At 35.8% G+C, this 72,089-nt stretch overlaps 3 protein-coding genes across 5 annotated transcripts; 1 reads left to right on the top strand and 2 right to left on the bottom strand.

Annotated features, from left to right (window-relative positions):
* Positions 1 to 19,265: 19,265 nt before the first annotated feature.
* LOC131154598 (zeta-carotene desaturase, chloroplastic/chromoplastic) lies at positions 19,266 to 42,335 on the bottom strand. 3 transcript variants are annotated; one of them, XR_009136522.1, is made up of 15 exons: positions 41,758 to 42,222; positions 40,792 to 40,916; positions 40,506 to 40,640; positions 39,048 to 39,120; positions 38,788 to 38,861; positions 35,426 to 35,530; positions 34,161 to 34,405; positions 33,956 to 34,043; positions 32,791 to 32,833; positions 32,560 to 32,716; positions 31,640 to 31,768; positions 30,598 to 30,670; positions 30,044 to 30,208; positions 28,412 to 28,640; positions 19,266 to 19,372 (listed from the first exon to the last, which is right to left on the bottom strand). XR_009136522.1 is itself a non-coding variant. In XM_058107514.1 (14 exons), the coding sequence occupies exons 1-14, from the start codon at positions 41,921 to 41,923 to the stop codon at positions 28,473 to 28,475; spliced, it is 1,746 nt and encodes a 581-aa protein (XP_057963497.1). In that variant the 5' UTR covers positions 41,924 to 42,335; the 3' UTR covers positions 28,172 to 28,472. The 3 variants fall into 3 exon arrangements, 2 of the variants coding, with proteins under 2 accessions (XP_057963497.1, XP_057963498.1); XM_058107514.1 differs by lacking the exon at positions 19,266 to 19,372 and having other exon boundaries at positions 28,172 to 28,640; positions 41,758 to 42,335; XM_058107515.1 differs by lacking the exons at positions 19,266 to 19,372; positions 35,426 to 35,530 and having other exon boundaries at positions 28,172 to 28,640.
* LOC131154599 (DNA damage-repair/toleration protein DRT102) lies at positions 24,272 to 25,986 on the top strand. Its single transcript, XM_058107516.1, has 2 exons — positions 24,272 to 24,974; positions 25,402 to 25,986. The coding sequence occupies exons 1-2, from the start codon at positions 24,455 to 24,457 to the stop codon at positions 25,806 to 25,808; spliced, it is 927 nt and encodes a 308-aa protein (XP_057963499.1). The 5' UTR covers positions 24,272 to 24,454; the 3' UTR covers positions 25,809 to 25,986.
* Positions 42,336 to 48,785: 6,450 nt separating the features above from the next.
* LOC131154597 (uncharacterized) lies at positions 48,786 to 66,163 on the bottom strand. The gene is made up of 6 exons (XM_058107512.1): positions 65,742 to 66,163; positions 64,704 to 64,805; positions 51,358 to 51,422; positions 49,480 to 49,535; positions 49,353 to 49,382; positions 48,786 to 49,237 (listed from the first exon to the last, which is right to left on the bottom strand). Exons 1-6 carry the CDS (start codon positions 65,951 to 65,953, stop codon positions 49,115 to 49,117), a joined length of 588 nt encoding a protein of 195 aa, XP_057963495.1. The 5' UTR covers positions 65,954 to 66,163; the 3' UTR covers positions 48,786 to 49,114.
* Positions 66,164 to 72,089: the final 5,926 nt, after the last annotated feature.

The raw sequence follows: 72,089 nt of genomic DNA, 5'->3' as shown, positions 1-72,089 counted from the left end.
TTAATTATCATGCCAACTTCCTTGGCGTGGTCCAGCAGTACTGGAGTGCGCCCACTGCTCCACAGTATGGGTAACTATGGGGTGTGGGCCCCCTTTATGACCTCCACAAGGGCAGCCCTTAAACTCAGAGAGACCCCCAGGGGCGTTGTCTCCGACCGTGTCCCAGAGATATCAGGCTGAAACCCTAGTTTGGCAGCAGGCAGCAGGCAGCAGCCCAGACAAGGTGGGGGACCCTACCTGCTAGCTATGCTTGCTGGGGAAGATTAAATTAAATTGAATTAAATAAGGGCGGGCACTGGGCAGTACAATTTGAAAAATATTTAAGTTAAAAAACGAATTATCGAGCAAAGTGAAATTTTATATTAACCAAATTTAAATTCGATTGGACCGAATTTTGATTAAATTAATTCATTAATTTTAATTAACTTAATATTTTATATATATATATATATATATTATCTATAATTATTAATTATTAATTATTAATATATACTATTTAATTAATTAAATATATTAAGTTTAAAAATTGAATCAAAAACTAAAAATCAAATTTCAACGAAAGTAAAATCAAATCAAATCAAATTGAATAACTTTTTAGTCTAATAGAATAGATTAAAACTAATTTAATTTACTTTATTATTTTAATAAATTAATATATAGAAAGCTAAACTAGAGATTCAACGAGAAGAAGTTAGAGTGCGGGTCCAGATCTAACCCCTATGATCTCCAAGCCAAAAAATGTCATTGAGCCCTTTTCGAAGCACTTTTCTGATTTTTTTCATTTTTCCTTCCAAACTTCGCTCTCCCACCTTCGTTCACCGCTTAATTTTTTTTCTTTCCACTCAACTTTTTGCAAGCAACGCACCCGTAAAAGGATTAGTCCATCCAATCCTCGAATTTCACGCTTTTGAGAATTGCATAAATTTTCTTTCATTTGGTTTATTCTGAATAATAATTCTTTGAGTAATTATTAGAGAGGCCGGTAAAGTTTTTTAATAATAATCAAAGAAAAATTTCCAAATAAAAAAATCAACAATATTTACAGCATTTGTTTAGAGAGAGAGAGAGAGAGAGAGAGAGAGAGGTCATTGGTTTTTACTTTCATCTACAATTCTTTTAAAATTTTAACATAATTCTTAAATTGTTAAAATTTAAGAAAGTATCAGGTTTAAAATTGAAAATAAGTTTTAGTGACAACATTAATTTGCTGCTACCAAAAAATTAAAATTAAAATTTCTCAGCACTATTTCTACAAATATATAAGATAATGTTTTTCAAATCAAGATGGAATGTTATGCTTTTCATCGGGAACAAATATTAAAATTCTTTTTTTGTTCATCATTTTTTGTTAGAAATGTAGTATTATACTTCTCCTTAAAAGAAGAAAGTAAATTTTCTCATTTAAAAGGGTTGGTGAAACAGAAAGGATAAACATTTTTTTAATAAAAATATACTTCTCTTTAGTGACAACTTTTGCCGCTTTTTAGTGACAACTTCTTTCGCCGCCACAAATTAAAATTTTATTTTGTAAAAATAAATTTTTCAAGAGTATTTAAAAAACAATACTTCAAAATAAAGATTCATCAACATCTTTAAAAATTGAAAGTAAGAGTCAAAAGTCTTTTTTCCCCTTGAAATAAGTTCACCACTTACAATGAAAATATATGCATGAGTAAGAGTCTGTTTGGATTAAAGATTTTATTTGCAAAAAGGAAAGAAAGGAAAATAAGTAGGAAACTCACTTTCCATTATATTTTTCTTTTATACTAAATTATGTTAAAAATCAAAGTTTGTTTTATATAATTAAAAATTAAGAAAAAACTATATATTAATTATGTGTAAAATCAAATTTGTGTCAATGAATTTATTTTTCATTTTCTCTCTTACTTTTCTCGATCATACATGAAAACATGAATTTCTTGATATGTTTCTTTCCTCTTCTTAGTATTTTTCAAATTCAGACCTTCATGTATTTAAAAAAAATCTTTTTTTCATTACGAGAAAATAACCTTGAAATTTAAAAATAATTTTGACTATTTTAGAAGGGTCACAAGCAAATGTTCATAGTCCTTTTCTATAAAAAAAAAAAAATGAGAGTGCATCCTCGTTTTATTTTTTAAAGTTAAGACAAAAATAAAAAAGCATCATTTATAACCACTAGGAAATTGAAATTGTTAAGGCAATAATTTGTTTCAAAAATATAAATTTATTGATACCCTTTTTTTATGGTTAATGACATGGATTAAAATCAAAATAAATTCATCACCTTTAAAATTAAAATCATGGGTAAAACTTCACCACTATAAAATTAGTATATATATATATATATATATATATTAATTAGAAACTAATAAAGCTACATTTTTGTACTTTTTAAATAAATTAAGAATAAAATAAATTTTATTTTCACAAATGAATAATTACCTATATGCTTCTTGGAGATGATTTTTTTCTAGTTTTCACATTTATAATTAGAAAAAGAAAGAATATATTGCATTTAATTAGACAAAGAAAAAAAATGAATGCCTACCATTAATAAAATAAATTTTCAAAAGAAACATTCTACAATTTTTTTAAAAAAAAAAACTAAAATTAAAATTAAAAAATATAAAAAAAAAAAATTAAACAATGATCGACGACTGTCTCTTCATCATTAATGTCATTATCCAAATCACGATTTAATCATCGCAGTCATTACTCTTAATGTCTTTATCAAGCCTATCATTTTTGGCCTTTACCTCCAATTATTTATTAATATACCTTCACTTTTGACGAACTGAAAAAATACCGTTGTTACATGATAAGCATCGAGAGAAAACAGATAAAAAAGACATTAAAGACCTCCCAAAAACAATACCAACAACCAACCAAAACAGTACTACAAATCCAAACAAAACCAAATAAGAAACAAAACTAAACAGGCTTAGTAAAAACAAAAATAATAAAATAAACTAAAATCAAAAAATCTAAACTAACCAAACAAAAATCTAGAGGATGAACTACTAATGAAAGAAAGTGAAACCCAACTTATCCATTCAAATAATACTTTTTAGAGAACGTGATAAAAGATGTTATTTTTCGTAGATGACATTGTTTCCCATTATTAGCCTCTTCATTATTATCATTAAATAACATTATTTTTTCAAAACTTATTGAACAATGAACTAACAATTATTTTATCACTTCATGATTTTTTTTTTCCACTTCTCTAGCTTTCTTTCTTGTGCAAGTTGTATTGGACAAACGCCAAATATATAGTTCACGTAATTTCAGAAAGAGAAAAATACATATAATAATTTACCGCAAGACCTTGCAACGCCACCATCTCTTGAAAAGATCTATTATTTTTATGTTTTGATACCTTAAATTTAAATTTATGTAAATTTAGATAAAATATAATACAAATATTCCCAACATTACCTAAAAGTCGCACAAAACTACACATAATGTACATGCATTTGGTACCGATGGGATTCTCAAGTTATTCATATAAATGGCGAGGTAAGAGAGTTCGTTTCCCGGTCAACCTTAAAAGGCCACATAGAATACTTGTGGGATCGATCGTAAAAGGTTCCATAAAATACTTGTGGGATCAAATTGCTACGATTACGATCCAGAGGCTAGCCTAATCAGAAGTTGCAGCCGTTCACTGATCAGGCTTTCCAAAACTAGGAACAAATATCTGGCCAATTGCTTCGAGTGCAGAGATGTTCCAACTCTCAGCATGCCTAACAATCTGTTGAATGGATATATTATTGTTAATCACACATTAATACGTGAATAAGAATCAATATACCACATTAAACTCACTCACAAAAATTGGAGTGCTCCTTTTGCCAAACACACACACAAAGCAAAACGAAAGGAAAAACTCTACCTTGAAGTCATCATCTAAATCATAAACTGTACTTCCATCAATTGAAATGAGAGGTTTCCAAGGAAGTTTAAGATAAGTCCTGCAATTAAATAAACAAAGTGGATGAGTATTCGAGACAATATTTGTGCAAAATCGGTGATGAAAAGAAGTACTATAAGTGCAAAGCTTTTCGCATTGTTCTCATAAGAAACTTGTTTTTGTTTATGGAGTCAATAACTAGTCACTTCCAGTAGTTTCTTGCTCAAGAAAATTTCTTCATGAATGGGCCAACAAGCACAGTAAAATAATCTTATACTGCAGCAGAAACTACTAGCTAGAAAATGGAATCTTTTGCCCAGAGGGGATTATCATTTGATGCAGCTCCTTGGCGTGCACCTCTGTTGGATTTAACACAAAGTAATGGATAACTTTCATGATGTCACCAATAAAGGTGGTCCTAGTTCAAATATGAAACACTAGAATTCATTTAATTGATCGTGAGCATCAACCAGCTTCAAGCAGAGTTCAGTGCTTAATTATCGAACAACAGACCAAGTTTGTTCAGGAAGCTTGCAAATTTCGTTTCACATTTCTGGCAGTTGCGAGATACCTAAAAAGTAGGTAAATTTGACTTCCCAAAGACGCTTTTTTTTTTTAAAAAAAGTAAATTCATTGAAAAGGGAGAGCCAAGCAAGAAGCCGGAAACCTGCAAAGAGGGATACAAAAAAAGGGGTGAAGAGATCACCCTCCCACCTCAGGAAAAATACAAGTGAACTCCTCCCAGTCTAGATTAGACAAAAGGGAGTTAGACCTGGTCCAATGAAACACAGGTTAGATAAACATCTTTCGTACACAACTTGGGCCACGATGAAAATTCTGTCATTCCTTTCCTTCTATATTGCCCAATAGATAGCTGCCAGAGTAGCTGCTTTTAATCTTCTAAGAAAACCCTTCAGATTTGTGAAACTCTATAAAGAAAACATTGAGAGCCAATTTTTTGGCATGACCAGATAATTAAGCAGGTTTTTGCAGCTCAAATTCCAAATCTTCCTACTGTAATGGCAATGGAGAAAAATATGATCTACCCCTTCACATTCCTTGCAAAGAACGCACATTGAGGCCAGCCTCCATCCTCTTTTTTTGTAAATTGTCAGCTGTCAGATTTCTATTGTTAATAGCCAACCAGCAAAAAATGCTAACCTTTGACGGACTGAAAGAGTTCCAAATCTGATTGGAGGGCTGTCGAAGGTTGTTATGGGTTTCTTTTTTTTTTTTCTTTTTTTTATAGGAGTTCGTAACAACAGGCCATTGAGAAAGCTTGGGAACTTGAAGGTCAAGTTCTCAGAAGTATGAATTGGGATCCCCCCTGCTGATTGTTGCTTCGTAGACCAGTTTAAGCAACTCAACAACTTGGTCACCCTCCTTGCCTCTTAACCGGCCTGTTGAAAGATATATCCTAGAGAGGCCTATTTTTGGGAAAACTTAGAACGTCTGCCACTAACATTTTGCTGACCAACCAAAGTGAACAAATTTGGGCAGAGATCCTGGAGAGTGGAATTAGCGGCCCATCTGTCCAACCAAAACTTAGTTTTGCTTCCATCTCCCACATTGATCTTCATATGTTCCTAGATAGTTGGCTTGAGTTTTGTGAAATTTTTCTATAAACTCCAACTGAGTAATCCCGAATGCTTTGATGTGGACCAATCAGAGGCCTTTTGCCTGTATTTGATACATATAACCGATTTCCAGAGGCTCTACTCCTCCCTGCTGAAGCGCCAAATCCATTTCCCGAAAAGAGATTTGTTCATAGTTTCAAGGTGTTTGATTCCCAGCCCACCTTGGTGTTTGGGTTGAGACACTGAACCCCACTTCACGAGAGGGAATTTGAATTTCTCTTCTATTCCTTTCCAGAAAAAATTCCTTTGCAGCCTCTCGAGAACAGAATTAATCAGAGTCAGTTGACCTCCCATTGAAAGAAACTTTGATTTCCATGTTGTCAACTTTCGCTCCATTTTTTCCACCACCGGATCCCAAATAAACCTAGCATTCAACTTCACTCCCATGGGAAGTCCCAAGTACGATGTAGGAAAGATGTCCAGATTGCAGCTGGGGATTTTGGCCTTCTTCTCTGCACCTTCAAGGGCTACGATGGGAAGATGTGACTTTTTGATAAGTTTACTTTTAATCCCATGACTATCTCAAAACAAAGCAGGATTGCTTGCAGATTCCTGAAGTTTGAAGAAGAGTTGTTGCAGAAGATCAAAGTATCTTTTGCAAATAAGAGATAGGATAAAGTGATGGAGTGGGACGGGTTATGAATATTGATTTCCCTCAACAAATTTTTAGCTACGGCTTTGGAGATCATCTGTGAGAGCGCTTCCATAACCAAAACAAAGAGAAAGGGAGAAAGCGGGGTGCCTTGCCTTTGACCCCTTGAGCTCTTGAAGAATCCAGTAGCTTCTCAGTTAACCAAAACCGGAAAGGATGTCGTTGAGATGCACCATTTAATCCAATTCCTCCATTTTCCTCCAAATCGCATGATGCTCATAATGTTGTTAAGGCAATCCCAGTTTACATGATCAAAGGCCTTCTCCAGGTCAAGTTTGCACAGGATGCTTTCAACCTTATTCCTTCTCAAGAAGTTTGCACAGGATGCTTTCAACCTTATTCCTTCTCAAGAAGTTTGCACCTTCATTTGCTATCAGGACTGCATCAAGTGTTTCTCTGCCCGACACAACTGCCATCTGCTGGTTGGAAATGATCATTGGGAGGACTTCTTTAAGTCTGTTGGATAGAACCTTAGCCATAATTTTATAGAAAGTGCCAACAAGACTGATGGGTATTTTCAGCCCCTCCTTTCTTTGGGATGATGACCATAAAGGTTGCATTTAAGCTTCTCTCAAACCTTTTTTCTCAATAAAATTCCTACAAAGCTGACACGAAATCCTCCTTCATAAATCCCCAGCATTTCTGCACCACAACAGTTGTAAACCCATTTGGTCCGGGTGATTTATCTCCATTCAGAGAGAAAGTTGCCTTCCAGATTTCACTCTCAGAAAAAGGTCTCTCGTGGTCTTTCTTGCATCTTATAGGCAGGTGATTGAAATCATCTCCCCCTTCAATCTGGGCCTCCATGGAAAGGTTTCTTTAAGAAGATATTGAAAAAACTTTGTAACCTCAGATTTTATGTCTCCACATATACCTTGTTTCTAATAACCATCCTTTATCACATGTCCCCACAGCTCTTGTTGGCGTAGCTACTGATAAATTAACCCCCAATCACTGAGTTTCAAACCCACTCAATTTTTTGAATTCTTAGGTGATGAAGGAACGGGTCACCCCTGAATCAAAAACGGCGTTCTCTCCAAAGATCAAGTGGTGAGAGACCACTAAACTATCCAAATACTCCATCAACCCCTCCTCCATCTAATACTCTCACGGCCCCCATCAACACCACATGGCTAGCACCTTCATACACCCACACGACGATCATCATCTACACTTCATTGCTGCGTTTATCTTGTGATTCAAAGCTTGTATGAAGGACCTACGGTGTGATCTAACTACGCGTGGAACAACGTCAAGTCATCCAAACCAATGTCTTGGTAACTTTAGTACTTGTGTTTGAATCCTTTACTATATTTTGTGAACCCTTGCTAGTAGATTAAAATCACATCTTTGAATAACCCATTTGATCCATAGATTACAATATTGGTACTTGTTAGTTAAAATCAATTGTATGAATATTAGTTGCTAACATACAACATTTATTCTTGAATCTTTGAAATAACAACTTTTCAACATATAACTTGATTCTTTTGTGAAAGAACCAATTGATACTTAATTGCTGGACAAGTCATACACCTTTTTAAAATCCTTAAACATGTAAAATAAAGCATGATTTATTGTGTTTATGTTCATGAAATTAGGATAGCTTCCCAAGAGGGGGGTGAATTGGGAATTTAAAAACTTTCTTTTTAATCCCTTTTAAAAATACTTAACTTCTTTTATTATTTATCTAATTCTTTTACTTGTTTGTTTAATTTGTCAAACACACAATAACTTGGTTTCTTTTATACATTCAACAACACAAGCACTTAAACAACTAAATCACCAATCAACCTTTCAATTAATCACACTATCCAAACTAACCAAACACAATTTGAAGGCAAACAACCAAACCAAAATTAAGATATACAGCAGTAAGAAATTAGGATGGTTGTTTGTTTATGTATGCCTTCTAAATATGAATCAAGCCTTGTAGTTGAATGATATGCTTGTTAAAATAAATTTGCTTCTTTCATATGATTTACAACCACACATTCACACTCTTCCCAAAATTCAGAATTCAAATAAACTCTTAGTTAATTTTCTTTAGGTGTTTTAACCAAGTAACGTACTCCCGTATGGTTTCCGCAAAGTATGGTTTAACCAACGTACTCCCTTTCGGTTTCCGCAACCCAAATCAAAATTAAACTTTAAGTTTGTTTGATTTCCAAATAAACGTAGTGCATATGATTTCAAATTTAAACCATCCACGCAATATAAATATGCTGAAAATAAAGAGTAAGGGAAAGAGAGAGTGAGACACAGGATTTTACGAGGTTCGGCTTCAACACAGCCTACGTCCTCGCCTTTGGCAAAACCACCAAAGGATTCACTAAACCTGTTCCTTTACCGGGTGGAACAATACCTTTATACACTCCTTCAGAAGGCTAGAGCAGCACCTCTCTAAGCGATAATCCCTCGCCTAGCCAACGATCCAGCAAACCTAGAATCGTCACAATCTACAAGAATATAATATAAATTCTGCGTACAAAAAATACTCCCAAAATTTAGAGTAGGCTGTACAAATTGAAATGTAAATTGTACTTCAAAAAACCAAAGCAAAATAGAATATATGAAGCTCTAAAGTTTTTAGAAGTCACCAATGGTTCGTTTAAAAGAGAAATGGAATTGCAACCCGGAACCGAACTTTGATTTTTTCAATCTACCAAAGTTGTAGAATTCCTCTCCAGCAAAATATGTGAGCAAAGAAGAGCTTCAGAAGAATTTCAGCACAAGATGAATTTCAAATTTTGTCTGATTTCTCTCTTTTCTTGTGTTTTCTAGTATTGTGTTTTTTCATTACCCAAAGAGGTATTTATAGGCAATTTAAAAGATCAACTTCCACATCAAATTAGGTAAACTTTGAAAAAACATTTAATTTTGAATTTCAAAATTTTGAAAGATTAACATTCACATCAAATTAGGTAAACTTTGAAAAAACATTAAAATTGTTGACTAAATTTTGAACTTCAAAATTTTGAAAGATGTTGTCCATATCAAATTAGGTAAACTTTGAAAAAACATTAAATTATTGATTAAATTTTGAAATTCAAAACTTTGAAAGATGTTGTCCATATCAAATTAGGTAAACTTTGAAAAAACATTAAATTGTTGATTAAATTTTGAAATTCAAAATTTTAAAAGAAGCTTTCCTTTGAGATTTAAAATTTGCTCCACGTGGCAGTCGTCTGCCATGACATGGTAGTCATCTGTCATAGTTAAAATTTAAACCCAAAATACTTTTATTGACATGGCAGTCATCTGTTATAGTTAAAATTTAAACCCAAAATACTTTTATTAAACCCTTTAACTTGCCAGTCGTCTGTCCATAGACAGACAGTCATCTGTCAGGTGCACTGCTTATCAGAAATTCAATTTTTATTTTGAACACTTTCCTTCCTTTAAGACCTTTGTTACTTTAATTTCAAAAACATGTTTTAAGCTCTTTAAAACAAAGTGTTTCTTAGTTTCTTTTGTTTTTATAAGAGCTTCACATATCTAAATGACATTTGGTTTTGAAGTACTTACAACAGTTTTTCTAATTATGGTCTTCTTAAATCCTTCAGCCTCCTTCAGCTTTTTGAGGTTCACTTTTGACTTTGAGTTTGCTTGCCCTTAAGCTTCTTCATTTGTTATTCATTGCCTTCAATATTCTGAGGCACTTTCACTAGATTAACATTGAGCTTCAATTTATCAACCTTGAGAGTTCTTTTACCTAAAACGCATCACTTAACATTATATGTTAAAGTACTCTTCATTTTGTTATCATCAAAACAGGATTGAAAAGTCCAGTTAAGTCAACAGTTCAGATAATTAAATTCTTAAGTTAAAGTGTTTAAGTGTATGTGCTTGTGTGAGGGTTGAATCGTAGGACATAGGTCGACCATTCTTGTCCTACATCAACAACGAATCAATTTAACATTTAAATCCTCAATTAAAACATCAAACAACCAACTTATCCCTAAATCAACCTAACCCTCAAGTTCTAATTCTGAGTTCCAGTCTCTCTGCTCAGAAACATCACCGTCATCAGATTTATCATGGTTTTCAAAAACTGGCTGGATTCAAAAACTTACAAAAGTCTATCGAGGGATTTTTGCCTCTAAGTTATGAAACAAAACTCAAAATCCCCTATCAACATCCTAATCTACCAATTCTTATCCTTATCCTTATTTGTACCTATATTATGGTATTAATCAATCCTAAAGTCTGCAAAACCTATAACCTAATGCTCTAATACCACCCTGTGACACCTCAAACTCACCAGGTGGGACTCGAGTGCCACGATGTTCAATCCTCCATCTCTAATACCACAATTAACATACATGCAGCGTAATATAAATAAATAACTTCAAATAAATACCAGAGTTCTATATAACATCCCAAAAATGAACACTACAACATCCAAATATCCGTATCTACAACTAGCATTTAAAACATAACACCGCACAAATATATTTGTATATTTACCAGTATCTCAAAATACCCCAAAAAGAAAACTACCAAAAACAGTCCAAGCCCAGGCCTTCAAGCTTGATCTCCAGAAGAACCTGAAAGTTGATAATCCACTAGGATGAGACATTTCTAAGTAAGGGTGGAATAAATTATAACAGTGTATGATAGATGAGTTTTAATATATATATATATATATATATATATATAAAATAAAATCTTTCTCATATAACATCAATAATGTAGTGACCAGAAGAATAATAGTATTTAAATAATAACGAGGGAGAGAAATGGAAACAGTATCAGAAGGAGGCAACCGACGTGTTCGTTGACGACATTGCATTTTGGATGGAACCCGAAAGATTTTCCACAGAGCCTCGTCAACAAATACAGGGAGTTCATTGACGAGTGCATAACAGGGCCTTCGTCGACGAACACAGGGAGTTCATCGACGAGTGCATAAGGGGACCTCGTCGACGAAGCTACGACTCATCAACGAGAAAATACCGAAAGAAGAATTTGGGCTACTCTGAATTTTGTCGACGAAGGGTAAGATTCGTTGACGAAATTACTTAAGGACTCATCGATGAGACGACATGGCTCGTCCTTGAATCCCGCAGTATAAATAGGCCTAAATTCATTTTAATCATAGAAAATCAGCGCCACACTCTCTCTCTCTCTACCCCTGTGGCTCCTCCCTCATCTCTCTTCGATTTCGGCCCCGTCAGTCACCGAAACGACAATCTGAGGCCACCACGACGCTCCTAGCGAAGTTCTTTGCAAGTCTGCTGGAGCGGATCGTTGGTGAAACGAAGTTGGAATTCATCCCAAATCTAGGGTAAGGACTTTTATTCAGTTTTTGGCCTTCTGATAGTTGTAGGAAATGATGTAGGCCAAAAAATATTGATATTTTGTTTTGGAAAATGTGGTTTTCAGGGTGTTGAGTGGAGAACCCTATGAATGTAGGACCCGTTACAAAAAGGGGATTTTAGCAAAAACCAGGTAAGGGAAATATGCTATGCTAGAGTTTGAAGAATATTAACAGAGTTTTCATAGATACATATATACCAGTTGTTATGCAATTTTTATAGAACAAATGTTTAAATGTTGTGTGGCCTGAGTAGATATTTACCTGATGTAAAATTTATACAATACTTCAGCATATCATGTTATATAGCATGTACATACAGTTATTCACAAATGATTAACAGATAGATTTATATAGATTTTATTCAGTTCAGTATATCATAGTTTTTACAAAATGCTATGTTTTCCTGAATACCATAACACACAATTTATAAAGACAGATTATACAGTTATAGCATCAAGATGCTATAGTTACTCCGATTTTACAGTATTTATAGTACAAAAATATAGCGTTATGGTTATTTTGGAAGCATAATGAAGGTATATATATATACTTATATAGTATCAGATCCTTGTGGAGACATTGTAGACAGATACAGTTTACAGAGCATGTTACCGTTGCTATATACAGATAGAGTGCAACCACAACTGTCTAACTGTGCTCGGAGTGGATGCAGTTTGGGCGGGCTGAGGTAGTGTGGAGTATGATGACTTACCTGAAGGGTTGACCAGGTTAAGTCTCGCCTACGGGCCGCACAACCCTGTCATGAGGGGTTAAATCATGACATACAGAGTCCTAGGGAAAGAACACAGTTATGTATATGTATATAGTTTTATAGCTTTTATTGTATATAGTATGGTGTAGCACTATGAATGATAGAAAGTTCAAATGATACAAATGTTTTTAAGATATTATACATGTGTTGTACAAAATTACCAGATTATGCAATTTTTAAATACTATTATTATTATTTTATGACTCGGTCGCCACACACTAGTAATAACATATTTCCACTTACTGAGCGTCGACTTACCCCATTACTTTACCATTTTTCAGGTGAGCCAACTAGGCGAGCAGATCAAGCTCGCGAATAGAAATCACTTGGTCACCCTAGTTATAGGGTAATTTTTGTGTAGGGTTTTGTAATTTTTGAGTAGTTGACACTGGAAAGAGAGATGTATTATGTAGCTATGGTTGAAAATACTGAATTCTGGTATTGTATATACATTTATATGTGGTTATGTGATTTATGATTTTTCTCTGCATAGGGGTGCTCATTACATGCAGGTATTGGAGTAATTTATTATAAAAAAAAAATAGTGAAAATTTTGAGGATGTTACAAATAATAGCTGAGAAAACACATCATTATTAACATCACTAACACTTGATATCATACACACATCCAATATGCAAATGTACATAATTTTTATGCAAGCAAAAGTCCTCGAGGATAGGAAAAATTACCCACCCATACAAGTAACTTCCCTCTACTCTAATACCTAAAAGATACCTATCAGAGCACTCACCTTACTCAGTAAGCCCTCAGGCAAAGAATTACCTCGCCGCCAGTAAACACATCTTTATTTTTTTAAAGGCGAATGTTTCCGAGGATCAAGATGATTGTCCGCCCATACAAGTAGCATCCCTTTACACTGATACCAAGAAACTACCTATCAGAGCACTCACCTTTTTCAACAAGCCCCTCACGGTATGATTACCTCACCGCATGCACACACATGCATTCACAACATGTTATACCATTATTATTATGTCATAATTAAATTCACATACGCACAACACATTCACACAAGAATCATGCATCTCATACTTCATCTTCCAATGTCCAGTACGTGGCCCATACAGAGCAACTGTGTAAATATCAGTACGTGGCCCACACAGGCACCTACGTACTTCTTATTTACACGTAGCCCACACAAGTACCACTATCCACACATGGTGCATAATATGGCCTACAAAGATGCCATCATCCACACATGATACATAATATGACCCACACTAATGTCATCATCCACACAGAATATAACGTGGCCCACATAGGCACCACTATTCACCAGTATCTAGTCCCCATGACCTACCTGTAGTACATCAGTAGAACAAGCTCCTCAGGTTTGCCAATGTCTTACCCCATATAAATGACAATATGAAGAACTCTTCGGCCTGCCAACGTCATATCATGATTTATATCTAGGCAATATAACAACCTCCTCATGCCAATGTTATATTGTGATGCGTATGAATAACCACACCAAGTAATTCATACAGACGCATCAATCATTTCCACATAGGAATTCAACATGTTAATACATTCCCACACAGGAATCAAACATAACAATTCATTCATCATGCCATAATTATTACAAACATCCCCATATGCAAGCCCAAATACCATAGTAATTCATATTCAATTTATTAGGAAAAATTATTCTCATGCCACATGGATTTAATATCATATGCAATTATCCAAAATATAAACCTTAACAAAATCATCATTTTGCAGTACTCAGGCTATTCTAAAAATCATGTAGATACATACTAGGTTTTATATGCTCGTAAATAACCGGTTCACCTTTATAAAATACTGATATAATTTTATTCCTCCTTACCTGGTTTCCTGAATCACGCCTACAGGGTTCCTAAAACTGTGCTTGCAATGCTCACCCAAATCTTGTATTCCAGAAACCCCACTAACACAGTTCAACCCCATAATGCCCAATATTCTAACAATTCCAAATCTACAATAATTAAATAACAATTATTCTCTAAAAAACCCTCTTATCCTAGTTTTGGGACTATGCCTACGACGACCCCACAAGAAATCCGCTCCGCTAGACTTGTAGAGAATCATCACTAGATTCTTGTAGTGGTGTCCGATCGTTTATTTGGCTTAAGATTTAAGAAAATTGAGATAAGAGTGAGAATTTACCTTACTCCAGGAGATATGCCTACGTCGCTTCTACGACAAATCCACTCTGATAGAAATGCAGCCTTTTGTATATGTAAAAAAGACATTTAGTTTGAAATAACTGGCAAAAGCTCAGCCATTGAGTAAATCCTATTGATGTCATTGAACTCCTAATTGTTTTAATTAAGTCAGTAGATTCTACTAAGTAATTTAATGTCCATTATTTCATCCAAAGGAGGTGTGTTTCTATCATACTTGCCTATGCAGCAATCCTAGGACCCATACATCTCTCTACCTCTCTCTCTCTCTCTCTCTCTCTCTCTCTAGATATGTAATATGATGATGATAATGCATTTTTCAAAAAAAAAAAAAAAAAGCAGGAGGGGCCATCCCCTTCCTTGAGTCCCCTACGACCACCCCAGGGGCATTCCTAACATAGACACAAGGGCATTGGCAACATAGGTATCGACTAGAGCTACTTTATCGATAAAAATGGCAAGAAGGGGACATAAGACAACTAAAACTCTTACAAGAGGGATATTCAATGAGGTATTGATCAATTAAGTGAAATTAACTCCAATTGCACTACTGTCATCTTTGTAGAGTAAGAATCCCAATTATTGACACAAACCCCACAACATTGCAGCAACCCATGAAAATAACTCTTTTACCAATTTCAAACCCTATTCTCGAACAGTAGCATCTCCTCTCCTCATAATTTTTCCTCTTCAATCAATTTAATGAAAAAAATCATTATCAAAATAATTTTTTCTCCTAGAAAATTAAACCAACCAAGTTGGATCTTCATAATGCCAACTAGAAAATTGATTAAAAGATCTAACAAACCAAGTTGGATCAACTAATGGCTTGCTTAAAATAGTACAATTGTTGATGCAAAATCATTAGTAAAGCCAAATTGGATTACATAGCTTGCCATTCATTAGGATCATCTATAGATGACAATGAAGGTGATCATATCTTTATATTATCGCTGCTTGTGGTGTTATCGCCTAAAGAGGAGGTCAAAGCATCGGTGGGGTTTGTGGTGGGGGGTGATGTTGGTTGCAACATGAGAGAACATACTTTCAAGGCAAAGCAAGGCAAGGCATTTCATAGAGTATTGGAATCGAATGGCACAAATTATAGCTAGCTCAAAAGGAGTAAGGTCAAATGAGTATTTTTCAAAATGAGAGATCATGTATGAAATGAAAGAGTTAGGAATATGTAATTAGAAGTAATATTTCAAATACTATAAGGGCTTATATTGGCATTATGAAAGTTGTCAATCGACTACTACCATGCATGAAAACTTGTTTTGCTAGTTAAGAGGAGTTTAATATATGCTAGAAGGACCACAAACAAGTGCACATGAATAATAGAACAATTATTTATAGGCTTTCATTTTCTTTGACATTGACGGTCAAGTTGCCAAAATCTTACTCTCTTACCTACAAAGCAATGTTATCATACATGCATTCATACACATGCAAGCATATAATCCATGCATAAACTCTTCTGCACATACTCCCCAACACTCACACATTCTTGCACACACTAGCACACACCCCTTATGTGTTACCCTTCTTTTGGAACAGAGAACATAGGGGATATCTTTAGTTTTTTTTTCCTTATTAAAGAAAGCTACTTCTTTTAAATTCAAAAAAACAAGCATTAGAGCCCCACTTTATTTCTAAATTCATTACATAACATAAACATAAAACCCAATTCTCATTTCTCATAGACCATAATTGTAACAACCCGGGAAAATTTTAAACTATTTGAAATAATAAAGGAAGGTAGAAGGGAAGAAAGATTAAACTCGAAAAGGTGGCAGCAAGCATTCGTCGACGAATGGTTTTGTCGACGAATATTTTTCTTGGCTCGTCAACGAAGGTACGTGTCTTGTCAACGAGGAATTACCGAGAGGGGTTTTTCATGACTGAAATTCGTCGACGAGTTGGTTGTCTCATCGCCGAACGATGTATTAGGACTCGTCGACGAATCCACGTGTCTCGTCGATGAATCCCCAGGTATAAATAGTGGATTCTTTTCATTTCAGCGCGATTTTCTTGCATGTTTCTCCTTCTCTCTCTAAAATTTCGGCCCTTCCACCTTGTCTCTTCGATTTCGAGCCGGATTTAGCTCGATTCGACAATCGGAAGTTACCACGAGACTCCTGGGAAGATTCTCTGCGATATAGGCAGAGTGGATCTTTGATTTGAGTAGTTTGGGAAACATCCCAAAACCAAGGTAAGTGAATTATTTTAGAATTTCTTTAGTATATAGTGTCATTTGGAGCCTAGAAAGTATTACAAGGGTGTTTTACTAAGATTTAAGGAATTTGAAATTTTTGGATTATAAGGTCTCATTTTGTTGAATTTGGGTCGAATTTCGAGGAGCAGGTAACGGGAAATATTTTATAATGGCTTTTCATAATTTTAAACGACTAGTTTCGTATATGAATTTTTATATATATACAGGTATAATTTTCTAAACCTTGCTGGTATTGAAAATAACGTTTTTAGGTAGATAAATTATATTGGGAAAAATCGTGTGGTTGGAACCATTTTTGATAATTAAATGGTTATGATTAATGTGGAATGAGGAATTATTGAGACTGCAAATATTGTTTGGTTGTGAAGTCTGCCTAGTTGAATATATTGATTGATTGTGAACACTGACGTTGTGTATATTGTGGTAGAATTGTAGATGTGTGGATTGATTGATATGCGGTTGACTTGTGTTGTGGTTCATGTAAATTGCGATATAGCGTTGGCAATGGTATGAGGAGGTCGTTATATCGTACCTGCTATAACCGTCATATAACGTTGACAGTAGTATGAGGAGGTTGTTATATGGACGTTTATATTGGGAGGTAAACATTGGCAGTGGTATGAGGAGGTTGTTTACCTATTTACTATGAACGAAGTGTTGATTTGATGCTAGGTGGTTTGATTAGTTCTATGTGGACCAGTCCTATATGGACATTGATGTTGTGTGGTTTGATTAGTCTTGCGTGGACCAGTCCTGTGTGGACATTGATGCTGTGTGGTTTGATTAGTCCTGTGTGGACTAGTCCTATGTGGACATTGATGCTGTGTGGTTTGATTAGTCCTGTGAGGACATTGATGCTATGTGGTTTGATTAGTCCTGTGTGGACATTGATGTTGTGGTTGAGCAGTTATGTGTGGACATTTATGTTGTGTTTTGATTAGTCTTGTGTGGACCAGTCATGTGTGGACATATATATGTTGTGTTGATTATGTGTGGATTGATTATGATATGGGTGTATGTGTGATATTTTGTGAAGCGATTGGGTTGGCTGTGTACGACTATTAATTAATTAAGTATTTTGGGTAAAGTAAATTACTCCACCCGAGAGCTTGCTGAGGAAGGAGAGTACTTTGGTAATTATTTATGGATACCAGAGTAGAGGGAAGCCACTTGTATAGGCGGATGATCTTCCCCATTCTCGGTGACTTTACCTGGATACATAACCCGAGGGGTTACTGAGAAAGGTGAGTACCCTGGTGTTAGCACTAAAGCAGAGGGAACCTACTTGTATAGGCGGGTAGACTTCCCTATTCTCGGGAACTAACAGTACAATATTGATGGTTATGGGTATGTGATTGGATGATAAAGACGTTGACCTTGTGTGATTATGAGCATGATATCTGGGTTACTTGTGGACTGTGTGTACACTTGAGATGAATATTTTAATTGTATAATAAACACTTCAGCAACACACTATTGTATACTATTTCTTCCTTACTGAGAGGTGTCTCACCCCGTCATATGTTAAATCTTTTTAGGTTTTCTAGGTGATTGAGCTTAGGTAGCTCCAAGGCAGGGTAGTTTTGTGAGTGAAACTGGAATGGATATGTTTAGTTTTATGTTTCTTTACATTTTATCCATGTTTGTAATATAGAGCACATGACTATATATTATAAGTTTGTTGATGTTCAAATATAGAACTCTAGTGTATTATATTCGAGATTATTTATTATTATTTTTCGCTGCGTTATTGGTATCGGAGATGCGTGTTGTTCTCTTAACACTCCAAACCCCACGTGGCAGGTCCAGGGCATTACAATAATGTTCTTTCTTGCTTTTTTGGTTGGGTGGCTCCACTCAAATATCTAATTCTACTTTATCCACTTTAAGATAAAACCTCCATAGAGCCACACCTTTTTCTTTTATTTTTTGCTTCCATCCAACCTTGAAATCTTATGTTGTGAAATGGGTAAATGGTGATTGTTGGGCTAATAATGATATCCTACCCCCCATCCTTGGTACAACCCCATTACACATAGGGCTGCAAACGAGCTGAACGAAGCCAAGCTTGTTCAAGCTTGACTTGGAAAAAAGAAAAAAAGAAAAAAAATTGATATAGACTTGAGCTTGGGCTTGAATTGAATTAAGTTACAAAAATTAGGCTCAATCTTAGCTTGAAATTCATATTAGTGGCTTGAGCTTAGCTCGAGCTCATCTCAATTTCAAAATGAAGTAAAAACCAAATTGAACCAAGTCCAAACCGGTTCACAAAACTTAAATTGAAAACCAATAATTTAAAAGTATAAATTATATGTTTGCCCATGAATGTGCTTAAGGGTACAATCCTCATTGGTTTGCATGGAAGCTGTGATGCCCTGAACTCACCAAGTGGGGCCCGGGTGCCACGTGTTCCAACCACCTGTATCTGATACCATAATTAACATGCATGTAGCGGAACATAAATAAATAACCTCAAATAAATACCAGAGTTCTATATAACAACCCAAAAACGAACACTACAACATCCAGATATCCCTATCCACAACCAGTATTTAAAACATAACCCAGTACAAATATATCTGTATATATACCAGTATCTCACAATACCCCAAAAAGAAACCACCAAAAACAATCCTAGCCTAGGCCTTCAAACCCGATCTCCAGAAGAACCTGAAAAATTGTTAATCCACTAGGGTAAGACACTTCTCAGTGAGGGTGGAATAAATTATAACAGTGTGTGACAAATGAGTTTTAATATTTATATAACAAAATAAACTTCTTCTCATACAATATCAATAACAACTGAGAAAACATATCATTAATAACATCATTGACATCTGATATCATACACACATTCAATATGTACAAGTACATAATTTTTAGGTAGGCAAAAGTCTCCAAGGATAGGGAAGATTACCCGCCCATACAAGTAACTTCCCTCTGCTCTGATACTAAAAAGCTACCTACCAGAGCACTCACCTTACTCAGTAAGCCCTCAGGTGAAGAATTACCTCGCTGCCAGTATACACATTTTTATTATTTTAAAGGCGAAGGTTTCGGGGAATCGGGATGTCTACCCGCTCATACAAGTAGCATCCCTTTGTACTGATATCAAGAAACTACCTAGCAGAGCACTCGCCTTTCTCAGCAAGCCCACGGTGGTATGTTTACCTTACCGCATGCACACACATGCATTCACAATATGCTATACCATTATTATTATGTTTTAATTAAATTCACACGCGCACAACACATCCACACAGGAATCATGCATCTCATACTTCGTCTTCCATTGTCCTCAGTACGTGGCCCACACAGAGCAACTGCGTATATATCAGTACGTGGCCCATACAGACACCTACGTACTTCTTATCTACACATGGCCCACACAGGGTACATAACATGGCTCACATAGGCGCCACCATCCACACAGGATACATAACATGACCCACACATGCGCCATTATCCACACAGGATATAATGTGGCCCACACAGGCACCACTCCAGCTTCTACGACACGTGACCCACACAGGCACCACTATTCACCAGTATCCAATCCCCATGACCTACCCGTCGTACATCAGTAGAACAAGCTCCTCGACCTGTCAATGTCCTACCTCATATAAATGACAATATGATAAGCTCCTTAACTTGCCAACGTCATATCATGATTTATATGCAATATAACAACCTCCTCATGCCAATGTTATATTGAGATGCATAAGAATAACCATACCAATTAGTTCACACAGACACATCAATGCATTTCCACACAGGAATCCAACAGATCAATACATTTCCCACACAATATCCCAATAGATCAATACATTTCCACACAAGAGTCAAACATAACAATTCATTCATCATGTCATAATCATTCCAAACATCCCCACATACAAACCCAAATACCACACTAATTCATATTCAATTTATTAGGAAAAATTGTTCCCATGTCACACGAATTTAATATCATAAGCAATTATCCCAAATATAAACCTTAAACAAAATCATCATTTTTCTAGTACTCACGTGGTTCTAGAAATCATATAGATAAATAATAAATTTCATGTGCTCATAAATGACCGGTTCACCTTAATAAAATACTGATATAATTTTATTCTTTCTTACCTAATTCCCTGAACCACGCCTGTAGGCTCCCAAAATTATACCTACGGCACTCACCCGGACCCTGATTCAATCAAATCAACTCCAATAAAATATTATTTTAACTTTTCCTAATTTACAATAATTAAATAACAATTAATTTATAAATAACCCATTTATCCTAATTTTGGGATTATTTCTACAATGACCCCACGAAAAATTTATTCCGCTAGACTTGTAGAGAATCATCACTAGATTCTCGTGATGGTGTCCGATCGCCCATTTGGCTTAAAATTTAAGAAAAATTAAGGTAAAAGTGAGAATTTGCCTTCCCCCAGGAGATATACATACGTTGCTCCTACGACAAATCCATTTTGGTAGATATGTCAGTGGCGGAGAATGGAGTCCAGTAGTATTTTTCGGATTTTCAATTGGACGAGAATCTGCTACGAAATCATATATAGAGGAAGAGTGAAAAGCATGAGCTGAAAGAGTTTTTTTTTTTCCTCTTTCTTTCCTGCGTGAATCCCCCCCCCCCCCCTCCTTTTTTTTTTCCCTTCTACTCTCTGTTTGCTCCAGAAAGCTTAGCCACTAAATTTTTTTTTCCCTTCCTTTATCCTTTACTTAATACTTATATACATATACCCAAAATCCTCACAATTCTTAATTTAATTAATTTTCTTAATAATAATTAATTAATTAATAATAGTTTTTAAAAAATTTTTTTTTATTTTTTGGTCGTTACAGAAGCAAACCTAGAATATTTATGGTTCTTTTTAGGAATGTATATGTGTGTTTATGGATACAATAGAACTCTGGTATTATATATAAGGTTGGGTATATCATAGTTTCCACTGCATAGTTGACATGTATGTATAGACAGGTATATTTCCTAGTACTCATTCTGGGTCCGGGATGATTTTGTTATTATGCAATGGTATCAGAGTTTATTATTATTATTATATGGAATATATGTGTGTGTATATATATAGAGCAAAATTTTCGAGGCGTTACAGATGCTATCCAGAAAATAAGTCCCATGAATTCTTTCGCAAATGAATCAAGTTAAATGTGAAAAGATGCTATTTCAATATTTCAAGAATAAAAGTCCTATGATTAGCAAAACAATATTCTAAGAATTGATTTAAATCTAGCAAGTATCAATATTACAATCTATGGATTCAAAGGGCTAATCAAATAAGGGATTTCAGATTTCAAGTAAATGCTTACAATATAAAATAAGAGTTCAAATAAGTGCTGAAATTACCAAGAGAATTGTTTGGATGACTTGACATTGTTCAACAAAAGCCTTAGACCACGCCATAAAATTCCTTGGAACAAGCTTTGAAACACCGAGACAAACACATCAATGTAATAAAGGGGAAGTGGCCATGTAGGGGGGTATTTTGGTGTGGCCGTGTGGATGTATTGGAGGATAGTTAGAACTCGTTTGAAGTTCTTCGTGCACACTTTGAAATATGGATATGTATGCAACAAATGAAATGATGGATTTGTGGCCTTGGGGTGTAACTTGGTGATGGCCGTATAGGTGATGGAGGGAAGTCGTGAAGGTGGGATAAGGATGAAGTCGCTGGATAGAATAGTGGTCTCTCACCACCTGATCTCTAAGGAGAATGACGTAACCTCTCATTACACAATCACAAGGATTGGACAAAGCTAACAAACTTCAATAAAGGAATTTCCTTCCAATATTTTCAATATTCAAACTTTTTCTCTCTATGTAATTCTTACAATGAAGGGGTATATATATAGTTAGAATGGGGGGACAACATTAATAAGCTTAGCTAGCGTGGGGGGACAAAGACATTAAACAACTAACAATTCCTACATAAGCATGGGAGACGCAAATAATAAAGATACCAACTTACTGGATACATTAATTACTTTTACAAGTTACTAACATAATAAATGCTCCAACTTTCTAGACACAATAAATACTAAGCATAACTTACTAACACTCAAACTCACTAGATATACACAATTTCCTAACATACACATGCAAGCAAGCAAGTTGTCTTACAAGATTACAAATTAAATATAAAACAAAAGTCAAAAGGAGACACAATTCCGTGTAGGGCCCACATGGGTCTTCTTGCTTCAACACTTCTCTTAAATCTTCAAATATGGTCTTCAAGTACTTAATAGTCTTGAAATGAAATGTCCAAGCAAAATATAATAATAAAATCTTTTATTAAAAGAAGTCTCCAAACAATCCATTCAAAATCTTCAAATAATTATGAACCGATGTGGACATCGAGAGGTCGTCCACATGTCATCATGTCAGCAAAGGAAATGTGAACATCGGGAGGTCGTCCACGTGTCACAATATCTGAAAATGACATAGGTAGGACATGCTAATCCCCATCAGATTGCTTTGATGTCGAGTTTAATATTAGTGTCTCTTTAAGGTATATCAATGATGATTATTAGTTATGTCATATGAGCTTTAGACACTTGAATTTCAATAGTCTAAAATTTCTTGTTCAAAGAAAATAATTTTGGGATTTCTGCATATTGATTGCCTTGCAAAAGTTTGTGAGTCTTTTATTTAGGAGAGAATCATGGACTCTTTTTCGAAATACAATACTTCAAGAGCCAAGAAGCCGTTACAATTGTTTATTCAAATTTCTATTATATGGAGGTGATTGCATGTATTTTATTACTTTTTTTGATGATTACAATTGGAAGACATATGTTTATTTAAAAAAAAAAAATTAAATCATATGATGAGTTTAAGAGATTTAAATTTTATATGGAGAAATAAAATGGGAATTCAATCAAAATTTTGAAAATTAACATGGACATAAAGTATTATGTTTGTAATGATTTGTTTTTAATGAAAAATGATATTAAATACCAATTACAACTAAATATATTCATAGTAAAATGCACTTGCGAGGAAGACAACTAGAATAATAATGAATGTAGTTAAATATATTATGCCCTCAACGAAAACTATTGCTTATGCCATTAACTTGTCTATAAAATAATATTTATATATTTTTTATAAAAAATATTTAGTGACACAGGCGTAGGGGTGAGCATAATTCGGTTAAAATCGAATTAACCAAGTTAACAAAGTAAATTTGGTTGGTTTGGTTTAGTTAAAAATTTATTCAGTTCAGTTCAGTTTTCATTTTCGTTGAATTTCGATTTTCAGGTTTTGGTTCGATTTTTGGAATAAATAATTATATATATTATATATTAAAATATTTTATATATATATATAGTAACAATTTACTTGTTTTTTTATATATTATATATATTAAAATTTTATATACATTATATATATTAAAATATTAATTTTTAATTTAACCAAAATTCGGTTAGATCGGTTTTGAGTTCGATTTCAATTCCATTAATGCGATTTTTTAATCAAAATTTTTTAATTAATTTAATAGGATTGTACTTTTATATATAGTTTAAAATATAAATTATTTCAATAATTTTCGTCCAAACTCGTGCACCGTATTTAAACTTTGCGTGAGATTCCGTTACTCGCACAGTGGCTGAGCTTGGGTTATCAGGCTGACATTCTTGATTAATTTTCCAGAAGCTTCCCACTCCGACGTATACACTTCCTCCAACTCTTCACTCTATCTCGTCTCTCCAACACCAATTCCACCCATGGCGCAAGATGGCAAGCGTCCCCTCAAAATCATAGCCGGCGCCGACTCCTTCGGGTGCGCTGTCAAGGACGCCCTCCTCGCCCACCTCCGCTCTCTCAACATCGACGTCGAGGACCTCGGCACCGCCTCCTACTATTCCGTCGCCGCCGATGTAGGCCGCTGCGTCAGCTCCGCCGCCGCCGACTCCGCCTCAGAGACGCGAGGCCTCGTTGCATGCGGCACCGGCGTCGGCGTCTCCATCTTCGCCAACAAGTTCCCCGGCGTCTTCGCCGCCACTTGCCTCACCCCCGGCGACGCCGAGAACACCCGATCCATCAACAACTGCAACGTTCTCGCTGTCTCCGGCATGTCCACTTCGCCGGAATCCGCCATCGAGATCCTCGATACTTGGCTGAAAACTCCCTTCAAGGCGCCGTGCCCTGCGTCGGGGTCGAAGCCGTGGCCATCAGATATCGATTCCTTTCTGGATAATTCGGTTTCTGACATGTCCAAGATCGGAGTCGCACCATCCAAAGAAGGTTAGTAAATTTTCGGATCTCTCGGGAATTTGTCGGAAATTGTACATTTTCAACGCGAGGTATTCAATTAGTTGTCTACTGTTCAAGTATCTAAAATGTTCCGGAAATAAATCATGATGTGATGAGCTCAAAATAATTTCTTGTTATTGGACATTTTCCCTAAATATGTGGCGTTGCTTTTGAATTTTGAATGGAGTCGACTCAGATGAAAATTGTTCGAACTTACGCCGAAATATCATCTTTATTTACTTTTGGTTTGATTGTTTAATCATCAGATAGAATCTCAGTCGAATAGGTGTGAATCGTAGTTTTCTTGAAGATTGAATGATCAACCATGCATTTGAACTTACTGAAAAGAAAGATTCTCAACGAGTTTTCCTCAATACAAATTCTCACTTGCTATACACAACTGCCTTTCAATTTGCAGGATCTGTGAGCACTTGTGCGATATGCTGCCTGGCGAAAAATCGAGAATTTAAACCAGTTGAGATCATGCCGGGAGGGTCAATGAAGATCGTGAGGGAGAGCCCAACATCAGCAATAGTGAGGTTTAAGGCAGGGAGTGTGGAGCCGGCGCACCACCACACATTTGGGCATGATTTGGTGGTGATGAAGGGGAGCAAAAGGGTGTGGAACTTGAGCAAAAGTGAGAAGTACGATCTGGGTGCCGGAGATTACTTATTTACACCAGCTGGCGACGTTCACAGAGTCAAATATTTTGAGGATACAGAGTTCTTCATTACATGGGATGGACATTGGGATATCTTCTTGGATGAAGACCTTGATGCTGCCAACGCTGCTGTAGAAAAAGAATCAACAAATGGGTCTGCCTAAAGAGACATGTATGTATGATAAACCCAGTCTTTGAATACTATGTATGTATGATAAACTCAGTCTTTGAATACTATGTCGTCGTCGTCGTCGTCTGATGTTTTTGCTTTACACCTGCTGTCTTCATCTATGATAAGTACAATAATGGTATGAGCTTTGGTGTGCGCTTTTGTTTCTGGAAGTTTATTTGTGTATATTGTGTTGCTATGTACAAGCAGTGTTTCTTTCTTTCGTTTTCCTTTTTGACTAGTTGGCTGTCTTGCCCTAAACATGAATCCTGCTGCAGTTAGGAAATACTAATCTAAGATCAGTGGGGAGGCGCGCAATATCTATTTCTAGGTGTAGGATGGAATATGTTGAAAGTGTAATAAAAATTATGGAGGGATATAATAATTTAGTGCAAAAGTTTGTTATTTCTTCTAAAATCTAAGGGTGAAATTTGTTATCAGGCATTCCTTGTTTATTCTATCTTATAGATTCATAAAAATGTTGTCATGGTATAGAATGGAATATGATGAAAATGTAATAAAAATTATGGAGGGATATAACAATTTAGTCCAAAGGTTTGTTATTTCATCTAAAATCCAATGGTAAAATTTGGTATCAGCCATTCCTTCTTTATTCTATGTTATAGATTCATAAAAATGTTTGCATTGTCGTTCACTTTAAAACGACAACCCATTTTTATATGCAGCTTTGTATGATCGTTTTACTTTTAGGAATGTGATAGTTTATGAACCAAGTGTATTTAGCACACTATGGTGGATGTGTCAGTTGCTACTAACCTGCTTTTGAATTGGGCAAATGTAAAAATGATGCTATTAAAGGCAACTATGAAATCCAGGTCAATGTGGTGGTACTCAACTCAATACAAATATCATTGTGATAATGTGATGGTTTTCTTTGGCATTGAGATGTTGTGCAATGTCTCAATCGCTTGGCCGTCTCAATAATTTCAAATCTTAGAGAATTTCTTACCTAAACCAAATAGGTGCAGTTAAGTTTGGCAAATTAAAAATGCTTGCTGTTGTACAAAGGATGGTACTAGTCGACATCAATGTAATTATTTAACACAGAAAAGCATTGGCCGTTTAAGTTGCTTTAAATTCTGAACTAAGGTTGGTCATCACTTAATTCATTGGCAAATTACACACCCGTGCCAATGAGTCGGTACACCTAAGGATTGCAGTCTACTCTATCCCAAGATTTGATGCAATGTTGTGTTCTTGGCATACTGACATGGATGCATGACTGCATTGAATTTGAATTTGGAAAACATATGACCTTGTTAGATAAGGGGAACTCACAAATTCATGCCTGGTCATCCCAGGTGCTTCTAGGTGATGGAGAGGGTTGAATTTGAATTGGGCGAAGTAGTAAATGATGCTAGATAAGGGATTCTGTAACCCTAGAATTACAGGTGAGGTGGAGAGGGTGGAGGAAGGTCAAATTGTGCAAATTGAAATAAATGCTACCTACATAACAAACAGTCGCAAATCCAAGTGTACTAAAACTTCTAGATGTATCTCTTTGATCACGCTGATGTATGACCCTTCATTTAAATTATGACAGAAGTTTGAAGACTTCTGATATTGCACGATGCACGCCTAATCATGTAGATGCCATCAGCTCTGTTAGAGTTTTGAATTTCTCTAACAGCTTACAGGGTTTAAGTGAAATTTAACAGTACTACTCGCGAGTCTACTTGTGCTTTTGTTATTTTATTATTTTTTGATATTATATAAATGACATATTACATATTCTGTGCAAATATTTAATACTATACTGAGCTTTTTTTTTCTCTCTTTTTGAGATTTTGATTGGCAGAAAAGGATTCATATAGCCGACCCCACTTAGTGGGACTGAGGCTTGGTTTTGTTGTTGTTGTTGTTTTTGAGATTTTGACCTTTTTTATAAATGAAAAAATAAAACCCCATTGAATTTTTTTTAAAACTTGAATTTTTCAATCAAGTTGAAATTCAATCCATGTACACTTTAACTGTAATGTCATGTTTGATTTGCCCATGGAATGGGAGTAGGAAAAGAATAAATTTAAATTTTGAATGAAAAGTTAAATGAAGTTATATGATAAATTCAATTTCACACTCCTTTGATTCCATTGCAGTCTTACATGACTTAAATTTGTTGTAAGTTTAATAAGAGAAGGTGCGGTGGAACCCAAAAAGAGGAACACTGATGGCCTGACCACACACCACAGGAAAAAAGCAGACTACTTAGGCTGGCATCCTCTGATCTGTATAACATTCATCATCCTAATTGCAGGTGGAGGTTTCCAAAAAATCATAATTCCAAACATTGTAGAAAAGATTAGTTCTAGATTTCTTGCAAAAGAAATGCACTACAAATTTTGAAAGGTGACTGATATAGACTATTGATTTTATGCATAAAACACTAAAACTTATCGAAAGAGTTGGTTGAAGCAGTGATTGGTGGGTTAGTGGAGTTCTATACTTAAATTACAATTTTTAATCGGGACTTCAAGCCCATGGATAACAACATTGATTGTGCCATTGAACTTGAGCTATCATTACGTATTTTAAACAAAATTTCACTAAAATTACATACATAATAAGCACATAACATACCCTTTTTCGAGCCTTGAGCATTCCTGGGCAGCAATGCTTGACGAGTGGCATTGTCGGCATACTAAACAAGACTCATCTCATCAGTAATATTACCAGCTTCATTTGGTACTTGAAGATTATCCAAAGCAAGCATTTTTCGCAATGCCACCAATTCCTCCCCCGCTCCACAAATATAGGCTGAAGCTTGCCTGCCTGACAGAGTTGCCCCTTCCATACTGTCTATATAATCCTGTAAAAATGAGGAGAGGAAAAAAAAGGAAAAGGAAAGGTTGTTAGGTGCAAAAGAACTTGCTCATTCCTAAGGGCATCACAGGAATTTTTGACTCATGCACCAATGATGCATAGCAAGTTCCTTGAATAACATTGAGCCCTGTTAATGCATGAATGATGTAAGCTTTTATAACCATCAAGAAGGGGATTAGACAAGGTGAGTTCAAATGCATGCTTGGGCAAAACTAATGACCAAATTGTACGGGAAGAGCTGGTTGAATTCTTTTGTGCTGTTTTGCAATGATAGTGCAGAAATGCAGGAGGAATGATAATACAGGAACCATAAATACTCTCATACTAACTTAGTTTGAGAAAATCAATCGTCCACATGATCACCCAAACAAACTACTATGATTAAACAAACACTTCTTTTGGTATTACCTGCTTTGTTGCTAAAACAATTATTGTTCAGCCTTTTAACTGATGCATTTGAAAAATGTATAATTTGAAGAAAAATTAATACAGGTCAATAACTACTCTCAAGTCTCCCCTCTTTCCAAATGAACTCAAATGCACTTGCTACTCATTCTTACACGAGAGAGAGAGAGAGAGAGAGAGAGAGAGAGAGAGAGAGAGAGAGAGAGAGAGAGAGAGAGAAGCAATTTGGATAACCCAGACCATCTCTCATAAGTTTAGTGCAAACAAAAAATTGCTTTTGGGGCAATTTTGATAACAGGTTAATTAACAACTCAGGAAAATCTTTCTCTTACCTACCTTCAATGCATCTCCAAAACTGGTAAACCAAGTTCCAATTTGATAAGAAATGGATTAAAAACCAACCCTTGCACCATTGCATTTTATCCCAACTTCATTGGTTGGAGTGCTGGACCACTAAATATGCAGATAACACAAGGAAATAATTTCCACAAAGGCAGAAGAACGACATTAAGTCATAAAAAAAGTGAATTAATTTACTTGTTCTATGTTTTGACAGATTTTAATAATTTATATCAATGACAATCTCTGGATCTTTTATGTCAATTGACCCAATTGTATTAAAAGAATGCAATCAAATAGTTTAAAACTATAGTCTATTTGAAATAACAACACATTTTTTAATGTTTGTTTGTTGATACAGTTGTCAATTTTTCAACCGTTCTAGAAAAAATTTAAAACCAATTTATAGTTTCAGTTGTTTTTAAGGTGCGCCTATGTAGCCTTTGGAAGCTATTATTTTATGAAATTGAAATACATTGTATTTTTCTATGGCTTGGTTACTCACAAATAGCATTAGCATGTTTCCCATTTGGAGGTTGTATAATGAACTCTTTCCACAAATGAATGGTAATTACATTCATCTGATTATGAAGCACTATTTGTCATGGCGTAAAAGGTCAAAAAAAAAAAAAAAAATGAAATCACCTGTTTTGTGTATGAACCAGCAAGGAAGAAATTTTTCACAGGCGTCTTTTGATCAGGTCTAAATGGATCTTTCCCAGGTGCTTCACGATATAACGATTGCCCAATTTTCACAACAGACGACCAAGTAACTTCTAGACCTTGGGAAGATGGGAATAAATCCATGACCTGGTACAAAGGAAGCCAGAAAACGTAAAGCAAATGACATTGAAGATAATGATGATGACATAGAAACTTGTGTTATTTCGTTGCAGAAGGAAGCAGGGCATGCAAATGAGAATGGACCAACATCAGTTTCCAAGCCCTAATCAACAATTACAGGTTTAACCACTCAGATCCTGTTCTGCCACAAAATTCAATCAAGAGCCATTCATGGACTAGATCCTTGAACTGACATTACAGAAAACCATTATGATCCAATCGGGGTACAAGCCAGAAATGAGGAGCCAGGATTGAGCAGTCCAGTACAAAAATGAAGTCATTTCTTGGCAGAAAATTAATCAGTCATCCTAAGCATTAAGGAGTGCCAAAAAAATAAAAAAGGTTTCCCCACTGACCTGCTTCGCAACTCTCTTTATGATTTCATCATTTGGCAAGGGCATGTAGGGGTCGCCTGGTGTAAGAACACACCTGAATAATGAGATAACTTGTCTGAATTTTTGCAAGTTTAAGAGGCAACAAATTGATAAATGAAATCATTACAGTACAAATACAAGCACATAAATAGGAGGAACACATGGCTGGTAGCTGGCAAGAATTGAAATAAATACACTCAGATAGGCCAATTTAATAGTGTTTGATGATATCGGAAAAGGGGCACGCTACTGTCACCATCTCCAGTTTAATGCGCATATCTTGGTCCCTATAGCACTAAAGATCAGGGCCTGTGAACTGACAGCATTCTGGAGGAAGAGGGGCCGGTACAAACATAAATAAGAAAATACAAAAAATAAAATAAAAAGACTAATATACTAAATGCATTTCATAACTAAACAAAGTGATTATGATTCAATTAATGTATAAGATAGGCGCTAAAAGGAACCATAGAGAAATATCATGAACTGAGAGCTCAAAGGGATTACCTAAGTGCACAAGATGAAATAAAGATGACGGGGAAAATGTTAAAAAAAAATGACAAGAATGGTCCAGAATAAATTTTTGGATGCCTAGAATTGGGTATGTGTTACATTAAGTGGCAAGAAACCTAATACAACAAAGTATTATGCCATGTGTAACTGTATTTGGCCCAACTCCGGTGACGTATTGTCCATTTTGGCTCACCGACCTCACGGGTTTGTCCTATAAAAGGCATTTCACTTTGTTGAAACTCAAACCCTCCTTATAAACCCAAGATTTCCCTAGTACACATCCATTGTGGGACTGTGAGTGTGCGACACCATGCATGTAATTGCTAACTCTTAAAATCATTGGGAGCAAACAAACAAAGCAAATGGAAAAAAACTAATGAGAAATTCTATGGTGGTGAAGAATCCGGAATTGAAAAACTAACAAATAAAAGAACAGATTGCTTTATTCATTAATGTAATTGCACAGAATGATGTGGTAGTAGAAATAATAATATTATTATTATTTCCTTACTGTAGCAAAGAACCCTGCCCTTCGATGTAGTAATCTTCTGGAGATGTGAGTGCTAGGTCTGCAAAGCAGGAGAAATCTGCATCTGGAGTATAAAGAAGATTATCCAACCCAGCAGCTTGCCTCAATTGCCTACCACAATCAATGAACATTTACTTTAACCACCAGATAAGGATTCGCACTGATATAAAGAAACAAATGCGAATATTATACTAGGCCCTTAACAAGACATTCAACTTCAACTCACAAAATGCCTTCACAGCAGTGTAGGCACTCGATAAATAAATAATAATGATTCCTAATATTTGATTATATTTTTTAGGAACTTTGTTTTAGGACTTAATATATTCATAACTCTTACTATCTAAAAATATTTCTTAAAAATAAAATTTCTATGATATTTATCATTATACTACTCAGTCAGACACACAGACAATGAAAAAATGGTGAGAAAACAGTTGAGGAAGAAGAAAACGAATAAGACAACCAAATAAAGTAACTACAAAAGATATGTTGGAGGCACTCCATCATACAACAGTTGAGGAAGATCCAGATGCACACATGTAATTCTTGTTCAATAAAGGAATTTACAATATAAATGGTAGAAAAAACACATAACATGAGCAAGAATTATTGGTTTAAAAGGTATTAGGAGCTTCCTTAGGCCTTAAGCTAGATATCAGAGGTTTTGTTTTATTTTTTATTGGCTGGATGCTTCTATTTTGCTTTTTCAGGTAAAAGTTGTCATTAAAAAAATTTTCTTGTAAAGATGTCTAGCATAGGATAGAAATGAATATAGAAAATTGGTGAAATTTATTTGATCCATTGTATATTGGAACTTGAGTAATAATAACTTATTATAATTAAGAAATTTCTTTTCCATCGCAAATATTATATATAAGGGGCCAACTGTAGATGATCACCTTGACTGTTCTAGATCTTGCAACTCTGTGACCCAGCCACTGTATCTGAGTTGCACTGTGACAACGGGCACTCCAACTAGTTTATAAATATTATCAAAAAATTCCAATTCTCGCCACTCTGGTGGAACTAATCTTTTAATTCCAGGAATATCACATGCTGCCATTAAATAGAACAAATTACCACTAAAAGCAAGTTATTAGAAAAAAGGGGGCAAAGAATCAACCACAAACCTGCAACATAGGCATCAGCTTTTACAATTTTCTTATTTGTAGCCTGAGAAAAACAGAAAATATCCAGCATTAACCCTTGAAGTCCATGCTTTTGCTCCTTAACAATGGATACACCCAAAAGCAGCTAATAGAGGTGTTTCTGACATGTTTGCATTCACCAAATGTTCCTTAGGGTTGCTAGTGGAAAATTTAGAGCAGATCCATTTAAGTGTTTCATCTATTATTCTTGGATTTAATTTTATCCTTCTAGAAGTTTATTGTCAACGACTTTGATTTCATATCTCTTTTAGACTAAGTTGTTCATTTTAGTTCCCAAATCCTTATAATTTTCCCTCTCTCTTTCTCTCTTTTCAGATTTCCCCCTTTCTATATATTAAAGATCACAAATACAATTGCAATTTTCAATATGAAAGCAATCCATTTTTCCCCTGCTCAACCCATAAGCTTTTTCAGTTCAGAACACCATGTGCCAGCCTGCCAGGTTTTGTGCCACTCTAGCATAATCACTATTAAAATTACAGAATAAATTAGAGAGATTTCTATGTAACAATGGTATGTGTTTGTTCAATAAAAGTAAAGTGTATACTTTTTTTCTTAAATGAACAGAAAACATGTGAGCATGTAGCCCACAAATATCAAAAAATAAAACGAATCAGAGTTTAACAGCACAAAGAAATGATATCAGATACAAATTTTACATGGCACAAATAGGCCAACATGGTAAATTCTTTAAAAAAAAGTCCTAAAAATTATATATATATATATAGTATTATCCTCCTTTTCTTATTACATTTTTTTATGGGCAAAAGACACTTACTCCCCAAGATCTTGCAAAAAGATACTGACCTCTCCTCAGGTTTCAAAAATTCAAGGGACCTCCCCTGAGGTTTCAAGAATTCTAAGGACCTCTCCTAAGGTTGCCAAAAGATACAAACTTCCACCTGTATTTTGCAAAAAGACAAGTCTTTTGAGGGAAGGTTGTTGTCTTTTTGGCAAACCTCAAGGGAGATTCCTATCTTTTTGTCCAATACTCGTCAAATGTGTTGGAAATTTAAGATTTAAATTTCAATCTCCCAATACGCTCAACTCGTGCAGATGTCGCTGAAATCATGGACAGCAATATAACTTCTTAATTTATACTGGTGCACGACAAGAATCAAGTTACCTTCGAGATGGCAATTCCAGACACATATGGGTCTCCATTAGCATTTCTATCATAAAGTATCTTTCTACATCCCCACCTGAGATGGAACCTGTTCTAGCAGAGACAGGAAATTCGAAATAGAGAAGAAATAGATCAGGAGAAACTAAACATCACATGATGAAACATTATTCTCACCATGATAAGAATTTTATGTTCACATCTATACCTGCCTCCTCTATCTGTGATATACTTACTGATGGGGCCACTCAAGTAAACATCTGGAGAACCTTTAAGCATGCGCAATAGGGAAGCCTCTGTCTTAGTGGCGAACAATGAGAATATAGTTAGCATACAGCGAGCACTGATATTATCACAGTCAATGAATCCAAGGGCATAAGCAACAGGATCCCACATTCTCTGGATACTCATGCGTGTGCCACCTTTGGACAAGAACCAATCTGAGAAGCTAATCTGTATCAAATAAATAAAATTGCAAAATAGGTTCAACAGTAGTTCATTGCATGTGCAACAGATGAAGATTGAAGATTAAGGAAATAATAGAATGAATAAATATTTAGGGCCTGTTCGCTTCTGGAAAGCAGTTCTATTTTCCATTTCCACCTTTCCAACAAATTACAAAAATGACAGCTTGTTTTCTAGTTTTCCAAATTAAAAAAAGGTAGAAATAAAGAGTTTGTTTAATTGTGAAAAACAGTTTAAATTGTTCATTTCTAAATTTCCAAATAATTACAAAAATTTCACCTTATCTTTCAATTTTCCAAAATTTATTTAGGAACAGAAATTTAGAAAACAATAAAAAGATGCTTTCCAACTTTCCCATACAAATTTAGAAAAGTAGAAAACAAGAGGGCATTTTTGTAATTATTTGGAACAATGAATATAAAAGATAAAACTATTTTCCACAAGTGAACGGTTCCAAAAAAATTTTTATTGTTTGCCAGCCTTTTTTTATAAAAATGTTACAAAACTGAGAAATAAGCCGGGATTTTTGTAATTTTTTAGAAAACTGAAAATGGAAAATGAAAACTGCTTTGCACTAATGGGCCCTTGAGTTTGACACAAATGAGAGTACAAGGTCACTCTTCCATACAGTATCTCTTCTTAAGTGCGTACACAAATAAATACATGTGAATAAACATACACACACACACATGCCTAAATGCATACACTGCTTTGTAAAATTAACAGGCCCTTAAGTTTGACACAAATGAGAGTACAAGGTCACTCTTCCAAACAATATCTCTTCTTGAGTACGTACACAAATAAACACATGCGAATGAACATACACGAACACACATGCCTAAATGCATACATACATACAAGTCCATATCTACACATATATGCGTTTGTGTTCATAGAAGATTGCGGAAATAGAAAGATCTCTCCACAAAAATACACAAATCCCACACAAAAACAGTTAATATGTGAGAAAGTAGCCAAAAGCACTAGCTAGGATGTTATCATCGTTACACTATCCAAATGTCGTATGTCCCTCATTGCTCCATCTGGATTAACAAGAGCCTTCACAACTGGGCTCAGGGCAAGAGCCACGGCATTTCTTGCTTTATCATAAGTCTGCAGTAAAAACAATGTTGTGAGAAAATACATGACAATAAAATTTCGGTGTAGCTACTACCATAGAGCCTATGCCTTACTTGTTTCATATTTTTTATGGAATTCACGATAAAAAACAACATAGACAATTTTGTTGTCCCTTCTTTTGCTTTCTGATGCAGATCAGATCAGGACATTAAAAAATGATCGAAAAAGTATTTAATAAGAATCAGAAAGCATGTATTTGCACAATATTGATTCTGATAGTGAGAGTGGTAATTGTAAAGGCGAAGACAATGTTTGAATGGCATCACCGGAGCTTTTGCAGGATTTTCTTTAACTCATATCCAGCATGGGTGATTTTGGCTTCCCTCGTTTTCTTTTGACTTCGCTTTTGGCGGGGGAACTTTTTTTTTTTTTTTTACTATTTTCTCTTTCCTTATAAACCTTCTTATTTTGTAAAAATAAAATCTTACAAGGTGGTGGCATTGATGGATGTGACAGCAGTAAAAGCGTCAAAAGCAATCCCAATAATGGGGGAGACAACAATGGTGTTGGTGACGAAATGATGTTCGTGGCTGTGTGCTGACATCAACATTGGGAGTGTTGAAGATGGTATAGAAACTCAAGCTTATGAAATTCTTGATGGTACAATCGATTGTGCTTGTCAATGTTTTAAAAGGCGAAGGCGCAAGGCGAGGCGTCTTAACCCTTAAAAGGGGAGGTTTAAGCTTTAAGGCGTTGGAGCATAAGCCTTTTAAGAATTTATTTTTAAGATTAAAAAATTATAAATAAATTATATATTTTTTAAAAATAAAGAAAAATTAAGAAAATCACAAATATAATGTAAGAAATAAAAATTGTTTATACTTTGCAAACTACTTGTCGGCTTGCTAACTTGAATACATGACATAAATCATGACAAGAGATAGCTATACTATTACATAGTTCAAACTATTTTCATGATCTAAGATACAGCTCTCTGTTATTTGGGAATGACTGAGGTTCAAAAGTTCTATAAATCAACTCATATTATGAGATTCCTTTTATACAAACATGTAGTTAAAAAATTTTAACCAATTTTTTACTTGAGAATCACACACCCAATATGCGTAAGCCTCAACTAAAAAGGTGTTCCTTTTGTAAAAATGCATTAGCCTTTTGGAATTTAGTATTTTAGATTGAGCCTCAAGGCATTTTAGGCATGTTGTGCCTTGAGGTGAGCCTTAAGGCGGGCCTGGATTGAGCCTTTTAAAACACTGGTGCTTGTGGTAAATGTAAGGTATTGACAACATGGATGATTGCCCCCATGACGTTTCTAGATAGGTGCTTATGAGATTGGCAGTGCTTGTAGTATCTGTGGTTGGCAACTGCCAAGTTAGAGGTGGTCACAGTGCAACAAAAGCGCTGTGAGAAAAGGTAAAAATATTTGCTGTCTAAATATATTTCTCTTTGGCTCTTAAAAGATATGAAGGCCAAATTATTGTTACATGAAGTAAGAGTAGGAGCAAGAGCAGGAGGATGTGCAGGGTAGCAAGGAGATGTAAGGGAATCGAAGGCTATAAGTGTTTAGGAAATAGGAAGCATATATATAAATTACATACAATATTGAAAAAGAATAAGAATAAATTAAAACTAAGGTATAACAGTTTTATATATGAATAACTCTAAATGAACAGAATTACATAAAAAATAGTTCTTTTCACACAGTAACACCTAAAGAAGTAGCAATTTTGATTGCATTCCCATTTTATTTAATGCAAAATACCAACTCTTAAACCTAGGGATACTTACCATATGTATTGGAGCTTGGAGTGCAGACCCTGCATTTAGATTTGTGTGGATTTGAACAAAACATTTTACAAATTTATATAGAGCTATATCCAAATACATGCAAATCATAAATCCAAGGCCTAAAATCCATGCTACCAAGCACAAGTGCACAACTTTAAAGGATTTTGAGGTTTATAGTCACAAGACTGAGGTTCTGCATAGAAAGCGTTGCATCAAGGTTCTGAAGGGGGAGCATCACCTGTCACCTAGTATAGAATGTAGTTCCTAGAACTACAATTCGCAATTCGATTAATACGATTTGTATCAATTCCAAATCAAAATGATTTGAATCTTACTAATGAATCTAAAAACAACAGAATCTTTTTAGAGTCTATCGATTCACCTCGCAAATCTAAGAAATCAATCTGAATCCATCAATTCACACAATTCTAGACCTATCATATCTTGACTGACCTGACTAGTTTAAAACCCACAAAACAGCATTTTTTAAAAAATACTGTTTTTATTTTTGCACATTTTTACACAATTATCTTCCAATCCTTGCCTGCATCAGTTTTGTGCTAAAGAAGAGGAGAAAAATAGAATTATAGGTCTTATGTCGCCTTCACAAAAGCATTCTTCACCCTTGGAGTAGTATAGTGCTCTGCCATTGAGAAGAAAGGGTAGAGCACTCGTCGGCTTAGGTGGTACTCATGCTCCATTGTGTTAAGATTCAAAAGTTTTTTTTTTTAGTAGTTCAATTATTATCATTGTTTAAAGTTAACTATTTTTTCTTTCTAATTTGAGAAAGAATATGCATCAAATATTATTTTTTTGAATTGTTGATAAACACCAAAAGTTCAGTTTTTTTTTTTGTTATTTTTTTGTGATATCTTCCCTTAAACAGCATAAAAAGTTCCATTTTTATTTATATTTCTTGAATCATTCCTCACTTTTCATTTGTTTAGGGAAACCATGCACATGAAATATGATTTTTTTTATTGCCAAAGTTTAAATACATCTCACTATTTTGCTTGTTGTTTGTATATCCATATGCATGTCATTTATAATTTGATTTTGGTAATTTAATCCGAATCATATGATTTGATTCGTTTAACGATTCCCAATTCCCAAAATTGGAATTTTGATTCATGATTTGAATCTCAATTTCGCTTATGTAGGTATAGGAGGATTAAAAAGACTTGAATTGAAAAATCAATGCTGTTAAGAATTTTCTAGTCAAGAGTTCGCATAAATGTGTTTGATTGGACACACAAGAAGTTGCAAGGTTAAGATGGAATTCTGAAACAAGGTCATGGAAAAAGTGCCAACAAAAGAGCCTCAATAAATACAATGAGCAGGTATGACTCATCAGCATCAGAAATACAGACAAGAATGTTGAAATACAAGCTTCCTTGTTGCACAAAGATTGGATCATCTGACAAACAAATGTGGCTGTAAACAACAAAGAGGTGCAACTGGAAACAAATTCTAGCAGACATTACCTTGAGCTGATTTGTAGATAAAAAAGCACGAATTCCATGTAATGGAGCTCCAACTGGGAACCGAAAATCAAGTTCTGCACTGAGAAATCAACTTTATACACAACACATTCTTAAAGAGAGTAACAATAATATTACTGTTTTAAAAAAGGATAGCTCCTGCCAAAACCAAAATACTTTCAAGAATGTAGAATTAACAAAAAATTATAAAACAGAAATAGAAGACAAAACATGATTAAGTACTATCAAACATTTCGCCATACCACCAATTTCACCCCCTCTGTTTACAAAAGTGTGTGTATGATCCTTCACAAGTAGATTTTTATCTGCACCCACCTAGTTTCCAATAAAAAACATAGCAGCTCAATATGATGAAGACAAACAAGCAATATAAATTTTGACGTATAATTAAAATTTTAAGAAACATCAAAAGCTTAATATCAGCTTCTATAGCTAAGCAGATGGAGGAACTGCAGAGCAGAGAACCAGCAGCATATGAACCATATAAAAAAAGGTCACAACTTCTTTTCATACAAACAGAATACAGTTAGTTACCAGGGAATAAAACAGAAAACCATATGATACTATGAAGTCCCAGCTTGGGATTTTATAACGAACATCACTATGTCTATGCCATATAAAAAACATTAGCCATGCAAAATAGGTAAGCATCTATACCTATGAACTAATATTTAGCATAATCACAATTACTCAATGCATTTTTTTTCCAAAACTATGTCAAAGTTAAGAAATAAAATCAGTTTGACGGGCAACCATAAACTTTTTTTTTCTTTATTTTCCTTCAATATAATTTATGGAACCACTAAGAGGGTGAGCCTTGGCCCAATGGAAAGGATGTAATACCCAAATCTAACACAGGTTCAAGTAACAGAAACAGCCTGTCCAAAGGTGGAGGTCAGGATGTGTACATTCCGTCCTTAAACCTTGATATGGCAGGGAAGCCATGTGCACTGAATTTCTGTTTTATGGGGCCACTGTGTAAAACAAGTAGTTCAATGAATCTTCTATTTCTGAGCTCTACTCAACCAGCCCAGGAAGTAAGAAAGGACTACCCAAGGGACTTCCTTGTCCTTGTCCAAAATAAAGGCATTAAATGAACCTAACCAAACAAGAATCCACATTCTTCTCTATGAACCCAAATGCATTTCAACAGTTCCCTAGTCTGATAGTCGATAAATGCAAGGCAGTGTTAGCCTGGTAGGTAAGCTAAGATACTAATTAACTGTACATGAATGGCACATTTAACTAGTAAAAGAACAGAACATAGATTCATGGACATTTCAACCTACTAAATCATTTAAACATGAAAAATATGCTCTGATTCTAAATAACAATGTTATTTTACAAAGTTCACTGACTATTTCAATATTATGTGCATGTAAAACAGCCACAACCTCACAGCAAGGTCTCCTGCTTGCTTGGTATCATTGGCAGGTATGAAAGTCACTAAAGTCAAAAGCTACACATTGCTCATGTATATCCCAATGCAATCGAAATATGAAACATAGATCATGCAAGATGAGGCACTATATAACTTGTTTGTATGACTTTAGATTTCAAGTGAAAGATTATTGATCATATTTTCTTCCACATATCATTTATTTGTTGGTGGCATGCATATTGTATAATTAGTGCATTTTTGGCATGCAATTGATAAATAAAACTATCAATATGCCTACAACCAAGCACATTAGCTTCACCTTTTTCATCAAGCGGAAAAGATTATTGTAGCAACCAAAAAAAACATGCAGCCCCATTTCGATGTGGTTTCCAGATTTATCAACAAATGAACCCACTTTCCCACCAATGAAAGACTTTGAATCATATATATCCACCTGAATGAACAAAAGCATTTAAATCAACAATCTACATTCTACACGGTCAAGGTATTAGAATGTTACCGGAAGGCAAACACAGTTGCCATTTTAGTTAAAGCTTGATTGTGAGAATTGAGAACTAGAATTACTATAAAACAGTAAGCCAAACCTCATGGCCTTGATCCAAAAGCTCCACTGCAGTTGACATGCCTGCGAGCCCAGCTCCAATAATCGCAACTTTTAGTTTGGGTCCTCTATAATGTTCAGGTTCTGGCGGAAACAACCCCTTCGGAGCTGGCAGATAAATTATTTAGAGTGCAGTGGCCCAAACTACTAAACTAGAACACGTCAAAAATAATTTATCTTCTAATAGGGGAAAAAAAAACAGCAATGTTTTCTTTCACTACTGCCTGGTCAAACATGATTCCATAACTAATTTACCAAGACGCTATATAATTATAAAATTTTCTGGAGAACAAGAGTTAAAAATATTAAAATAAGCTCTTCTTCAATCCCTTCTCCAAGCTCCAGTTCAAACTATGTGCGTCATTTCATACAGAACCATCTTATTAAATCATATTACTTACCCAAAAGAAACAAAAATTCAACTCAATTGAATATGTTTGGCCAAGTTGTTTTGTATTTTTAATTTTTTTACGAACTAACAATAGAGAATATAATCCTCAAATATTGCTAATTTTCTAGTTTCTTTTTTCCCACCATTTCCCCGGCTACCGAGAACTAGGAAAACTACAAGCTTCCTTACAGCTGTAAGCTTTCCCAAATTCAGCAAAATGATACCGAATCACAGAAAAGCATACCAACCATCAGGTGCCACGCCCCTACTAACACAAACACACACAGACGCAGAGAAAGAGAACAATACAATTTTGCTAGGAAGTTTCGCAAAAAAATGAGAAATCCCAATTCCAAAAAGTTTCACGCGAGACGAGCTTCTCAAGTCAATTAAAATTCAATTGAAATTGCCTAAATTCATTGTATCAAATCAACAAACGCCCAATAAGTACCCAAACCACCCACAAAAGCACAAGATGCAAGCTACACAGGAATCAAAACCAACATAAAAATCAGTACTCGCAAGCGTAACAACTCAACTCGAAAGCGAAAATTATACCATTGACGCTCATATCAGAAACATTAGCATCCAAAGACGACCGAACACCAAATCTCCGAGGCTTCAGCTGAGAAATTGGATGCCGACCAGAAAGCAAGATTCCGGCTGTGTCCTGGGGGAAGCTGCTCCAGCTTCCGACAGCCGGAAAACAAACAGACGACGCCATAAATGGAATTTTAAAAAAGGAAAGGTCTAGAAAGAGTAAAAGAATTGAGAGAGAAAAGAAGTGTTTTTTGCAATAATCTTCTGAAAACAAAAGTGTTTATTTTGTTTGGGGAATAATTGTCTGTTGGCATCAACAGAGAGAGAGAGAGAGAAGAAGAAGAAGAAGAAGAAGGAGGAGGAGGAGGAGGAGGAGGAGGAGCGGGGGTTAGAGATGATATCTCACTGGAAAAGTGTTTTTGAACTATTTTCTTAAGTGCTTTTCTAATATTTGGGGGAAGTTATTGCGGTTGGATGGGATGAATGTTAATATGGAAAGTGCTGCTGCCACTAATTATAATGGCCACTAAGACCTGGGGACTGAAATTCACCCAAGCCTACTTACGAAAAGTTTAAGGCCCCCAGAGTACTTGTCCGCATGAATGGCAATGGCTTCCATATTTATATTATAGAAGTTAAAAAAGGGGCTTCTTTAATAACGCAATGATACTTTCAACCATTATGTTGTAATTTTGTTGATTAGAGAAAAGGTCTACAAGCTATGAATTTAGAATTGTAAGAGAATTGTAAGTTTGTCTCAAAAGAGGTTTCGGCATTATAGGTAGTCTACTTTCATAGTCATGTTATGACTTGAGAGGAAAATCACTGTTACAAAAGGTTGTGCTTGAAAAGCGATAATTTCATCTTTATTCATGGTATTAATATAAGATTGCATCATGCATCTAGGTGGTCATGTGTGCAACTTTGGATTATGGCTCAATATTGTTAATCTCATTTGACCGATGATGGTCTTTAGATCGATTTATGCATCTGGATGGTCATCTGTGCGAATCGAGATTGTAGCAAGTATGATTTTCATAGTCTCTCATCTTATTAGTTCAAATTGTCACTTTTTGAGAATGACTAGATTGTATGATGATTTGATGAGGAGATATGTTCTTGTCTAATTCATATTCACTTATCCTCATTTGCTAGGTTGTTGGGTTGTCTAATTTACACAGAAATAATAAAAATAATAATTCCAGGTACTATATGTGTTTTGTCTCTAGACTTCATCAGCAATAGCAGCATGGATAAGGTTCTCTATTTGTTTCTAGGCACCCAAATCTCTTTTGAATTGCTTGTTTGTTGGTATGCGAATTTCTGCTCCATCTAATCATATGTATCCTCATATTCACAAGCCCTACAAGAGTCATTAGTGCAAAAGGCACAATGACATAGTCTTTATGTTGTGTGCCACTTTGTATTGAATAATTAGGGTTGGGTGCTTCATTTGCACTTATCTTGATGATTTGGTAAAATTAGTGGATTTGATTTGTTATTAATGAGGTACCATGTGTTGTTATGTAGAAATTATGATAGATTTATTCCCGAGGACTTTCGAAAATTGATATATATTTATTGTACTCTTTTTGTAATTGACTATGAATGCAAATTTCATTGCATCTATATCTTATTATCTGTAAATTTTTTTTGTTGCAATTCATATATTTGTAAAGAGGAGGGAGGGGGGGGGGGGATGGGATTTATGGTAGATGGACTAGAAAAAATGCTTCAAGTCTCGACCTTGAATTTCAAGATATATTATTTGTTAGTCGTCAAAGAGATTTCAAGATACATTATTAATTGGTATAATTATTTTTGCATTTCTTAAGTATCCAAAAAGACCCATATTCCATTTGTTCTCCAGCCTGAAATATTGGATTATTTTAAGTTTTTTTAAAATTAAAAATAAATTAGAGTATTCCTTTTGTTGTAAATCAAGGAGGGCAAAAAGGGTATTTTATCATCATATACTAAAAGTGCCATTAAAAGCAAAATTGGCATAGGGGCAAAATGGTCTAAAAGTAATTAGGTGTGTTAGGAAGCAATGAATATTTTAGAAAACATTTAAGTGAATGGTGTTCTTATTTTCAAATTATCTATTTAATCAAATATTAGTTGGATTTACATTCATTTTTTTTTATTACATAGGAACTTCAGCCACCAACAAACTCTTCGGACCCCTGGTGCATCACCAAACCTACGGATCAGCGTCCTCCCCCTAGGCCTCGCTGATCAGGTAAAGTCCGGAATGCAGACACGGCTTCCGTGCATCAGTTGGACGTTCGGCCAACCTGACTCCCGAGACACATCTCCATTACTATCCACGGTCCCCGCTAGCTCACAAAAAACTCTCACCATCCACAGTCTCTACTGGTTCACAGAGTAAATTCTCACCATCCACAAGTACCGCTGGTTCCGTGAGTGCATCTACCTGGAATTAAACCTCCGATACTCCTTCTTACGTGCTGATATCTTTCTACCGCGCCATACCCGTGGGGGCTTGGATTTACATTCTTTGTACATGGAAAAGTTAATGAGTGAGAGAGAGAGAGAGAGAGAGAGAGAGAGGATGAGATTATCAATAAAGCAATTTATACATTTCCACTATAGTTATATTTGTCCTCCATATGAAAATGTTGGACCACGACGATAGCAGGTTTTTTTTTTTTTTTTATTCTCATTGAACTCTCTCTTTCAAGTCATTTACAAGTTCAGAACTCAACTAGAAAGAAGTAAATTTTTCTCTTTGTTTTGAAAAAAAAATAATAATAATGATATTACACCCAACTCCTTATTTTCCCAAGTGTTAACATGTTACCAAATTAGTTATCAATTTTCATAAATTAATAAGTTAAATCTTTTGGATCTTAATTCATAGAAAGTAACAATTTAATTTGCAATCGTCCCCCAAAGGGTGGCTCGCGCAATAAATTCAAAGCTAACGCTTTATATCCTAATGGATTAGTCGAGCGTCGAAAGGATTTTAGACACCATTGTTTCAAAAAATAAAATAAAAAAATAATTTACAATCATAGTTAGATTCAGCAATATAATTACACATGTGAAGATATCACGCATCTTACTGGTTCATTTATACTCAACTAAACTAATCCTTAATTTCCTTTGTAATTGCTAAATTACCTCTTAATTTATTATCTTTACATATTTTTATAATTTTCCTATCAAATCTATGATATTTCTCCCTTCACAGAAATTGGCACTATCATTCGATTCCGAAAATAGTGATTTAAGTATCAATAACAATTAGATAATTAAAACTGAATTTCATTTATCATTTTATCTGTAATTTTTAGATTTGTCAACACTCTTGATACTCATCGTGATTCTTGAAATAATGTTTCCCTTGAATCTTTTTGGAAAGGATGTTGAGGAAATGAGGAAAAATCCGATCGAGCTATTAATATGGATGGTCGTTCAAAAATTCCCTTTTGAAAGCATTTAAAAGTATTTTTATTGGAAAATTTTAGATTTTAGATTTAAATTTGTTCAACTTAAACAATAAATTAGATAGACAACACATTAGCAACAAAGCCAAATCAACTTAAGTGACATAACTCAATTCAAGAAATTGTTAAAATTTGTTTGGTAGGCAAATATATATATATATATATATATATATATATATATATTTATATATTTATATATATATAATGGAATATAATTCATCTTTATAATTTGAGATATTGTCATATAATTTTTCATTCTATTTTACTCTCATTTCATTCAATTTCAGTGTACTAAATCTTAGGTTTATTATGAATAGAGTTAGCTCACAGTTATCCTTGCCAGCTCATTGATCAGTTTTATCAATAGTTTAGTTATCGAGTTGTTAGTTTAGTTATTGAATTATTAAGGTTTCTGTTATTGATCAAATTATTGATTTGTTAAGTTTTCTGTTATTGATCAGTTCAATATCAGTTGAGCAGCTCATTGTATAGTTGTATATATAAACCTGTTGTAAGCTACTATTTATGAAATGAAGTTAAAACACTTTTATAAATTTGCTTCTCACACATCAACCCATTGACTGTAAATGGGTGTATCGAGTTAAATATCGTTCAGATGGTTCAATTGAACATTATAAAGCCTGTTTAGTAGCTAAAGGGTATACTCAACATGAAGGTCAAGATTACATTAAAACTTTTTCACCGGTTGCTAAGCTTGTTAGTGTTCGGTGTTCACTTGCTGTTGCTGCCTCCCGGAATCTCTTTGTTCACCAGTTTGATGTGAATAATGCTTTTCTTCATGGTGATTTGTCTGAGGAAGTGTATATGAAGCTTCCTCCCAATTTTGCAGCTTAGAGGGCGAATATGGTTTGTAGATTGAATAAAAGCTTGCATGGTTTAAAGCCAGCTTCACGTCAATGGTTTTCCAAACATCAATACTTTTCTCTTATGGATTCACTCAATCCATAAGATTAAGGATTTTGGTTCCTTACGTTATTTCTTGGGTTTGGAGGTAGCTCATTCTTCAAAGGGTATTTCTCTTTGCCAGCAAAAAGATGTCCTAGACATTCTACAAGATTCAAGTCTTTTAGAATGTAAGCTAGTTGCTTTTCCAATGGTGCAGAATCTCAAACTTACCAATGAAGATGGTGAGTTACTTGCTAATCCATTACCTTATAGAATGCTGGTTTGTCGCCTACTATATCTTACTATCACTCAGCCTGATCTGACCTACAATGTTCAAATTCTAAGCCAGTTTATGGCCAATACACGTACTCCTCATCTCCAAGCTGCTAAATGTGTATTTACACTATCTCAAATCCAGTCCTAGCCAAGGATTATTCTTTTTTAGTAGCTCAAGTCTTCAACTTAGTGCTTTCACTGACTCGAATTGGGCCAGCTACTCTACAACTCGAAGATTTCTTACTGGTTTGTATGTCTTTCTTGGTTCATCTCTCATTTCCTGATGTTCTAAAAGGCAAACAACATTATCTAGATCCTCTGTTGAAGCCAAATATAGGACTATGACATCTACCACATATGAGCTGGTTTGGCTAGTATCTTTACTTAAGGATCTCCATGTTTCTCATCCGCAATCTGTAGCTTTATACTATAATAACCAAACTGTCATGAACATTGCATCAAATCGAATTTTTCACAAACAAACCAAACATATTGAAATAGACTGCCATTTGGTTCGAGATCATGTTCAATCTAGTTTTCTTCATTTGCTTTATATGTCTTCGCGTCATCAACTGGCAGACTTCTTTACCAAAACTTTGGGTTCTAATGCATTCTATTATTTACTTGCCAAGTTGAGCATGATTAACATACACTGTCCAACTTAAGGGGGCGTATTATGAATAGCAGCAGCTAACAGTTATCCTTGCCAGCTCATTGATCAGTTTTATTAATAGTTTAGTTTTTAAGTTGTTAAGTTTTCTGTTATTGATCAAGTTATTGAATTGTTAAGTTTTCTATTATTGATAAGTTCAATATCAGTTAAGCAGCTCATTATACAGTTGTATATATAAACCTTAAACCTATTGTAAGCTACTGTTTATGAAGTGAAGCTAAAACACTTTCATAAATTTGATAGGGTTAGACCCAATAAGCAAACAAAGAGGAAACAAAACATACAACAACTTCCCCAAGAAGAAGAAGATAACTCCATCCTGCAAAATCCCATGAAGCTTGTAACTTACTGGAATTCTCCCCTGCTCAAAGAAGATTATGTTCCTCTAAAAATCTTCAATTCTTCCAAGTTCCCACAATATGAGCTTAATATCTCTTGAAATCAATTCTTCATCGTTGCTTTCGAATGGAAAACATTTCTAAAAACGCTCTCAATCTTGTTGCCTTCTACCCAAGGAATGACCTTTTGCTAGCCTTGGCTCTGCATATAACTCCCAAAGTGCAAGCATTTCAAACCATCCTTCAAATTAGTCCTTGGACAGGCAGTGCAAGAGAGTAAAGAGATTGTTCAACCATTTAAATTCTTCCAAAAAGATGTTGGTGATGCACACTTCTCTCAAAAATTATTTCTATGTAAAACGGGGAAAGATCCAGTTTACTTAAGGATCTTCATGCTTCTCATTCGCAATTTGTAACTTTATACTATGACAACCAAGTTGCTATGAACATTGCATCAAATCCAATTTTTTTACAAACAAACCAAACATATTGAAATAAACTGCCATTTGGTTCAAGATCATGTTCAATCTGATTTTCTTCATTTGCTTTATGTGCCTTCGCGTCATCAACTTGCAGACTTCTTTACCAAAACTTTGGGTCCAGATGCCTTCTATTATTTTCTTGCCAAGTTAAGCATGATTAACATACACCATCCAACTTAAGGGGACGTATTATGAATAGCAATAGCTCACAATTATCCTTGCCAACTTATTCATCAATTTTATTTAATAGTTTAGTTATTGAGTTGTTAAGTTTTCTATTATTGGTCAAGTTATTGAATTTTTAAATTTTCTATTATTCATCAGTTCAATATTAGTTGAGCACCTCATTGTACAATTGTATATATAAACCTCAAACCTGTTGTAAGCTACTGTTTATGAAATGAAGCTGAAACACTTTCATAAATTTGATAGGGTTAGACCCAACAAGCAAACAAAGAGGAAACAAAACATACAACAAATTCCCCAAGAAGAAGAAGATAACTCCATCCTGCAAAATCCCATGAAGCCCGTAACTTACTGGAATTCTCCCCTGCTCAAAGAAGATTCTGTTAGTCCAGAAATCTTCAATGCTTCCAAGTTCCTGCAATATGAGCTTAATATCTCTTGAAATCAATTCTTAATCAGCTGCTTTCGAATGGAAAACATTTCTAAAAACGCACACAATCTTGTTGCCTTCTGCCCAAAGAATGACCTTTTGCCAGCCCTAGCTCTGCATGTAACTCCCAAAGTGCAAGCATTTCAAACCATCCTTCATTTTAGTCCTTGGACAGGCAGTGCAAGAGAGGAGAGATTGTTCAACCATTTAAATTCTTCCAAAAAGATGCTGGTGATGCACACTTATCTAAGAAATTATTTCTATGTAAAACGGGGAAAGATCTGGTAAAGCATACAAATCTTCTAAAAAATTTTAAAATACAAGTCCAAATAAGTTTCATTCTTCTCATAAATTTCCCTCTAACATACCCAAGACAATATGTTACATCATAGTTTCAAGCATACTCTTTTCTTTCCTTTCTTTCATTTTTCTATGAACAATCTTATAATGCAACTATACATGCAATTTCTAGACGAGGCTTCTTCTGCTTCAACATAACTATTACTCAACAAAGATAGGAATGATAAGCTGCTTTGGTTTCTACCAAGGGTGCTGCTGCTTCTTATATATGAAAGGAACCATCAAAGCATCAAATCGTTTGGTTAAATAGCTCATATAACGGCACAGACTATAACCAAGAGGACTAGAAGTGCAGCCGCTCCCAAAGTCAAAAGAATAACCCAACAAGTTGTCAAAAGGCAGCTTTTTGGCATAAACGAACTGGATAATTTTAACTGTGCATCAACAGAAATAGGAAAATGAATATATGAAAAGAAAATGTAAGAAATATAATATATATATATATATATGCCATTTTTTTGGTAATTGGTATACACAAATTCAGAATACCTGCACTTGACTTTGGGTTGAATTGTCCAGCTGTCATTAAACACAGAAAATATCCATCATGGGAAGTGTCAGAAGCGCAATTTTGACAGTTTCAAGAACAGTTTGTTTAATGGTTATGTTAACTTACAACAAGAGGTTCCAGCAGCTCTGGGTCTCCTTTAAAGGATGTGGTCTTCAAATGGTCTGTTTTAACAAAACAAATGTCATGAACTTAATTGTGGAGGAAAAAAATACTAACAAATCTAAGATAGTTATCTTCTCTTTGAAGGCAACAGCAATTCTCATATTGGGATTTATAAATGTTGGGGATGCAAGTTACACATGGTGTGTTTTTTTATCTATGGAATAAGAACAAAGAATTTTAGTACATCACACAAAAAACATACGGAAAATCAAGCAATTTGCTTGCAGTTTAGAAACCTATATATATCTAGGCCATTACTTTCAGGACCATGGCAGTTCTAAATTCAAATGGTAGTCAGCTACAACTCTTCTTTCCCCAACAAATTTGATAAAGAGTTTCAGGGGAACCGGGATCTGAATTTTACTTGCACATTCTTCCAAGATATACATCAATGCAGGTGGTTAAGGTTTTCCTAGACATTTTGGTTTTGGTCAATGCCCACTGATTCAATAACTCATATAAATGAATTAGCAGGCAGCATAAACTTAACAGGAAATAAAATCTGATAGCAAGGATGGAGACTTGGCCATCCATGGGGACTCGTACAAACTTCACGACTCCTAGCTCTTTGACATAGCCTAAAAAGAAGACTGTTGTGCACTGGTTTGACAATCTCACAATCTGAAGTTTCAGGTAATCATATTTAAATTAAAAGGATGCCACACATTTGCAACAGGGATCAAAATTTCTTGCACAAAAGATCCATCTGTCTAGAAAAAAATATTTGGGTTCACATGCGTAAAAAATGGAGTAGATTCAATTAAGCCGTTCCACTCAAATTATAAGCATTGTGATGTAGGACAAGTAAGACCTTGGGAAGATCCTTACTGGAAAATAATTAAGAAGAGTTGGGTTAAGGAATTGGGGTTACGTCAGTAGTTTATTATGTGCATTTAGTATTAATTAGTATAGGATTATGGGTATTTGAAAGTTGTTTGTAATATTTGTGTAAAGTAGGGTATATTTGTAATGTGAAGTAGCTTCAAGCATTTGTGTAATTTCATGTAAAGAGGCTCTCTTATAAATAGCATGTGAAAGACATGTTGCAGGCAGTTGATGAATTTGAATTCAAATTGAATGTGAGTTTTCCCCTTGTATATCTCTCCTCCTCCTCCTTTCTTCCACTCTTTCTATTTCTTCCAAATTCTCCCATGGCTGCAGAGCCTTGATGCTGCCCCTGCATCATTTGAAGGACAAGATGGGGGAATTGAAATAAAAGAAAGGGATCACAGTTGGGCTCTGATACCAAATGATGCAGGGGCAGCATCAAGGTTTTACAGCCATGGGAGAATTTAGAAGAACTGGATGAGATGAAGAAAGGAGAAGGGAGGGGAGAGATACCATGGGAAAACTCACATTCAACTTCAATTCAAATTCATCAACTGCCAACAACATGGCTTTCACACACTATTTATAAGAAAGCCTCTTTACATGAAATTACACATAAATCCTTAAAACTACATTACATTAGAAATATACTCCTACTTTACACAAATATTACAAAGAACCCTCAAATACACATAATCTTATACTAATTAATATTAAACACACGTAATAAACTACTAACTTAACCCCATAATTCCTTAACCCAACTCCTCTTACTTATTTTGCAGCAAGGATCTTCCCAAGGTCTTACTTCTTCTTCTAGATCACATTGGGGTTTGGGTTAGGCTTTAGAAACAACTAATCCAAAACCAATGGCATAAGATTGGCAGTTGAGTTCCATGCAATAGTTCTGGACCTGAATCAAATCCTCCCATTGCATACTGCAAGTTTTTCCTCTCTGTTAGGCTCATACTCTATCGGATGTTGAAGTTATACCTTGGTTGCTGCTATTGACAGCTTTGGATTTTTCTTTAGTGTCTTCAGTAGGAAAGCTTGCTGGCCTGTATGGAAGTACAGGTGCATATTAAAGTTCACAAAGCCACATAGATCACCCCATCAGACAAGATGAACTGACTAGATAAAGGTTGCAGGAGAAAAATTAGATTGGCTCTACCACATGTTTGACATATTAGCAAAACCTAAACGACTGCTGTGAAGGATTCTGCAAGGAAGCTACCAATAAAGAGATAGCAACAATACAATAATTTATCATGTCTAACAAACTTCAAGCACACGGACACACAGAGCCACTCTATGAGCTCCAAGATATACAACACCAAATTACCACACAAACATATAACCCACCACTAGTCCAAATCAGCTGTGCTTTTGGCTTTATGTAACTCTGCTTGTGAGACAGTTAACAGCATCACATAGGCATGTGCACACGTCACATGTTTTCCAAAGTCTAGCAATGATCTACTGTGAGATCTTGAACAAAGAAATGAGGGCTCATGTCATTTGACTGACTATCATAATTTTCCATGAAATGAATATAAGCAGCAAGGATAAGCTAGCCTATTTCACTCAACAAATTAAATCTCCCAGAACAGGCATGAGTTTGGTTGTTCAAACAATGTTTTTAAAAATCAAAGATTTTGCTTGTACTTACCACCCATATGTGCATTCATCCTTCATCTCTTGGTTCCACCAAAATCGCTGAATTATACCCAAACTTCAATTTTCCCTATATACAATTATCGATGGTGAGATCTTTTCTTGATTGAAATGGAAGTTGTTCCATACTCCTCAGCGGTTGGAAGTTTGATGTATGCAATGATTTGCACTAGACCAGATATTGCTTACGCAGTGGGCATTGTAAGCAGATTTCTTGACAATCCAGGGAAAATTCTGCACACAAGGGGGAGCTACAGTGTGAGAATTTCTCTTAGCACTATTAGGGGTGTATTTGTGAGGTATTCCATACCTTAAAGAGTAATGTAAAATTGAGGGTAACTTTTTTGGGTTTGGGATTTATCACGAAATTCCTCGTACCTCTCTTGTTTGTTGTGTCTCAAATTTTGGGCAAAAATTTGGGACTGTTATTTTTTGTAAGCCCCTTTATTATAGTGGAATTTTTGCTCCGTGCACCTGTGGTTTTTACCTTCTCATTGAAGGGTTTTTCACACAAAATTTTGGTGTCCTTATTTACTACTTATTTACCCATTTTATTTACTTTTTTGAAGTTATCTAATTTACCTAGTGGAACTATGCGGCCCAACAAATGGTATCAGAGCCGGAGTAGTGGTTTACTATTCACGGGTATTATTCACGTGTGATACTATTCATGTGAGTTACTATTCACGGTAATTTTTAGAAATGACAGCAGTAAAATATGACGTGGAGAAATTCACCGGCGATGATAATTTCTCTATATGTCAAAGGCGGATGAAGGACATGCTCATCCAGCAAGGCGTAAAAAAGGCACTAGACGGTGAAAAAAAGAAACCAAAATCCATGTCAGATGATGACTGGTCAGCTAAGGACGAGAAAGCTGCAAGTGCAATCCAACTGCACCTATCAAATGAAGTCTTCAACAATGTAAAAGATGTGGAAAGTGCCAGCAAAATTTGGACTAGATTGGAGGGATTGTACATGTCAAAAAACATGACAAATAAACTGTACATGAAGAAGCAGTTGTATGCGCTCCAGATGAGCGAAGGTACAAATTTTTTGTCACATTTGAATGTTTTTAATGGTTTAATTGCGCAGCTAGGAAACCTCGGTGTTAAAGTTGACGAGGAAGATAAAGTTGTGCTATTACTAAACTCCTTGCCATCTTCTAACGATAATTTGGCCACAACAATTTTACATAGATGAGATACCATCAAGTTGGAAGATGTGACATTTGCGCTTTTGTTGAACATGAGAATGAAAAAGCCAGATAGTCACGGACAAGCTCTCGTCATAGAGGATAGATGAAGGAGCAAAAATAGGAGTTCCAATAATCGCGACAAGTCCACAGGTCGCAACAAGTCCAAATCATACAGATCTAAGTCCAAAAGAAAAATCAAATGTTACAACTTTGGCCAGTTGGGTCACATAAAGCGGTATTGCCATAACCCAAAGAAAGAACAAGGAGAAAGTAGCAACCAAAAGGAGGACAATGACAAAAATACCACTGCTGCAACAAAACATGAGGAAATAGTGGTGCTCTCCTCCATAGAAAAGGAGGAGTGTTTGCAAGTGGCAAGCCCAAAAACAGAGTGGGTAGTTGACACAACGACATCCTATCATGCCACTCCTACAAAAGAATTCTTCAGCGCTTACAAATCTAGAGACTTTGGCACGGTGAAAATGGGCAATGCCAGCTACTCAAAGATCATAGGGATCGGTGACATCTGCATAAAGATAAATGTCGGTTGCACATTGACCCTGAAGGAGGTACGCCATGTTCCTGATTTAAGAATGAATTTAATTTCAGGAATTGCCTTAGATTGAAAAGGCTATGAAAGTCACTTCGGCGATCGGAAGTGGAAACTTACCAAGGGACTATTAATAATTGCAAAAGGAAAGGCTTGTTGCACACTATACAAAACAAATGTTGAGGTGTGTAAGTGGGGATTGAATGCGGCCGAGGATAACGCCTCACCAAACCTGTGGCACAGGAGGTTAGCCCATATTAGCAAGAAAGGGTTACAGATTCTGGCAAAGAAATCACTGATTCCATCTATTGAAGGTAAAACCATAAATCTTTGTGATTATTGTTTGTATGGCAAACAACATAGAGTTTCACCTCAAAAGTCTTCTGATAAAAGGGCTAATACATTGGATATGGTATATTCTAATGTTTGTGGTCCCCTTGAGACGGAGACTTTGGGAGGTAACAAATATTTTGTTACATTTATTGATTGTTTCACGAAAATTATGGGTTTATTTTATAAAAACAAAAGACCAGGTGTTCCAAATTTTCCAAAAATTCCATGCCATGGTGGAAAGAGAAATAGGTAGAAAGCTTAACTGCCTCCAAACAAACAATGGAGGGGAGTACACTTCAAAAGAATTGGAGAATTACTGTTCACACCATGGAATTGGCATGAGAAGACAGTTCCTGGTAACCCACAACATAATGGTGTGGCTAAGAGAATGAATCGCACCATTGTCGAGAGGGTTAGATGCATGCTCTGAACTGCCTAAGTCATTTTGGGGTTGAAGCAATTCGCACAGCCTGCTATGTCATTAACAGAATTCCGTCGGCAACTTTGGAGTTTAGCATCCCAGAGAAAGGTTGGTTAGGCAAAGACATCTCGTATTCTCATATGAAGGTGTTCAGGTGTAAAACATTTATGCATGTACCCAATGAACAAAGGACCAAGCTTGATGATAAGACAGTGACATGCATATTCATCGGATATGGCAATGAAGAATTTGTCTATAGACTATGGGACCCAAAAAAGAAGAAGAGATGTGGTGTTCCATGAAACTGAGTTTGGAACACATAAAGATGCGTATAAAGATGATAGTGTAACCAACTATTTAACAAGTCCTTCTCTTCCTAATAATGTCACAAGTGAAGAAGATATGCAAAGAGAATGTGACAGTGACACATCAAAAGTAGGCAATGATAAGCAGGGGGACCAACCCACCCCTTTATAGATCGCTCAACCACAACCAAGGTGATCCAAAAGAGAAAGAAAACAATCAAAAAAATATCCTACTTCTGAGTATATCCTTATTACTGATAAGGGGAAACCAGATAATTTTCAGAAAATACTAACTCATCCTGATAAGAATTGTTGGTTACAGACCATAAAAGAAGAGATGAACTCTTTGCAGAAGAATGGCACGTATGAGTTAGTCAACCTCCTAAAGACAAAAAGGCATTGAAATGCAAATGAGTTTTCAAGCTCAAAAGGGATAACAATGGCAAGCTAGCGAAGCACAAAGCTCGGTTAGTGGTAAAATGCTTTGGACAAAAGAAAGGTATTGATTTTGATGAAATTTTCTCTCCCGTTGTTAAAATGACATCTATTCGAGCTATTCTCAGTTTAGCATCTAGCATGGACCTTGAGCTTGAGCAGTTAGATGTAAATACTGCATTCTTTCATGGTAATTTGGAGGAAGAAATTTATATGGAGCAGCTTGAAGGTGTTGAGGTACAAAGGAAACAACACATGGTATGTAAATTAAAAAAGAGTCTCTATGGATTAAAGCAGACGCCAAGGCAGTGGTACAAAAAACTTGACTCGTTCATGAATGATCATGGCTAAAAGAGAACTCTATCAGATCCATGTGTTTATTTTAACAGGTTCTCTGGTAACAACTTCATAATTTTATTGTTGTATGTTGATAATATGCTGATTATAGGACATGATGCTCAGTTGATTACAAAATTAAAGGGAGAGATGTCCAAAGAATTTGATATGAAAGATCTCGGATCAGTGCAACAAATTTTAGGGATGAAAATTGTTCATGATAGGAAGAAAAGAAAGTTATGGCTGTCACAAGAAATGTATGTTGAATGGTTGCTTAAGCAGTTTAACATAAAGGATGCTAAGTCAATTAGTACCCCTCTTGCTAGTCATATAAAGTTGAGCAAGAAGACGTGTCCTACTACTACAGAAGAAAGAAAAGAAATGGAAGTTGTTCCATACTCCTTCGCGGTTGTAAGTTTGATGCATGCAATGGTTTGCACCAGACCAGATATTGCTTACATAGTGGCCATTGTAAGCAGATTTCTTGACAATCCGGGGAAAAAACACTAGAAAGCAGTGAAGTGGATCCTGAAGTACTTAAAGGGAAATTCAAAATTGTGCTTATGTTTTGGAGGTTCTAATTCAATTTTTGAAAGCTTTACTGATTCTAATATGATAGGTGATCTTGATCATAGAAGATCCACGTCTAGATACTTGTTTACTTTTGTAGGGGGAGCTATCTCATAGTAATCCAGACTACAAAAGTGTGTCACTCTGTCTACGACAGAAGCAGATTATATTGCTGCCACAGAAACTAAAAAGGAGATGATATGGCTGAAAGAATTTCTCCAAGAATTGGAACTAAAACAAAGTGAATATGTTATTTATTGTGATAGCCAAAGTGCAACAGATCTAAGCAAGAACTCCATGTATCATTCAAGAACGAAGCACATTAATGTAAGGTATCATTGGATACGCGAAAAGGTGGAAGACAAATCTTTACAGATTAAGAAGATTTCCATTGACAGGAACCCCTTAGATATGATGACGAAAATAATACCTCGAGACAATTTTGAGTTATGCGTGGGTCTAGCTATTATGAGCTCCAGCTAGGAATCCACGTAAAGTTCTCCTTCAATTAATGGGCTTGGAGGGGGAGATTTGTTGGGGTCTAACCCATTATTGTTGGGCAAAACTTTTGTCAACAAAGGGTGCTGGTGGTTGGGAAATTATTCAACAAAGGAGGCACCTGATTGATCAACTATTCAACATAGATTGCTAGCTCATGGCCAACATGGTTAGGTGTGTGACTGCATGATTGGTCTCTCGGGCTAAATGTCTCTATAAATAGAGGCATTTTACTTAAGCCAAAAACACACCAAGAGAAGAAATATCAAGAGAGAGCAATAACACAAGGGGGAGCTACAGTGTGAGAATTTCTTTGAGCACTATTAGGGGTGTGTTTGTGAGAGGTGTTTCATACCTTGTGGGTGAAGTGTAAAAATTGTGAGGGTAACTTTTTGGTTTTGGGTTTGGGATTTATCCAAAAGTTCCTTGTACCTCTCTTGTTTGTTGGATGTCTCAAATTTTCGGTAAAAATTTGGTACTATTATTTTTGTAAGCCTCTTAATTATAATGGAGTTTTTTGCTCAATGCGCCCCGTGGTTTTTACGTTCTCATTGAAGGGTTTTCCAGGTAAAATTTTGGTATTCTTATTTACTGCTTATTTACTCATTTAATTTACCTTTCTGAAGTTACCTAATTTACCTAGTGGGTACTATGGAGCCCAACAAGTGATATCAGAGCCCACATAACCTGACTCTGATACCACTTGTTGGGAAAAACGAGTCCACGGCCTGGTTTCCCTCAATCGTGCGGAGATGCGTGGGGATGTGCAACAGAATGATGCACAATAAGTAGTACAAGAATGAACAATGAAACAATACAATAAACACACCAGATTTAATGTGGTTCGGTCAAGATGCCTACTCTACGGCTCCAATTCCAGAAGCAGTTTTTACAATCAATCTATCAAATTCTTACAATCAATCTTGTGAGAGTTACAAATTATTCAACTCTCTCACGAGCACTCAAACAATTGCAAATGAGAGGAACAATACTCTCTTCAACTCTCTTCTTTTCAATTCTATCTATTCGGTTAGTTCAATATCAAATGGAGGATGACTCCTTTTATAGGAGAGGAACAACTGCTCAATTTGAGTACTGAAAGACTTCAATGAAAGTCAAGAATGTTGGGCATGAAAGTTCCACCATCAGCAACCAAAGTAGATTCAACAATGGGGGGCATGGAAACCCCACCATCAACAACCAAAGTAGATTCAACAATGGTGGGCATGAAAGCTCCACCATCAACAGCTAAAGTGGATTCATTCTAATCCTTTATTCAGTGGCACACAAGATGCACATGGGTGGCTACAGCCTTTTTTCCTTCCTTCTTCTTTTCCCACTGCAGAGTCTTCCCACCAAATTTGACAAGAAAATGGGACTGGACTATGTTGGAATTGGTATAATCCCAAGAGGGGGGGTGAATTGGGTTTTAAAAATATTTCGGCTAATTTAAACATTTATACCGATTCACCACAGTTCATTTCTCATTCAGTATAATAGTGTGTGAAAAATGATGAAGCTATATATTCAAACATACACGTACGGCATATCTCATTTAACTCAAATGTGTGCATGCAAATAATTATAACAGTAAATAAACAAGCATACACATGGAAATTAAATAAAGAGAGAGAGACACGATATTTGTTATCGAGGTTCGGCTAAATCAGCCTACGTCCCCACCTTGAACATACCCCCCAAGGATTCCACTATCTCTACTCACTTAAAACGGGAAAAACAGATCCGTTACAACCTCCCCTTACGAGGTGAGGTAAACCCCAACTCAATTACAAGGTTGAGCCCAACTTGTCTTCCTTATGGGGCAGAGACTCCCCAGTTCAATTTATGAGCTGAACCCAACCGGTCTCACTTGGGGGGTTGGAACTCCCCAGTTCAACTCTAGGCTAAACCCAACCAATATAATAAAAATCATTTTTGTACATATTAAAATGCTTCTAGATACAAGCATGGATGTACACATTAAAAGCTCAAAATGCACTCTCTAATAATATGAAATGTGCTCAATAGAGTAAGGGTGCTTTCAAAATAAATTCAAACCCTAATAAGAAATTTTCTCCAAAAATATATTTCAATAAAAATATAAGAGAACCTAGGGTTCTGCTCTTCAACAAATTTTGCACAAATAAAAATATAAGAATATATATAAATGATAAATATGTTCTCCAACAAACATTTTGCAAATAAAAGCGTTCGGAGAATCTAGAGTTTAAGCTCAAGAAAAAATATTTGTGCAATAAATAATTTCTTCCAAAAATATTTATCATGAAAATAATCAGGAGAAACTCAAGCAATACTCTCAAAAATGATTTTCAAAGATTAAAGGATGAGAGAGAGTATATGCAAATAAAATGCCCTAAATAAAATACTCTCCTCAAAAATGATTTTGAAATAAAAGCATGAAAGAGAGTTGAAGAGATTTGTATAAAAGATTTTGCTCCAAAAGAATGATTTTAACAATAAAAAACGTTTTGGGAGAACTTTGATTAACAATGGATTAGAGAGAAAATTTGGGTTAAATGGTTAATCAAAAAGCATGAAAGAGAGTCGAAGAAATTTGTATAAAAGATTTTGCTCTAAAAGAATGATTTTAACAATAAAAAACGTTTTGGGAGAACTTTGATTAACAATGGATTAGAGAGAAAATTTGGGTTAATCAAAGTTGCTAATCTGAGGTTATAAGGGGGCATATATGGACTTTGTGAAAAATATGATCATTGGGGATACGCTCGGCATTTTCCAAATTGTTTAATGAAAAAATTAAGCTTAATTAGCGATGAAAAATAACCCAACTCGAGAGGTTCGGTCGACCAAAGCAAGGGGTCAGTTGATCGAACCAGGACGATTTCCCAAACCTTCGTAGGTTCAGTCAACCGTGGCTTAGGTTGGTATGCTAAGTGGGCAAGTTTGGTCGACCAAGGGTATTTTGAACTGATAGTTCGGTCAGCCGAGGAAGGTAAAAAAAGGTACTTTTGAAGTTCAGTCGACCGAGGAAGCTCAGTTCAAAAATGGGCCGATCGACTGAGCCAAGTCAAATATTTGACTTCTACTTGTTCAGTCGACCAAAGCGTTTATAACGCAGATCTGTCGGTTGACCGAGACTTAGTCAAACATTGACTTTCTGGCCTACGGTCTGCTCGATCGACTGGGCTTTTAAATTAAGCCTAAAAATCTGGCATCAATCGAACGTTTGTAAACCCTAATTTGACCCTAAAGTTATATTAAAACCTTTGTAAGATTTTATCTTTTTATGAAAAAGTTTAGTATAAAGTGTAGGTGTCCTAAAGTCAGTCTACAATGATTTGAACATTCAATTCACATGATGCAGATGCATGCATTATTACAAACCAAAGATAAAAATTAAATGCAATACAATTCAAAACATATCTTCTTCTTTTTCCTCTCCTCTTCATGGAATACGCCAGTATGATGTGAGCTTTAAGTCCTTTCTAGCTTCCATCTTCCTTTTTTTTGTGTGCATTCTGAATTGTAAACATGTTTAAAACACTAAACACACACATGAGACACTTGTGTTTGTCAACATCAAAACAAAGATCGGATTCAAAAAGCCAACATGCTCCAACAATCTCCACCTCCAGTACCATCACAAAAAGGAGATTTCAAGTCAGCTCCCTCTCAAACAAAATACCTCAACAAATTACTCCAATCAAATCAATCAATCAATCAATTCGGGTTTCAACATGAGGAGTACCAATTTCAGTATATCTCCACTTCCCGACCAAGTAGAGATTACAAATCCTCTGCAATCTTCAAAGTTAGTATGGGCAATCAATCAACCCCACTTGTATGGACTTGGTTGTACCTTCGACTGTATTATCTTGCAATACATATAGATTCCGCTCCCATTTTGCAGTCATTATAACCAGTCCACCTTTGGTTATTATCATCATCCCAGCTTCCAAAGTTAATCGGCAGCCCTTGGATTCAAGGACACCCAAGGAGATCAGGTTCTGCTTCAAATCCGGTACATGCCAGACATTTGTCAGTCATACAACGATGCTGCTTTTCATCTTCAAGTTGACACTCCCGATGCCTTTCTTTTCACATGTATTATTGTTCGCCACACATACAACTCCACCTTTTGAAGTATCTAGACTCGTGAAACAATCTTGATTTGAGCACATGTGACTTGAGCACCCAGAGTCAAGAATCCAACCGTCAAGCAAACTTTCAGATGTAACAGTCATCATACAATCAGACTCGTCATTTGCGAGTTGAATTACATTTGTACTTGAATCCTCTGTCGCTTGTTTTTCCTTCAATTTAGGACAATCTTTCTTTCAATGTCCCTTTTGGTGACAAAACACACATTCATCTATGGTTGGTCTTCCATTCCCACTTGATGAAGTTTTGGGCCTCCAAGTTTTATTCTTATTTTGTGATGGGACTGGGGGTGGAGATTGTTGGAGTCCAACCCCATTTTCTTGTCAAAATTGGTGGGAAGACTCTCCAATGGGAAAAGAAAAAGGAAGGAAAAAAGGCTGCAGCCACCCATGTGCAGCTTGTGTGCCACTGAATAAAGGATTAGGATGAATCCACTTTAGCTGTCGATGGTGGAGCTTCCATGCCCACCATTGTTGAATCTACTTTGGTTGTTGATAGTGGAGCTTTCATGCCCACCATTGTTAAATCTATTTTCGTTGTTGATGGTGGAGCTTTCATGCCCACTATTCTTGACTTTCATTGAAGTTTTTTGGACGACTGGATTGTTCAAATTGAGCACTTGTTCCTCTCTTATAAAATGAGTCATCCTCCATTTGATATTGAACCAACCGAATAGATAGAATTGAAAAGAAGAGAGTTGAAGAGAGTATTGTTTCTCTCATTTAAAATTTTTAGTGCTCATAAAAGAGTTAAATCATTTGTAACTCTCACAAGATTGATTGAAAGAATTTGATATATTGATTGTCGAAATTGCTCCTAGAATTGGAGTCGTGGAGTAGGAATCTTGAGCAAATCACGTTAAATCTAGTGTGTTTATTGTGTTGTTTCATTGTTCGTTCTTACACTAGTTATTGTACATCATTCTATTGCACATCCCCACGCATCTCCGCGCGATTGAGGGAAACCGGGTCGTGGACACGTTTTTCCCAACAAGTGGTATTAGAGCAAGGTTATGTGGGCTTTGATACCACTTGATGGGCCCCACTGTCCCCACTAGGTAAACTAAGTAACTTCAGAAAGGTAAATAAAGCAGGTAAATAAACAATAAATATGGATACCAAAATTTTACATGGAAAAACCTTCAATGAGAAGGTAAAAACTATGGGCACACCGAGCAAAAAACTCCACTATAATAAAGGGGCTTACAAAAATAATAATCCCAAATTTTTGCCCAAAATTTGAGACACCCAACAAACAAGAGAGGTACAAGAAACTTCTGAATAAATCTCAAATCCAAAAAATTGCCTTCACAATTTTTAGACCACACTCATGATGTATGGAACACCTCTCACAAACACACCCCTAATAGTGCTCAGAGAAATTCTCACACTGCAGCTCTCCCTTGTGTCGCTGCTCTCTCTTGAGATTTCTTCTTTCAATGTGTCTTTGGTTCAAGTAGAATGTTTCTACTTATGGAGACATTCAGCCTAAGAGACCAATCATGCATTCACACACCTAACCACACTGGTCATGAGCCAACAACCTTTGTTGAATAATTGATAAATTAGGCGCCTCCTTTATTGAATAATTTCCCAACCACCAGCTCCCTTTGTTGACAAAAGTTTTGCCCAACAATAATGGGCAAGACCCCAACAAATCTCTCTCTCCAGACCCATTAACCCAAAGAACTTCATGTGGATTCCTAGTAGAAGCTCATACCAGCTAGCCACACGCATAACTCAAACTTGTCCCAAGGTATTACTTTCGTCATCATATCTAAGGGGTCCCTATCTATGGAAATCTTTTTAATCTGTAAAGATTTGTTTTCCATTTTTTCGCGAATGATACCTTACGTTAATGTGCTTCGTTCTTAAATGATACATAAAGTTCTTGCTTAGATCTATTACACTCTGACTATCACAATAGATAACATATTCACTTTGTCTTAGGCCCAATTCTTGGAGAAATTCTTTCAGTCATATCATCTCCTTTACAGCTTTTGTGATAGCAATATACACTGCTTCTATCGTAGACAGAGCGACACACTTTTTTAGTCTGGATTGCCATGAGATAGCTCCCCCTGCAAAAGTAAACAAGTATCCAGACGTGAATCTTCTGTGATCAAGATCACCTGTCATATCAGAATCAGTAAAACTTACCAAAATTGAATTAGAACCTCTAAAACATAAGCACAATTTTGAATTTCCCTTTAAGTATCTCAGGATCCACTTCACTGCTTCTTAATGTTCTTTCCCCGAATAATTAAGAAATCTGCTTACAATGCCCATTGCGTAAGCAATATTTGGTCTGGTGCAAACCATTACATACATCAAACTTCCAACCGCGGAGGAGTATGGAACAACTTCCATTTCTTATCTTTCTTCTGTAATAGCAGGACATGTCTTCTTGCTCAACTTCATATGACCAACACGAGGGGTACTAACTGGCTTAGCATCCTTCATGTTGAACCACTCAAGCACCCGTTCAACATACTTTTCCAGTGATAGCCACAACTTTCTTTTCTTCCTCTCACGAACAATTTTCATCCTCAAAATTTGTTGCGTTGATCCAAGATCTTTCATATCGAATGCTTTTGGACATCTCTCCCTTTAATTTTGTAATCAACTGAGCATAATGTCCAACAATTAGCATATCATCAACATACAACAATAAAAAGTTGTTACCATAAAACCTCTTAAAGTAAACACATGGATCTGACAAGAGTTCTCTTATAACCATGATCGCTCATGAACAAGTTAAATTTCTTGCACCACTGCCTAGACCCCAACACTTTTCTTGATTGAAATGCACCCATTGAGATGTCTCAAAGTTGCATTGGCTCACAGAACCATATCAGTTCCACCACAGGTCCAAAAATGCTAATAGGAATATATAAACAATCTAATAAAAAGATTAAAATATCAAGGCTAATACAAAACTTAGTTAATTCTATTATTTAACAACGCATGAACTCATTCCATTCATGGCCTTTTATCAATCATGTAAAACAAAATGAAGTGTGTTAAAAATTTTAGATTTTTGCCTGTTTTTTAATGCATTAATCAAATTCAAACTTAGTTAACTTTGTTGGTTTAGGGGGAATTATAACAATATTACCATAGATGACTGTTTGCAGGTCTTGAAAAAAGCACACCTTATAAGCGAAGATGGTTCATTGCTAAATACCATGAAAATCACGTATCAAAATCACTGGAAATAGAGAAATACATGAAGCCCAAAAGGAGAACCTGAAGATTCATTACCCTTTATTGATAAATTATACATGGTAGCATGGCAGGGATTTTTCAGCTAGTTTAGACAAATTTCCACAAAATCATCCACATTTACATAAACCAAGAAGCATGTTAGGGGTGCAAAATTATATTTGAAAAATCCATGCTATTGGTCATGAGCCCACACGGCAGTGAGAGACAGCAGGGCACATAGGCCCATAGGCCCCTCTCCACCTCTTTCTACTGCCACACGAGCCCATGATCCCCATCATTTTCCTATTTGAAAACCTTATTGAAGGTTTATGTTCTCACCAACAAACCATTACAGGCTATAGTGATGGCTCATTTTTCTACATTTGCACCTGACTTGACGACGGATTTGTACCTTCGAATGCTATTCAAGAGAAAATGGAGATAGCAATTTTCTACAAAAGATTCAAACCCACCCAAACTCTTTCCATAATTCCATTCTATAACATCAGTCATGAATGTTTAATTGTTTATGAAATTGGCCAAATATTAAATTTACCATGTTCAAGTGGACTCTCAGACAATAAATACAAGTCCACAATATCCTAGCAGACTCTAAATTTGCATGGGATATTAGCTTAAAAGGGAAACAATGACAAGAGAACAGCCATACCTGCTCATGGATGAAAATGTGAAAACACTAAGAGCCACTGCTTTTGTTCTTAGCTGCATATCTGAGAGCATTTTCCATCGAAAATCCAAATCTTGATCAGTCCTGTAAATTCACTCAAGCAAAACATAACGCATGCAAGCAAATTCAGGAAAAATGCAACAAATTGTTTTAAATCTTTACAAATAGGCCATAAAGTGATTGAGGAAAAGACCAAAATGTATGGAAAAAGTAAGCACTAATTCTTCCACAAATGAAGAAAAATTATCAAGAAGAATCAGTTTTCTATATTGAAACTCTCTTCCATGCAGTTGGAACCATTTATATCAAAATCTGTAAGGCAATTAACTTATCATATCTTTCTCTGAAATAATCCACCAAAATTCAGAGATAAATTAAAAGAAAACGATAAAGTTTAAACAAAAGAGATAGACCTCTCCTGAGGTTTGGCCAAAAAGGGCAAAAGTTTCAAAAACTCCACGAATCTACACTAAAAAGACACGGACCTCCCATTTCAAAAATCTCAAAGATCTCTTTGGAATTTGATTTTCAAAACACTTAGGCTCTTTCTCTGGATTTGACAATAAATTAATGAAGAGGGTATTGCTAAGATAGGTCTATGAAATTTTTTAAACCTCAGTCAAGATGCACAACTCTCTGCTAAATCTTCAGGCGGTTAATATCTTTTGCCCTATAAATTTATAGGGGGCAGAGCTGCGAAGAAATGGAAAATAAAGATCCAAAAGGCAAATGCTAGAAATGTCAAAATTAATTGACGAACAAGCTATTTGGCAGGAACTAACATAAGCAAAAACAGATTACGAATATAGATCACAGAACAAATATTGATGCAATAACCAATAAACTTGAGCCCAAGAGAAAAACAGAAGGCAGACGACCAATATCATACTAAAACAGAATACCCATATTTCACAATTACCGTTGGAATAATACAGACAATCTCAAAAAATGAAATTACTAGCAACGATCAAGTTAGAAATCGAAAATGAAAACACAAGCGAAAGAGAGGGAGAGAAATACAGGAGGGGTTTGGAGGGTGGGTTGTGGAGAAGCGATTCGAGGCGATCGAGCTTCACTGCAAGTTCCGAAAGCTTCGATCTCGCACTGTCTCTAAGCCTCGCTTCTTCTGGGTTATTGTTCTTAATCCTCGCTTCTAGATCTTCCACCAACTTTCCCGCCTCTTCAGCCTCCCTAATCCATGCGTCCACTGTGAGAGAAAACTGTTTCCTCATCTCTCTCTCTCTCTCTCTCTCTCTCTCTCTCTCTCTCTCTCGCTCAGCGGAGGAGAAGAAAACAGGGGAATCCCAAATCGCACTGTAACAGAGCAACAGACAACAGCAACTCGCTTCAGAGCTATCTTTCTCTCTCTCGTCTAAACCGCCATGTGGTTCTCGCTTCTCAATGAAGAGCCAGGCGTGGCTTCTTAAACGTTGAAAAAGATGTCATTTACTCTTCCTTTTTTTTTGGATAACACCATGAACCCTCCGAAACGACACCAAACCCTCGAAACAGCGGCCGCCTCCCTCAGATCCATTTTACTGCTCAAGTAAAAATGTCATTTACTTTCTCATACTTTGAAAAGGTAGATTTTTTATAGGACAACTTCAAATTCATTTTAAAGAACTTAAATTTAGAAAACTTAAAAACTCCGGATAATGCCTAAAAGTCGCATTAAGCAGTCACTTTGACTTTTAGCTTTAAAAAACATGAAAGCACTTGAAATCCTTTGACAATCCTATTTTTAGATGGAAGTTTGATTTTTTTTTAAAATAGAGAACCATGAAACCACATCATGAAATTAGCATTCATACACATTTATAAACTCTAGAGATTTTAGACCAATAAATATTACCTAAAAAAAAATCAAGAAAGTTTAGAATAAATGGTCAAATAAATGGCATTTGAATAGATTAGTCAACTACTTAAGAAGTTGGTTGATTGCCTTCAGAGGCCAATCAACTGTTAGTTTGTAGCGAACGACTATTTTTCAAATGCTCAAGGGAGCAGTGTTGGGCTTTTGTGGAGTCTAGTTATGTTTTAATTTGGATGCCGATCCGACCCCTATTTAATTAGAGATTTCTATCCTAAGGTTTAGTCCATGGAGCGAAGGCTTGGAGCCCATTCGGAACGGAACCCTAGGCGCAACATATAAAAAGGATTGCTTTTGGGTGATTAGGGTTTTTTGTGGTTGTACCTGCGAGAGAGCAAGAGGGAGAGCATTGTATCGCTGCACTCTCTGTGTTTTCTTCCTGATAATATTGAAATCCCTGCAACTCCATGGATATAGGCAAAATTACCGAACCACGCAAATATTGTCTTGTGCGTGTAATTGATTTTTCTTTGGCGTTATTTTTCTCTATTTTTGTTTCTCACAGGTTTCGGGGATTTGTTCTTTATTCCCAACAACTGGTATCAGAGCCTAGGGTTAGGTTCAAGTGGGAGCAATGGCAGAGGAAGCAGGAAAGGCGTCTGGAATAGAAAAGTTTGATGGCTCAGACTTTGGATTCTGGAGGATGCAGATCAAGGATTATCTCTATGGGAAGAAGTTACATCTACCGCTTCTAGGAGAAAAATCTGCTACTATGAAGGACGAGGAATAGACTCTTCTTGACAGACAGGTACTGGGAGTTATAAGATTAACTCTGTCCAGGTCTGTTGCACACAACGTCGTGAAGGAGAAAACTACAGCAGATCTGATAAAGGCTTTGTCTGGTATGTATGAAAAACCATCAACAAATAATAAGGTACATCTGATGAAGAAATTATTTAATTTAAAGATGGCAGAAAACGCATCTGTAACACAACATCTGAATGAGTTCAATACTATCACAAATCAATTATCATCGGTAGAAATTGATTTTGATGATAAGATTCGTGCACTGATCATTTTGGCTTCGTTGCCAAACAGTTGGGAGGCAATGAGGATGGCAGTAAGCAACTCTACTGGAAAGGAAAAACTGAAGTATAATAATATACGGGATTTAATTCTGGCTGAGGAGATTCGCAGAAGAGATGCAGGTGAAACCTCAGGATCCGGCTTTGCCCTAAACCTTGAGACCAGAGGCAAAGGTAATGACCGAAATTCAGATCGAGGTAGATCAAAATCCAGAAATTATAATCGAAACAGAAGTAAATCTAGACCTGGCCAAATGGGACAATGCTGGAACTGCGGGAAAACAGGTCACTTTAGGAGACAATGCAAAAGTCTTAAGAAGAAGAGTGAGGATGATTCTGCTAATGTTATAACAGAAGAGGTACAGGATGCACTACTTCTTGCAGTAGACAGTCCACTTAATGATTGGGTTTTGGACTCAGGAGCTTCCTTTCATACTACTTCACACCATGAAATTATACAGAATTATGTAGCAAGAGATTTTGGTAAGGTGTATTTGGCTGATGGTACAGCCTTGGATGTTGTGGGTATGGGAAACGTCCGGATGTCACTGCCAAATGGGTTTGTTTGGTTACTAGAGAAGGTACGACACATTCCTGACTTGAGAAGGAATTTGATTTTAGTCGGACAGCTTGATGATGAAGGGCATGCGATGCTATTTGCTGGTGGCACTTGGAAGGTTACAAAGGGAGCCAGAGTATTGGCTCGTGGAAAGAAATCTGGTACTCTATACATGACCTCAAGTCCAAGAGATACAATTGTAGTTGCTGAAGCAAGTACTAATACAAGCTTATGGCACCGCAGACTTGGTTACATGAGTGAGAAGGGGATGAAGATGCTACTGTCAAAAGGGAAACTACCAGAATTGAAGTCCGTTGATTTTGACTTATGTGAAAGCTGCATCTTAGGAAAGCAGAAAAGGGTAAGTTTCTTGAAAAGTGGCAGAACACCGAAGGCTGAAAAATTGGAGTTAGTGCACACAGATTTATGGGGTCCTTCTCCTGTTGCATCCTTTGGGGGTTCAAGGTACTACGTTACTTTCATTAATGACTCAACCAGAAAGGTATGGGTTTATTTTCTGAAAAATAAATATGATGTATTTGAAACTTTTAAGAAGTGGAAGGCTATGGTTGAGATAGAGACAAGTTTGAAAGTAAAGTGTTTGAGGTCGGACAACGGAGCAGAGTACATAGATGGAGGGTTTAGAGAGTATTGTGCTGCACATGGAATCAAAATGGAAAAGACCATTCCTGGGACACCACAGCAGAATGGTGTGGCTGAGCGCATGAACAGAACTCTCAATGAGTGTGCTAGGAGTATGAGGCTATATGCTGGACTACCAAAAACTTTCTAGGCTGATGCTGTCAGTACTGCAGCTTATCTGGTAAACTGAGGACCTTCAGTTCCTATGGAGTTTGGACTTCCTGAAGAGGTTTGGAGTGATAAAGAGGTAAATTTTTCCTACTTAAGAGTTTTTGGTTATGTTTCTTATGTTTATGTTGATTCTGATGCTCGTAGTAAACTTGATGCAAAGTCCAAAATATGCTATTTCATTGGCTATGGTGATGAGAAATTTGGCTATAGGTTTTGGGATGAACAAAACAGGAAAATCATCAGAAGTAGAAATGTAATATTTAACGAATAGGTTATGTACAAGGACAGGTCAACCGTAGTGTCAGATGTCACAGTGATAGACCAGAAAAATTCTGAGTTTATTAACTTAGATGAGTTGACTGAAAATACTGTCCAGGAAAGGGGTGAAGATGATACAGAGAGTGTAGAATCGCAGGAAATTCAAATTACACCTGTAGCTGCGGTCCATAGATCTTCCAGGGCCACTAGACCTCCACAGCGTTATTCACCTGCTTTAAATTATCTTCTGCTAACTGATGGTGGTGAGCCAGAGTGTTATGATGAAGTCTTGCAGGACAAAAGTTCAAGCAAGTGGGAGTTAGCCATGAAGGATGATATGGACTCCTTGTTGGGGAATCAGACATAGGAACTAACTGAATTGCCAGTAGGGAAGAAGGCTCTGCACAACAAGTGGGTATACAGAATAAAGAACGAACATAATGGTAGCAAGCGCTACAAAGCCAGATTAGTTGTCAAAGGGTTTTAGCAAAAGGAAGGCATTGACTTTACAGAAATATTTTCTCCAGTTGTGAAGATGTCAACAATTAGACTGGTACTGGGAATAGTGGCTGTAAAAAATCTACATCTTGAGCAGTTAGATGTGAAAACGGCATTCCTTCACAGTGACTTGGAGGAAGACATCTACATGATTCAGCCAGAAGGGTTCATTGTCCAGAGACAAGAGAATTTAGTCTGCAAATTGAGAAAGAGCTTGTATGGTCTAAAAGAAGCTCCAAGATAGTGGTATAAGAAGTTTGATAGTTTTATGCATAAAATTGAGTTCAAGAGATATGAAGTTGATCACTGTTGTTATGTTAAGTTCTTTGACAATTCTTATATCATTTTACTGCTATATGTAGATGATATGCTTATTGCAGGGTCTAGCATTGAGGAGATTAATAATCTGAAGAAGCAATTGTCAGAACAGTTTGCAATGAAGGATTTGGGAGCTGCAAAACAAATCCTTGGAATGAGAATTATTAGAGACAAGGCTAATGGTACATTGAAGCTTTCACAGTCAGAGTATGTGAAGAAAATTCTCAGTAGATTCAACATGAATGAATCTAAACCAGTGAGCACACCCTTGGGTAGTCATTTCAAACTAAGCAAGGAATAGTCACCGAAGACAGAAGAAGAAAGGGACTATATGAGCAAGGTGCCCTATGCTTCAGTTATTGGCAGCTTGATGTATGCTATGGTGTGTACAAGGCCAGATATTGCACATGCAGTGGGAGTTGTGAGCAGATTCATGAGCAGACCAGGAAAGCAGCATTGGGAGGCAGTAAAGTGGATTCTGAGATATCTAAGGGGTTCATCAGATACATGTCTTTGCTTTACTGGTGCAAGTTTGAAACTACAGGGTTATGTAGACGCTGATTTTGCCGATGATAATGATGGTAGAAAGAGTACTACTGGATTTGTATTTACTCTGGGTGGTACAGCTATATCTTGGGCTTCAAATTTGCAAAAGATTGTTACTTTGTTTACTACAGCAACTGAGTATGTTGTAGCAACTGAAGCTGGAAAGGAGATGATTTGGCTACATGGTTTCTTAGAAGAATTGGGTAAGAAGTAGAAGATGGGCATTCTACACAGTGACAGTCAGAGTGTAATCGTTCTTGCCAAAAATTAGGCTTTTCATTCTAAGTCGAAACACATACAAATAAAATACCACTTTATCCATTACCTTGTTGAAGATAAGTTGGTAATACTTGAAAAGATATGTGGATCTAAAAAGCCAGCAAACATGTGTGACTATGGGTGTTACTACTGAGAAACTGAAGTTGTGTGTAGCTTCAGTTGGACTTCTAGCTTGAGGAGAGGAGGTTGAGTTGCAAGGATGAGGGATTGTTTGTTTAGGAGGATTGCGGTTGATACTGGTGATTGAATTAGTCTCCAAGTGGGAGATTTGTTGGGCTTTTGTGGAGTTTAGTTGTGTTTTAATTTGGATGTCAACCCAACCCCTATTTAATTAGAGATTTCTATCTTAAGGCTTAGTCCATGGAGTGAAGGCTTGGGCCGTAAGACCCAAGCCACAACGCTCATGGACTAAGCGGTACAAGCTGTACTTGTGGGGGTCTGGGGGCAACGCCCCCGAGAAAATTTTGGAGCCCATTTGGAATAGAACCCTAGGCGCAACATATAAAAAGGATTGCTTTCAGGTTTTTTGTGGTTGTACCTGCGAGAGAGCGAGAGGGAGAGCATTGTATCGCCACACTCTCTGTGTTTTCTTCCTAATAATATTGAAATCCCTACAACTCCGTGGACGTAAGCAAAATTACCGAATCACATAAATATTGTCTTGTGCGTATGATTGATTTTTCTTTGGCGTTATTTTTCTCTATTTTTGTTTCTCATAGGTTTTCGGGAATTTGTTCTTTATTCCCAACAAGCAGTTGACCATGCCTATAGGTCGGTCAATAGTTGGCATGTTCTTTTTATAATAAAAAAAAAAATTGCAACTTTTGATGCCAATTTGATAAATTCTTTCATGGATTTATCATAATTTCATTTTAACCTTCCTAGATGACATTTTCTTCATGAAATTCATGATTTCATACAAGAACAATAATGTAAACAATCAATATACCACTCCTATTATTTGCAAAAAAATATTTAAAGACACACTTAAAAACACAAGAGAATAATAAGTGAATTGACCGTATGTTGTTATAGCAAGTGTAGATCAAGTGGGAATACACTTTAGAAATCCCACACAACCAAAGATTTCACAAAAAAAAAAGAAAAAAAGATGTAGTTATTTTTTAATACCAAAACACAAATTCTTCCTCAAACCCCCGAGTATACTCAGAATTCCCTTTGTATCTCTCTACAAATCTCTC

The sequence above is a fragment of the Malania oleifera genome, chromosome 4 (assembly GCF_029873635.1).
Source record: "Malania oleifera isolate guangnan ecotype guangnan chromosome 4, ASM2987363v1, whole genome shotgun sequence".
In the NCBI taxonomy this organism is placed as follows: domain Eukaryota; kingdom Viridiplantae; phylum Streptophyta; class Magnoliopsida; order Santalales; family Ximeniaceae; genus Malania; species Malania oleifera.
The sequence above is the reverse complement of the archived record's forward strand: the minus strand, read 5'-3'. Positions and strand labels throughout refer to the sequence as shown.

Excerpts from the sequence above, each read along its gene's own strand:
- LOC131154597 (XM_058107512.1), bottom strand. The coding sequence starts at position 65,953 with ATGAGGAAACAGTTTTCTCTCACAGTGGACGCATGGATTAGGGAGGCT. Across the intron at positions 49,536-51,357 it reads TGTCAATAGCAGCAACCAAG|ACCATTTGAAGACCACATCC; the intron begins GTATAACTTCAA and ends TTGTTAAAACAG. Across the intron at positions 49,238-49,352 it reads CAACCCAAAGTCAAGTGCAG|TTAAAATTATCCAGTTCGTT; the intron begins GTATTCTGAATT and ends GTTGATGCACAG.
- LOC131154598 (XM_058107514.1), bottom strand. The coding sequence starts at position 41,923 with ATGGCGTCGTCTGTTTGTTTTCCGGCTGTCGGAAGCTGGAGCAGCTTC. Across the intron at positions 38,862-39,047 it reads CAGAGGGGGTGAAATTGGTG|AACTTGATTTTCGGTTCCCA; the intron begins GTATGGCGAAAT and ends TTCTCAGTGCAG. Across the intron at positions 30,209-30,597 it reads TAAAGAGAGTTGCGAAGCAG|GTCATGGATTTATTCCCATC; the intron begins GTCAGTGGGGAA and ends CCTTTGTACCAG.
- LOC131154599 (XM_058107516.1), top strand. The coding sequence starts at position 24,455 with ATGGCGCAAGATGGCAAGCGTCCCCTCAAAATCATAGCCGGCGCCGAC. Across the intron at positions 24,975-25,401 it reads AGTCGCACCATCCAAAGAAG|GATCTGTGAGCACTTGTGCG; the intron begins GTTAGTAAATTT and ends TTCAATTTGCAG.